The following is a 72089-nucleotide window of genomic DNA, read 5'->3' on the forward strand; positions in this document are numbered from 1 at the left end:
AAAGCTATTACAGAAAAATAACATGGTGTCGAGGGGGAGAGACACTAGTACAGAGAATTGCTTGCTTGCTAGAAAGTTTGATTGCTTGATCCCCCTTAATAGTACTTAAACAAAATAAACCAAAGTTACAGTATATGATATAACTAAGCTAGAGAGACATAATGGAAATACATGAAGTAAAACTACTCTATATTTACAATAGAAATGACTTAGATTCCTACAAAGCAGAAGTAGGTCCAACGGCAGCAACCTTGTCTTTAGCATCAGAGTCTGCGCGGGCGGCGCTGTCTGCGCGCGCAAACACTATTGGCATCTGCTTGCGGCTGGGTACTGGCAAGGGCTATCGGTGAGGTGACATAGGCACAAGCGCGCTTGACACTTGACGCGGCCAAGACCACGGGGCCGTCCATAGCGCTAGGCGTTGGGAGGCTTGCCAGGACGCCATAGGGCGCGTCCAAGGAGTCATGGGGTATGGCTGGATCGTATTATGCTCTAATTGTCCCTATTTTCTCTCTTTATCTTTTTCACGCCTTCCAAAGAATATACAGACCTTAACTTCCATATATGAAGAATCAATTCATCAAAGTTGCAAAGAAGAAAATGTTGAGGCTGATTTGAAGAAATCCATGTCGAAAACGCTGGATAGTGATGTCTCGAGAGCCTACCGAAGTTGAGTGTCTGCTCGCCATTAATTTGCTCAGTCAAGGAGTTAAAAAAGGGAACTGGTTGAAGAGACAGCCTCAGAGCAATGTGAAGGCTACAATGGAGAAACTCCTTAAAACTCTTTTAAATGCTTGAAAGGTTGTACGACATTCAAAATGATAAACCTAATAAAAAATCATGAAAAACTTCATTGTCAATCATTCACAAGCTTCAATATTTTGATTCGAAAATCGATTTTGTGAAATTATTATTTATTTGGATAAGATATTGCTGCAGATTATTGGGAATTTCCTTTGGAGTTTATATCTCAATTTGGAGAGAGTTCGGTGAAGATTCAAGATGGTTTTGGTTGAATTTCACATTGAAAATTCAAAAAGGAAGACATAAATAAATTATATGTATTTTGTATGTCGGGCATACAACGACATATAATATACATACAACTAATATAATTATACAAGTTGTATATAATTGAGCAGATTCTATATAACAAAATATTGTATACAAGTTATATATAAGATGTATATTCGGACGAATTCTAGTAAAATAAAAAGTCGTACGCAAGTTGTATATAAATTCTATATGGTTTACCAGATTTGTACATAGTTTGTAAAAAACAAACACTCTACCTGCTTTTTGTAACTAGAAAATCTAGCTGAAACGGGTAAATATTATCCTAATTTTGTATCTATAATAAAAAAATTCCCCAAAGAAGTGAAAAGAAGAAAAGATAAGAAAATGAGGCCTAGGTGTGCTATTTCATTTTGTGAATGCCCAATTCAGTATATTTCTCCAAGAGAAAAGAAAGAAAAAATAAGAGTACATGAGTTTCTTTCCGTGGTCATTATCCCCACAATTAAGGTGTTACAATTAGAACTGGTAACAGTCTATTCAAATCAGCTACATAATTAGTGTAACATTGAAAGTTTTAGGACCTCTTGTGTGTTTTATGAGTCCCATTGTAAATTAGGATTTCTTGAAAAGGTTATTATCTATGACAATATATCGTCCAATAGTTTATGTCTTTTCAATCTAACGGGATTTACATATATATCTATTTTTGAGGTCACTACTGAAGTTATACTCATATTGCATAAAACTTTACAAACTTATCTGCTTTAGGATCAACTTCAGTTAGCGAGTCTGAAGTTGGAATAATTCGCGTCTGAAGTTGCAAACTTAAGATGCACTTCAGACTGTTTTAGTCTGAAGCATGCACTTAAGACTTTTTTAGTTTGTAGTGCAAAAATTACGCTTAAGATGCACTTAAGACTTAATTGGTCTGAAGTGTAGCTAATATTTTCATGTACTTAAAACTTTAGTCTGAAGTAAGGGTGTGCATGGACCGGGTTGGGTCGATTTTTATCAAAATCAAACCAAACCAACTATATCGGTTTGGATTGGTTCGGTTTTGTCGGATTTTTTGGGTTTTTTTATTATATAATTATTATGATAAATGAATATATGTTTAGTAAAAATTGAAAAAGCTGACAAACGTATGATATATTAAAACATACTTATTGAAGAATTTTTTAGTAAAACATGATAGTTATATTCTTAGTTGTCTAATAATAATTTTTCATTGATGTACGCTTTCAAGCTTAACTGAATTTAATAATTAAATATAAAAATCAATATGATACCTAAATTATGATATGTTCTATTTAATTTTTAATTATTGAAATACCATTTCAAATTCGAAAAAGATATAAGAATTTAATATCTTGACATATAAATATGGAAGAACAAAGAGATTGACGCATTTCAGTAGTACTTGATAAAAAAGTGATGATACAACCCTTTATTTAAAGTAAATAAAAATGAATATACTTCATACTTCTATTAATATTACATCCCATGAGAGGATCCCAAATATTTTTAAATATCTTTTAAAAAAAGCTCTATATAAAATGTTAAAAGTATATATAAGAATTATATATTTATATGCCGGCTTGGTTCAGATTTTTTTACTCAATACCAAACCAAATCAAATCAAATCAGGTTTGTTAATCGGTTTGGTTTGACTTTTCGGTTTGGTGTAATTTTTCGGTTCTGTTTGAACACCCGTAGTCTGAAGTGCAAATTGCTCAGAAACAAAAACTTGTTCTTTGAATTTCAATAATTCAATACTCAAATCTACTCCAAATGAGCTCAAATTTAAAACATAACTTTCAAATATCATTAAGAACAAACTCTAATCATCAATTTATTAAAATAATAACAAATCTAACAAACTCATTTTGCAACTAAGAGGAAGAAGAAGAAGAATGTCACGACCCAAATCCCATAAAAGGTCGTGATGGTGCCCGTCGATGTTGTTAGGCAAGCCAACGGTAAATCTCCAACTTAATTATTTATTTTTAACTTGTAAAATCAAAAATTTCTTTAAATACACCGAATTAAACGAAGAACTCATGGAAATATACGTACTCCTTCACCAAAATACCGATTACGAATAAACATAGATAAAAGTGATAATAGTAATAAGTACAACAGTGAATAACCACTAGTAGCCCCCAAAATCCGGTGTCACAAGTGCATGAGAAATTTAGGGAATATACAAAATCACTATAACTATTCTCTGAAATAAAATAGACAGAAACAATAAATAAGATAAGAGGGAGACTCCGGGTGCTGCAGATCTAAGCAGGAAAAGCAGCTCACCACTAAGTCTCCGTATGATACGTCTATGCACTTGTATGACCACTGGAAGTACCTGTCTCAGTACCTGCACAATCAGTGCAGAAGTGTAGTACGAGTACGTAAATCAACGCGTACCTAATAAGTATTTAGTCTAACTTTGAAGAAGTTGTAACGAGGGGTCGACTTGACACTTACTAGTGGTCAAAATAATAAAATATATAAAGTAAACACATATGAAACACAACAAGTAACAACTAAATGTATAAGCTTTAATAATAAATTTCCAAACATGGATTGTTAGCCTCGAAGGCACACAATCAACTGATACCAATATCAAATCAATTCTCAAGTATTACGCACGAGTCTGTCAAGGTGAACGGCCTTATCCCATAGGAATATTGTTACACAATACTGTCGAGGCGAACAACCCGATCTCATAAGAATAACTCACAATACTGCCGAGACGCACGATCCGATCCTATAAGAGTAATTCACAACATGGTCATGGAGAACAACCCGATCCCATAAGAATAGTTTACAACACTGTCGAGGCAAACGACCTGATCCCGTAAGAATTATTTGTATTCATGCCGAGGCGAATGGCCCGATCCCATAAAACTATAGAAACTCTCTCTCTAGCAAAAATACATGCGAGTCAAGAAGACACGGAACTACCGTTTATCAAATATTTCACAATTTCCAAAGTAAGAGACTCAGTCAATATTTTGTTCTAGCCTCAATCTGAGTCATAAATTAAAGGAATCAAATACACAAGATTAATTCAAATAGAACATTTAAGGCATGATGTGAAACTAAGTCTACCCAGACATAAATATGAATCCAGCTACATACGGACTCTCATCACCTCGTGCATACGTAACTCCCACAACAAGTAGCACACAATAATTAATACAGGTACGGGGATAATTCCCTCTTACAAGATCAGGCAAGAGAATTACCTTGCTTCCCTCACTACCCGGCTCTTAAATCGCACTAGTAGACTCCAATCGATGCCGAGCAATCTGAATTAATCAATATATGTCCAAAAGTTCATAATTTAGCTATTAAAATAATTTTTCATCCTAATTCGGAAAGTCCATAAAAGTCACTCTCAGGTCCACGTGCCTGGATTTCGAAAATATTTATAGATAATTGTTACCAATGACCTTACGAACTCAAATATATAATTTATTTTCAATTCCATAATCAATTTCGTAGTCAAATCCCATTTTTACTAAAACCTAGGTTTTCCAATAAAATCCCCAAAATTTTCATAATTTATACTCCCTCTGTTTTAATTTATGTGAACTCATTTGACTGGGCACGAAGTTTAAGAAAAAAGAGAAGACTTTTGAACTTGTGGTGTAAAATGAGGTACATATATTTTGTGTGGCTATAAATCATTGCATAAAGGTAAATTATTTCCAAATAAGGAAAGTGGTCATTCTTTTTGGCACGGACTAAAAAGGAAATAGATTCACATAAATTGAAACGGAGGGAGTATGTTAAAACCTACTCATAATCGGTGTATTAACTCAAGAATTGCTAGATTTTCACTTACCGTGTGATGCTTGATGAAAATCCCCTCAAAAGAGCTCCCAAAGATCGGCCAAGCCAAGAGAGAAATGAATGAAATGAGCCTTAGTCCCGAATTAAAAATCACCTTCTGCCTAGCAATTTCCGCATCTGCGGAACCTTCTCCGCTTCTGCGACTCCGCATCTGTGGAACTAACCTCGCAAATGCGGCTTTCACTAAAGTGTCGACCTTCTGCTTCTGCGGACTCCAGCCGCTTCTACAAAAAAATGTGTGCATCTACGGTTCTTCCTCAACAGGCCAACTTCTGCATCTGCGGTAAATTCCTCGCATCTGTGCGCCAGCCCACCAAGACAAAACTCACAGATGCGCTCCACTGGCCGCTTCTGCGGCCCCTTTCCGCAGATGCGAAAACACCAGACCTTTAAAAACCAGCAATACCAACATCAACCAAAATGATCCGAAATCTATCCAAAATATACCCGAGGCCCCTGGTACCCCATTAAAACACACCAACAAGTCATAAAACACAATATGATCCCATTTTATACTTCAAATCACATAAAATGACTTCAAAACTATGAATCACCCCTCAAGATCAAAACAGTAAGTTCATATACTTCAAACTTCGAACAAGGCGTCCGATTCAAGCCCAATCTATCCGGAATGAACCCAAATTTTGCACACAAGTCACAATTCACTATACGAACCAATTTCAAGGCTCGGAATCCCAAACGAATTTCGATAACACCAAAACCTACTTCAAATTAACCTTAGGAAACTCTAAAACCTTCAAGACGCTAACTTTCAACAATAAGCGTCGAAACACTCCCGGTCTACACGAAACTCGATCAGAACATACGCCCAAGTCTAAAATTATCATACGAACCAATTGGAACCTTCAAATTCCGATTTCGAGAGCGTTTACTCAAAGTATTGACTCACGTCAGACTTGGTCACCTTAGGCCACTATTATGGAATATGTGTTCTGAATTCAACGTGAACCCTTCCAAAACCAAACCAATCATCCTTCTAAGTCATAAAATAGTAAAAGCATATGCGGAAAGTCTTTAATAGGAGAACGGGGATCTAGAAAGTAAAATGACTGGTCTGGTCGTTACAAAGAAACTCTAAGAAGTAGCAAAAAGAGAAGTGTCACATCAACTCACTGCTGTAAAACACTATAAACCATCTTAAAATCAAACACCGCGTAAATCTACCATCACCTTTGCTGTCACAACAACTAAGGAGGAGGAGGAGGAGGAGGAGGAGGGAGGAGAAAATATTCTTAAGTTATCTGTTCTTTGAATACTAATTAATTTTTTTTAAAAGTTGATACAAGTTAAATAATGTGGTGACCAAATAGCGCACGCCGTGAAATTTTTACCAATCTCATGCCTCAACCATCTATAACCAGATGCCTTTAGAATCCGAATGAGCTTTTCTTTTCCTTTCTTTTTTGTGATATGAAAAAGGAAATTTTTGCTTTCTTTATGCTCTGACAATGGAAATATGAACTCGTAGTAGCCACTCACTATCTTTTTCAGTTTCCATATAAAGTTTGAAGGGTTGGGAGAAAAGAAAAAAGTTTAGAATTAATACTGCATGAAAGAGAATAAACTATATGAATATGCAATTAAATCAGGCTTCTTTACAACCATTATTCATGGAAATATAGATACATTTAGCAAGAAGCTGCAAAGGGGTAAAAGACAAATAAAATCTTGCACTCGTATATACCTTATTTTTTGCATTTGCATGCTTTTAATGCTTGTATCGAATTTGAGAAAATTATTCCAGCAGCTACGACCAACAAATGTCAGGAAGACCAATAAACAAATCAGTCTCCACCTCTGAATTCTGGACGCTATGGCTACAGCTTGCCGTTTCTTTCTGTTGGGATATTCGTGTTAGGGGAGGTGGTGGTGCTTCTGGTTGCCGCCTTAGCCCACACTATCATCATGATGATAAGAATTGTCAACAAAACCAGGTCATGCATAAACTTTAGGAGTAATATTTTGGACACTGACAGTATTTAGAACTTTTACACAACTAGATTAAGTTGATTTTGATAAGAAAAGGGACCTTGGACCTAACAACTCCAAAAGCTAGTTTATGAGGTTAGGATTATCCAAAACGAAGTCCAATTTTCTTTCTCATAGGCAATATGGGACTCAATGCCCCTGTACGCCTAGGACTGGACATCTCGAGCGTGGACAATATAAGATGGAGGTCCAATATCGAGTAAACAATAAATTAAGAATGGCCTGATTCTAACACCACGATAAGAAAATGAAATTTGGACCTAACCTTACCCCGAAAGTTAGCTCATGAGATGAGGATTGCCCAAGACCATATAAAGAGTCCAAATTTACTTCGCACATCCAAATGGAACTCAACGGACTTACAACAACAAGTAACTCGTCATATCAAGATTGATATGGTAACCTAGAAAGCTGAGTAATTAACGACCTCTTCTAGCTGGTTAATTTGCATCAATGGTATAATATAACTTAAACTCATAGTTTAAACAGGCTTCAGACTATAATTATTGGGTCTAAGATTGCTTTAGCATTTTTCATTAGTCGCATATAATATAATTGCAGCGTTTACTCTCGCAGGTGGTTTTTGGAATTGAACTTGCAGTTTCATAAGCTGTAGAGCTTCATTGATCTAAAACCCTTTTAGTTAATTTAGTTAGAAGAATATACGAAAACAATGATACAAACATGACCTCGGCCACTTTGACAAGATACATTATTATTCGACAGAGCAGATATATGGGAGAGTCAATTAATTCACCTCTTCAGATAATCTTTCATTTTCTTCAAGCAATTGTTTTTCCTGCACAAGAGGAAACAAAAGGCTACTAGTACGGGGAGCACTTAAAGAAGTAGTAAGTAATAAAACCCATGAAATGCATTGAAGTTGTTTCATCATACCTTGGCTTTTAACCGTTGAATTTTGTCCTTGAATAATTGAGTCTAGAAAATGACCAAGAAAGAACTGGTTTAATCAATGAAGGTCAATCACTTAAACATTTTAGGAGTCACCAATTACCAAAGAAGAAGAAAAGGGAATCAACTCCACTTTGTAGGACACATATAATTTAAATTGGTACATTAATACCTTTCTTGCCCTGATGTTCTTCAGGCTTCTTTCCAGCTGGCTGTCAATCTCTTGAAGTTCATTCATTGAACATGATCCAATACCTTGACCCATAAGCTTCCTAAGCATTTCAAATTCAAGATTGCACTGAATATGCCAAGAAATATAAAAGAGAGAGTATCACGTTGAAGAATGCAGGGGGAAAAGTAACTGCTAACACAATACCTCTTAGAAACTTCAAGGATCTCGATCTTCTTTGCTATGTTTGCTGTTTCTTCCTTCAAGTGCTGCAAATCAAAATCAATTATGTAATAACATGAGGAGAAAACATGTGGAAAATTTCCCGGAGGAGGATATAAAATAAAGTTTCCTCCAAGAACCAACCAATCTGCAGATGATGAGAGGTAAAAAACAATTGCTTATTTAAAATCCATCTTTACATCACTACTAACAACTTTATGTTCACTTTGGGGTGATCATTTCATTTATTGATTGAATATAAACACACACACATATATATATATATATATACATATTTTATTATAATATAAACACATAATAATGAGGGAGTGAATGGATCCACGTAAATGTATTTTCATTTTTTTGGGGCAAAGACCGGGCATGTTATGTTGGAATAATAGTGAAAAAAATAAAAATAATACTGCAATATTATGTTATTGAAAGCAAAATAGCAATAATATATTTGGAGAAGAAGGGCATGAGGCCTGACCTTCTCAGAACAGTTCCAATCTGGATATAAAAGTCAAGTTCAATCGTCGAAAGTGAGATCTCTTTTAGTCCGGTCTTCTTTTCTCTTTTGAGTCAGGTGCTTAAGACAGGAAATCGGGTTTTCTGAATATCTCTCTTCCGACCTATGTTATAAGTTAGTTTGTTAGAGATCGAAACTGGACCTGACATTTTTGCATGGGCTTGGACTTGCTTTGATGATGAGTAGGCTTGTTGTGCTTTGGCCCTTCTGTGGGCTTTTATTTCAAGAAAATTGGCATTTCAAACGCTTGAATAAAAGAGACTAAGTGTAGTTTATATAGGTGCTTTACAGTGTATTGTTTTAGTGCTGGTTCTAAAATTCATGTTGGAAAAAATAATAATCCCGTCCAAGAATAATATCAACGACAAATAATAATAACACAAGAGAGTAACAACGACACCAACTCTTTTAATGGGTAAAATACAATACCCGAGCGGAGCAATATAACCACTATAATATTACAACCTAGTACTGTCAAGAGACTACTACAATCTTGAAAGAAATAACACTCTTTATTTAAAATACGTCACTGCAATATTACTCACATTTACTATTTATCTCACAAACTACAATCTGTGGATTACTCTCTTTAACTTATATTGTTTCTCTCTTATTTTGGTGTAATTGAAATGAAGAATGGAGGCCTCTATTTATAGTAAGAGATGCCATTCAACTACTACAAAGAAGATGTCTTATTGTTGATTTAATCCTATAATTTTTCAACAAAGTTAGGTAACTCTCATTATCTTCAACAAAGTTTTCAACAAAATTAGGCACCTCCCATTTTTTTCAATAAAGTTGTCGACAAAGTTAGGCATCTCACATTTTTTTCTTTGTTTTTCTTTAATATGAGCCCCACAAATCTCTCCCTTAATTTTGATTTTTCTTTTTCATTCCAAGACTTGATCTCAATCTATGAAAATCCTCAAACTTAAAAGGCTTTGTAAAGATATCTGCAGCCTGATCATGAGACTTCACATATTTGAGTTTGACTTCCTTCTTGGCAATGCACTGCCTTTACTTGTAGCCTTTAGCTACAAGTCGTGCCTTATATCTCTCCAGATCTCCATCAACATTCTTATTTACCTTGTATATCCATTTAACTCCAATTGCACGATGACCCTTGGAAAGAGTTGTTAACTCCCAAGTGTTGTTCTTCTCTATTGACTCGATCTCCTCCTGCATGGCTTGTCTCCACCTTTTGTCTTCAACAGCTTCATCAAAATTCATTGGTTCACTATCAACAAAGAGACAATATAAAAAATCAAAATTAGTAACTTCTTCTATGTCCTCATAGAGCTCTTGAATACTCTTTGTCCTTTGCGGTTGTTCATTTGAACTTTTTTTAGAAGAGGGAGATACAACATTTGTTGGAGAAGGAAGTGGAGTTGTATCTGGCCCAGGTTCCATGGTCTCTGGTTCTTCTTCATCACCAAACTATGTAAGAAAATCATATGAAGTTTCTTCTTTAGCTTCCTAGTTCCATGCCAATTCTTCATCAAATTCAACATCGCGATTTACCATCTTGCAGCTACTTGGGTTGTATAGCTTGTAGCTTTTTGAACTAGTATCATAGCCAACAAACACATGCTTGACATTTCGATCGTCAAGCTTCGCTCTCCCTTGATGTGGAACATGAGCATAGTCTATGCTCCCAAAGATTCTTAAGTGCTTAACACTTGGATTTCTTCCACTTCATGCTTCTTGAGGGGTTTGATCTTTAACATTCTTTGTTGGAGACTGTTGTTCAAATAAACTGCACAAGATATAGTTTCTTTACCAAAGGAAAGTGGATTGATTGGTCCACACACATCAGTGTGAACAAGCTGAAGCGGCTTGGTTGATCTTGACATGGCCTCCTTTGGAAAATTCCTCCTTGCATGTTTTCCAAGAAGACAAGCTTCACACAATTGATTGGGATGGCTTATTGATAGTATCTCATGCACCATGTTCTTTTCTCCCATTGATTTGAGCGCTTCAAAATTTAAGTGCCCAAATCGCATGTGCCAACACCATGATTCATATTGCACATTAGCCTTCAAACATTTTGCATCAATTGTCTTAAGATTCAGAGAGAATAATCCATTCTTAGCCATATGCACTTTAGCAATTAGAATTCCACTTGAATCTCTAAGCCAAAGATGCATATTTTTCATGTGGATGTCATATTCCTTTTCAAGAAGTTGGTCCAAACTTAAAATATTATTTTTTAATTTTGGGACATAATAAACATCTTGAATTAACTTATGACTACCATCTTTACAGGAGATCAGAATCGTACATATCCCTTCAATTTGAATCTTTGAGGTATCTCCAAAGGACACATTACCTCTCACCGTTTTATTGATCTCCATAAACTTCTCTTTGCATCCACACATATGATTGCTTGCTCCATTATCCAAATACCACGAGCTGCAATCATCTTTGTCTTCTTCCTTGAGTGCCATCAACAATGTTGACTCAACTTTTTTTTTCTTGTTGGTCAACAAGGTTAGATTTTTCTTCAATATTGCTACGACATTTCCAAGAGCAATGGCCAAATTTATGACAATTATAATACTCAATTTTTGATTTGTCATACCTTTGTCCATTATTTTCTTGGTAGTAGCCACGTCCTTTTCCTCCTCTATGTCCACGACCACGACCTCTGAATGTCTGGTGGATTTTAACTTCATTGTTGAAGTTGTTAGCGTTGCTTCTTCCTCTTCCATGACTGCCACGACCTCATCTCCGTCCATTCCCTCGATAGCTCTTTTTACCTCCATAATCTTTGAAAGATGCCTGAGTTTTAAGAAGTTGCTCCAATGGCACTTCTTGTCTCCTCCTGATCTTTTCTTCATGGGCCTGTAAAGAATCCTCCAATTGCTCTACCATCATAGAGTCTAAATCCTTAGACTCCTCAATAGCACAAACTACAAAATCAAATTAAGGTGTTAAAGTGCGAAGGATCTTTTCTACCATACAGACATCTTTTATGTCCTCCACATATCTTCTTAATTGATTTACAACAGCCTTCACTTTTGAACAATAATCTTAAATGCATTCGGATTCTTTCATTTTTAAAACTTCAAAATCAACCCTTAGAGTTTGAAGTTTTATCTTCCTCACCTTGTCAACTCCTTGAAGAGAATTTTGTAAAATCTCTCAAGCTTCCTTTGAGGTGGTAGCATCTGCTACCTTCTCAAACATGGCATCATCCAGACATTGATGGATGAGCGTGAGGGCTTGTTGATCTTTCTTCCTTGTCTTTGCCAAGACATTTTTTCATTTTGAGGCAGAGCTTTCTTATTATCGGATTTTGCATACCCTCTATCTACAATTTCTCACGCATCATGAGAGCCAAGAATGGCTTTCATACGTAAACACCATTTCTTATAATTATCTTTTGTGACACGGGGGTACTGAAAAGACAGCGTACCATTATTTGCCATGTCTCTGATACCACGTTATTGGGAAAAATAATAATCCCGTCCAGGAATAATATCCACGACAAATAATAATAACACAAGAGAGTAACAACGACACCAACTCTTTTAATGGATAAAATACAATACTCTAGCGGAGCAATATAACAACTATAATATTACAATTTAGTAGTGTCAAGAGACTACTACAATCTTGAAAGAAATAACACTCTTTATTTAAAACACTTCACTATAATATTACTCACACTTACTATTTTTCTCATAAACTACAATCTGTGGATTACTCTCTCTTAACTTCCATTGCTTCTCTCTTATTTTGATGTAATTGAAATGAAGAATGGAGGTCTCTATTTATAGTAAGAGATGCCATTCAACTACTACAAAGAAGATGTCTTGTTGTTGATTTAGTCCTATAATTTTTCAACAAAGTTAGGCACCTCCCATTTTCTTCAACAAAGTTGTCAACAAAGTTAGGCATCTCCTATTTTTTTCAACAAAGTTGTCAACAAAGTTAGGCACCTCCCATTTTCTTCACTCCAAAGTGACAATCGTACAGTGTATTTTAATTCTGGATAACGAGTTAAACACAAAATAATAGAAGTCCATAATCAAACATTCTCGTTAATACTTCTGAAATGAAGTGATGACCATGGTTAAGTGGAGTAGGAGGAGAAGGAGAAACGGTATAAATGTGAAAGAGAATTCACGTTGGATTGTGGGTATTGGAAGAAGCTGACACTGCTAGGCTCTGGTACCATATTAACATAAACAATTATTTGGTGAGAAGAACATATACAACAACAACAACCCAGTAAAATCCCACTAATGGGGTCTGGGGAGGGTAGTGTGTACGCAGACCTTACCCCTACCCCGAAGGAATAGAGAGGCTGTTTCCGAAAGACCCTCGGTGAGAAGAACATATACTTTAGAGTAAATTTCATTTAACCTCCTTAACGTTTACTGGTTGAGAAATAATATCTCCTTCACCTTTTGAACGAGAACATTAACCCTCTAGAGCAATGTTTTTTGATGACCTTTGAAACTTTAACACAAGAAAAGTGTGGTAATAATTTTTTTGCTTAAAGATTCAACAAAAGTATAAACCACTGATCACGGTTCAGAAAAAATGAATCAATTTGCTAGTTTCGATGGAAGCAAATAATAAACCTCAAATTCCTAATGTCCAGAAACTCTTCCATTTACGCTAACTTTCGTGATCCCTCAATTATTTATTCTGGTTTAACTTCATGTTTCAGCTGAATTTTATGTAGGGAAAAAATATAGTAGAGCAAGAAAGTTCTCAGCTTGTGTTATCTCTAAGCTTCGCTGGTAATCCTGTCCATAGAGTGGTCTACTATATATTTTGCTGCAACTCTTTGAGATAGAATTGATACCAAAACCCGAGTAACTCTAGCAAAAGGGAGCAAAATGCTGGATGAAGTTAAAGTGGAAGATAATGCTCCTACCATCTGCAGTTATTGAATGCCAACAAAAAAATGCATGTTACACCCTATATTTTCGTACGTGAAAGTACATCATAAGTCAATTGATGTAAGCTCAGAAATGAGATCGTTTTTGAAAGTACATAAAATAAGTTAATCATGTTACCTTGGAGGTTACAAATCTTTAAGATCATGGATAACAACTACCAAGAGGGTTGAAAGGCTTAGGAGCTAAGCAAATTGAAGAAAATAAGTTTCGTCGAATGTCGACAAGTTGGGAATGTTATAACGTGTACTTTTGGTGTGATACTAGGGTTCTTAACGTGATAAAGAGGTTATGTTATGAGTTATTTTAGTCGTATGATAGTCGCGTGTTACATTTTGAAGTCAAGCGAGTTTTGGAACAAAAGTTGGCAAAGGTCATCACAAGTTACATTCATAATGTGCTGAATATTAGGTCAAATGTATCAGAACTTTTCTCCTAATATACTTGGAATTACAGGATGATCCATATATCAAATTTAAGATCTACGAGTCTAGTTTGTAATGCATTAAACCGTTTATCAATTGGACATCGGAGCAGAGAGATATTTGCAGTTTCGTGAGACTGCGCAGACAGCAAAGGTGACAAGTAGGTGGATCCCTAAAGCTTTTTGAGCAATACCTTTCGTGTGTTATATGAGTTTTTTTGGGACATATTATATACCAAATTGAAGGTCATGGAATTTAGTTTCCAACACTTTTAATCGTTCATTCATACAAAATCAGGATAAAAAGGTATAAGCATGGGAAGAAGGACCAATGCTAGGGTGCCAAGTAGCACCTTTTTGACTTTTTAACAAATTGGATATTTATATCCCTTATGTCGTCTCTTTCTTCATTTTTCCAGAAACCACAACCAAATAAGACCCATAAACTTACCCTTAAGATCTCGGGTTTCAAAGAAGATTAACATCCCGGGTACGAAATCAAGAAGCGATAATATTAGAACGATCCCTACAACGTAAGTATCGCTATATCGCCTTTCTTTTTCTTTGTAGTTTGCGTTTTGGAAGGTATTTAATAGTTAAGAAAATTCCTACAATCTGTATTTAATATTTTAAATATCAAAAAAGGTTGATAAATTCGTTTTCTAATAGTTAGAACTCACGGGACGGTGATTGGAAGCCGTGAGTTCGAGTTATTCGACTTGTGGTGGACTGTTTCGAGTTGTTTTTGGGATGTTTAGACTTGAATACACTATAGGAGGTAATTATATTATGTTCTTACATGTTCTTAAGGCTGTCTTGATGTTGATTAAGTTAAATAGATGGGCTAAACATGAACTAGTGAATAAAGTTGCTAATTGAGGATAGTTGGAGTTATGGATTATTTTCTTTGTTATAAATATATGGTATAAGGTTGTAATCATTGATGGATGACTTCATTATCATGTTAATAATACTGTTAAGTTAAATTAATAAGGCTATAAGGGGTGATGTGGGGTATACAGGTTTCAATCGGAGCTAGCTTGCCACTCGTCGTGAAATAGTTGTGACTTCTTGTTGTTATATGGTGTTTTGTTATTGATAATTATGTATTGCTTGATTACTCTTTTCATTTTTGTTAGTATATGGTATTGGAGGAGGCTCTTTTTACTGGGGAGATGCTGCCCAAATTTACATAAACGAGCTACTAGTTTAAGTTGCGGACTTAGCCTTTACTCAACACTGATTTTGAATCTCTTTATGCTATGGTAGATTGAATTGAGTTGTTTGAAAAATTGCTTGGAAGGTATTAAGGACTCAATGGAGTTAAGTTATGTTAAGTCTATCTCTTCTTTCCTTTTGGCATGATCCATATGATGCAATGAAACGAGCAAGCACGCAACTTTTAAAAATAATTCTATTCTTAGAAGTACTAGGGGTGCCTATGTTCTTGATTCCCCATGTGTCTATTATTTTATCATTTGTTCATGGGTCTCAGTAAATAAGTAAGTTGATAAAGTTTATTTCATGATATTAACCAAAGGCATATTGATCTCATGACATTCCGAGAGATCTTACTTCATTATGCATTGCATTCATTGATACATGTATATTGACCCATGACTTGATGGCGTCATATACACGTATAGTATATGTATATGGTGTATGGGGAAATGTTGTGGCGATATATACGCATCACCACCTGATCAGCTGGTCTACGTTTATGATTTCGCCCATAGAGGCCGAGATGATATGATGGGATGCCCTCAGAGGCTTAGTGATGTTATGTACGCACATACCTATGCATGACGTGATATTTATACGCATATGCATGACATTATAAATGTTTCATGATTCAGAGAGCTATTCAGACTTACAGGTTGAGTTCTTTACTCCTTGTTTCTTTCATGTCTTTTATATACTGCTTTCATGCCTTATATACTCGGTACTTTATTTGTACTGACGTCCCTTTTGCCTGGGGACACTACGTTTCATGCCCGCAGGTCCCGATAGACAGGTTGAGAGTCCTCATAGTAGGCTATCAGCTCAGCGGAAGGTGTTGGTGCACTCCACTTGCTCCGGAGTTGCCTATTTGGTCAGTATAATTTGGACATCTATTGATTGGTATGGCGGGGCCCTGTCCCAACCTTTATGACATTTATGCACTCTTAGAGGCTTGTAGACATATGTCATGTATAGAGATGATTGTATGGCCTTGTCGGCATATGTTTTGAGTGTACAAATGATCATGTCGGCCTTATAGGCTTGTATGTCACATGTATAAGTTTGTATTTCCATGTTGGGTCGTCCTATGTCGAGTATTCCCTTATGTTTTATTCTGGTTATATCATGACGACCCTTCTAGCCCATTTACCCGTGATGGTATGATAAGAAAGATATGTTACATTGGTGCTCGGTTAGGTAAGGCACCGGGTGCCCGTCACGGCCCATCAGTTTGGGTCGTGACAAAAGTGGTATCAGAGCAGTTCTGTTTTAGGGAGTCTACAAGTTGTGTCTAGTAGAGTTTTGTTTATGGGTGGGTTGTGCACCACTCTTATAAGCAGAAAGCTACAGGACATTTAGGACTGTCACTCTTTCTTCTTACTTTAGATCGTGTGGTAGATTCAGTTGTAAGAATTCAAACTCCTAAATACTATTTTATTTGTAATACAACGATACCTACATCCAGAAAGACAGTTGATAAAAGATTGAATGTGGTTGTGGATGAGTTGAGTCAGAGGAACTCGATTTTGCATCATGCTTATGATGAGTAAATGTTAGGTCTTCAACAGATCATGTGTGTACTAAGACGTGTAAGCTTCTTGATAAAGAGTCCTAAGACATGAATATCTATCCACCCATATGGTAAAAAGCAACGAGAGAAGGTAGATACAAGTTTCAATAAGTAAAAGAAGCAAGGTGAAGAAGGATTCGAGGTACCCAGTTAGTGAAGATTATCAGTATTTACAATTCAGACAGAGAAATATAAGCATTCTAAGTTACTTTCAATAGTAACAGAGATATATACAATTGACCACACCTATCTCAATTATGCCATATGGGAGCTAACAGATATAGTTTAAGAGAAGGACGGGATATCAGGATCCAGCTGGGGTTAGAGTAACCCAAAATTGTGGATGGATTGTTATCATTTGCTCACATTTCAGAATGATATTGCAAACGTGTTAATAGTTCTCCTTGTGAGACACACAGATGGTGCACTCTAGAGTAGTACAGTCAGATATAAACACTAGAATGTTCAAAAATTTAAGAAGATGGATATTGGAATCCTAGAAGGGATAAATATTTACCTTAGTATGACTCCCGTCTCTAGAAAAAAAAAAGGAGAGAGAATGTTAGGCGTTCCGAAGAGCTAGTGAGATGAAGCAAGGGGAGCTATAAGTGAAATAATATTTTGTTGAAGTTTTTAGAATAAAGTTATAGAAAAAAATATTAGCGGGAGAATAGAAAGAGAGTAAATAAAGCATTATGAGTAAGATGTGATGAATGAATGATAACGGTAAATTAAAATATGACAAGATTACAGATTCTATAGTCAAGTGAAGGAAAAGACAAGAGGTGACAGGCCTTGAGACAATAAAAGAGTATAAACCATAAAGTCATGTCCCCATTTCGAGAAATTAGTTGGTAACTCGTACGTGATTGCCATAAGGAAAAGTTATATCTCCGGAGTAATAGAAATTAGTATGGGCTAGTGAATAAGATAAACTGAACATGAATTCGGGACCGAAGGATTTGATAATAGTCGACATTGTGAGAATTTCAGATATCGCGTTCCGGCGATAATAGAATGGACAACAGAAGAATAACCTTTAAAGGTCATTCAGGAAGACGCTTCCCTAAAGCAAGCACTGTGAGCAGAATTAAGCTTAAGGGACTAAGTGTGCCAGTTACACTAGGCGTCACCCTCGCACGTAAAAAATTCAGTTATCCTTGGTATAGAAGGGTTACCGCAAGATGAGTAAGATGTCAATGAAGATGTGAAAAGACGCCAAAGATGATGAGGCAAATGGAATGAGATTGCATTTATTCAGATCCCACAGATATGTTACGACTCCAGAACATTATGCAAGAACGACACCGGGGAGAGGAAGTAAAGGTTCCCGCCCAGGATGTTATTGATAAATAAGTACGAATAAATACTTGATACATAAGGAGCCAATGCGAGAGGTAAGTTCAAACAAAGGACATATCCCAATGGAGATTACGCGGAATATAGATATGAGAATAGACTAACGAGTAGTTAGTAGTTGATTCACGAAGAGTCTAGTTATGGCTAGACAAGAGAATACAGACATATTAGCAGAATGTGCAACATAAACATAGTGAAACCCAACATAGGGAATTCAGTCTCGCAAATATGATAACATCGTAAACCTTGAGAAATATTCAGATAAGGATTGGGGCAGTTAAAGGTACCGTATAAGTGTTACAAAAATAAAATACAGTGCCACTGAGAAGACAGTAAAACATTTCAGTTCAGAAGCAACCCTACAAGCACAAGGGCACAAATGTAAGTAACTAAGGATAATTATAAGCGAGTAAGAACATCAAAAATTCTTCCAGGTATACGATGTAATAAACTCGCAGCTTTACAGGAGTCAACGGGTCTCCCTTAAGTACTACAAAGAAAGACTAGCTAAGGAAATAAGGAAGAAGGCTTCAACTTAAGCATAATGATATAAAGAAGAAATGGTCATGTAACAACAGTCTCACTACAACATTGTATGTACTCCATAAGAAAGTGGCACCTATCGTGGCTAATGAACGGGAAGAAGAAAAAAATCAAAAGGTGATATTTGAGATCGTATGAGTTCAAAAATTCCAGTATTCATGGGCAATGAGATATGCCATGTATTTATCAAACAAGTGGCAGAATGACCAGGAAAAATAATTGCTTATGTTTAAAGGCAACTGAGAAGGCACGAAAAGAAATCTATGGTGCTAGCAACTTGAAGTATAGTATTGTCCCTAGGTGGATCAGGAAAATCACTTCAAATGTTCCCCGATGAGAATTGAGCCCTAGTGATAAGGTATTACGTAAGAGGTTTCAAGTTATCAGTGGTAGATTATTGATCAATATTGAGGTGAATCGACAATAGAGGGGTAGAGGTTCCAAAGTATGGTATGAGATTAGGCCGTCATTATTAAGATGAACGGTAATTAGGAAGCATTAAAGGACTTAGATTTATAAATATACGATAAGCAGCGAGAGAGTTACCTTGAGTTGGGTAGCAGACATCGGTAACAATAAATCGAAGTAAGAGTTATGGTATAGTATAGAGGAAGAAGAAGAGAAGAGTCGCATAGGCACTTACAAGGTCAGTGTCATACATACTACATGATAGAAGGTAGCAACAGTTACGAGATTGAAAGGATTCCGACCACAAGTCGTGGTGTGAAGAAGAGGCCTAAAGGGGGAATGCCCTGGCCTTTGAATTTATTCACATAATAGTTGCCTAGATGACAAGGACAGTATTAAAGTATTCAAAAAAAGCTATAGGTTATGAGACTGATAGGCATATTAATCAACATTCGAGGATGGATGTTACAAAGGGGAGAATGATGTTACACCCCATATTTCCGTACGTGAGAGTACATCATAAGTTAATTGACGCAAGCTCAGAAATGAGATCGTATTTGAAAGTACATAAATTAAGTTAATCATGTTACCTTGGAAGTTAAAAATCTTTAAGATCATGGATAACAACTACCAAGAGGGTTGAAAGGCTTAGGAGCTAAGCAAATTGAAGAAAATAAGTTTTCACGAATGTCCACAAGTTGTGAATGTTATAACGTGTACTTTTGGGCTGATACTAGGGTTTTTAAAGTGATAAAGAGGTTATGTTATGAGTTATTTTAGTCGTATGATAGTCGTGTATTACATTTTGAAGTCAAGCGAGTTTTGGAATAAAAGTTGCCAAAGGTCATCACAAGTCACATTCATAATGTGCTAAATATTAGGTCAAATGTAGCAGAGATTTTCTCCTAATATACTTGGAATTACAGGATTCTCCATATATAAAATTGAAAATCTATGAGTTTAGTTTCTAACGCATTAAATCTTTCTTCGATTGGACATCGGAGTAGAGAGATATTTGCAGTTTCGCGAGACTGCGCAGACTGCATAGGTGGCAAGTAGGTGGGTCCCTAAAGGTTTTTGATCAATACCTTTCATGTGTTATATGAGGTCTTTTTAGGACATATTAAATACCAAATTTAAGGTCATAGAATGTAGTTTCCAATGCTTTTAATCGTTCATTCATACGACATCCGGATAAAAAGATATAAGCATTGGAAGAAGGGCCAATGCTAGAGTGCCAAGTAGCACCTTTTTGAGTTTTCAACAAATTGGATATTTATATCCCTTATGTCATATCTTTCTTTATTTTTCCAGAAACCACGACCAAATAAGACCCATAAACTTACTCTTAAGCTCTCTACAAGGGTTTCATAGAAGATTTACATCCCGGGTATAAAAATCAAGAAGCGATAATATTAGAACGATTCTTACGACGTAAGTATCACTATATCGCCTCTCTTTTTCTTTGTAATTTGAGTTTTGGAAGATATTTAATAGTTAAGAAAATGCCTAATTTATGTATTTAAGATTTTAAATATCAAATAATGTTTATAAATTCATTTCCTAATAGTTAGAACTCACGGGACGGTGATTGAAAGCCGTGAGTTCGAGTTATTCGACTTGTAGTGGACTGTTTTGTGGGCTGTTTTGTGTTGTTTCTGGGCTGTCTATTTTGCTACTGTTTAATGGAGTTTTTGAGGAGAAATAGTGTGGAGAAACACCATATAATTGCGAAATAGTAGATTAGTCGTTCTTTGTAATATTTTTGGGGTGTTTGACACTACTATAGTTGTCATTTTGGGTATGAAGTGATTGTGGTGTGTTGGGCTGTTGTAAACTAAATATAACATGAATTTAGACTTAAATTCACTGTAGGAAGTAATTATATTATGTTCTTAAGGATGTCTTAATGTTGATTAAGTTAAATGGATGGGCTAGACATGAACTAGTGAATAAAGTTGCTAATTGAGAATAGTTGGAGTTGTGGATTATTTTCTTTGTTATAAATATATGGTATAAGGCTGAAATCATTGATGGATGACTTCATTATTATGTTAATGATACTGTTAAATTACATTAATAAGCCTATAAGGGGTGATATGGGGTATACAGGTTTCAATCAGAGCTAGCTTGTCGCTCGTTGTGAAGTAGTTGTGACTTGTTGTTATATGGTATTTTGTTATTGATAATTATGTATTGCTGGATTGCTCTGGTCATTGTTGTTGATATATGGTATTGAAAGAGGCTCTTGTTACAGGGGAGATGCTGCCCAAATTTACATAAACGAGCTACTAGTTTAAGTTGCGGACTTAGCCTTTACTGAACACTGATTTTGAATCTCTTTATGTTATGGTAGATTGAGTTAAGTTGTTTGAAGAATTGCTTGGAAGGTATTAAGGACTCATTGGAGTTAAGGTATGTTAAGTCTATCCCTTCTTTCCTTTTGGCATGATCCATATGATGCAATGAAACGAGCAAGCACGCAACCTTTACAAATGATTCTATTCTTAGAAGTACTAGGGGTGCCTATATTCTTGATTCCCCGTGTGTCCTATTATTTTATCGCTTGTTCATAGGTCTCAGAAAATACATAAGTTGAGAAAGTTTATTTCATGATATTAACCGAAGGCATATTGATCTCATGATACTCTGAGAGATCTTATTGACTTACTTCCTTATGCATTGCATTCATTTATACATGTATATTGATCCATGACTAGATGGCGTCACTTACGCGTATAGTATATGTATATGGGGTATGGAAAAATATTATGGAGTTATATACGTATCACCACCTGATCAGTTATTCTATGTTGATGATTTCGCCCACAGAGACCGAGATGATATGATAGGATGCCCTCAGAGGCTTAATGATGTTATGTACGCACATACCTATGCATGATGTGACATTTATACGCATATGCATGACATTATAAATGTTTCATGATTCAGAGAGCTATTCACACTTACAGGTTGAGTTCTTTGCTCCTTGTTTCTTTCATGTCTTTTATATACTACTTTCATGCATTACATACTCGGTATTTTATTTGTACTGACGTCCCTTTTACCTGGGGACACTGCGTTTCATGCCCGCAGGTCCCGATAGACAGGTTGAGAGTCCTCCTACTAGGCCTTCAGCTCAGCAGAAGGTGTTGGTACACTCCACTTACTCCGGAGTTGTGTATTTGATCAGTATGATTTGGACATGTATTGATTGGTATGACGGGGCCCTGTCCTGACCTTTATGACGTTTATGCACTCTTAGAGGCTTGTAGACATATGTCATATATATAAATGATTATATGGCCTTGTCTGCCTATGTTTTGAGTGTACAAATGATTATGTCGGCCTTATAGGCCCGTATGTCACATGTATAAGTTTGTATTCTATGTTGGGTCGTCTTATGTCGAATATCCCCTTATGTTTTATTCTGGTTATATCATGACGACCCTTCTAGCCCATTTACCCGTGATGGTATGATAAGAAAGATATGTTACATTGGTGGTCGGTTAGGTAAGGCACCGGGTGCCCGTCACGGCCCATCGGTTTGGGTCGTTACAATGCAATATAATTTATATTAATTACTTAATTCTCTTGAACAAAAAGAAATTAAACAGACAACACAAACGTTTCTTTTTTGTATGAAAATATTAAAACTTGTCGGAAAAATATTATTCAAGGGGGTTACCATTCTCATTCAAAAGGTGAAGGGATTATTATTTCCTCAAAGGTTAAGGGGCTTTAATAAAATTTAGTCTAAACTTTAAGATTGGATTCCACATTCCAGACTTATGTATCCCCTTGTATTTATAATATATGATGTACAGTGTAGTTACAATTTTAGAATTATACAAATTCCAGAGATAATATAATCATTGAAGATAAATAGAAAGATTAGTGCTTACCCTGACCCATAACTGTTTAAATTAAAAATCTATTGTGCCAAAAGATATAAACATATATACAACAAAATAAACAAATAGATAGGGATTGAATGGATCCACGTTTAGTAAAACATAAATGAAGTAAATGTATTTTCTTTTTTGGCAAAGTAGGGCACTTTTTTGGAAGCAAAATAGCAAAAACTAATTTGGAGAAAGGGGATATGAGACCTAAAAGTTTGGCATTCCAAATTCTTGAACAATGGAGACTCAGTGTAGTTTATATATATAGGTGCTTTACAGTGTATTATTTAAGTGCTAGATCTAAATTTCAAAGCGAAAGATCGTACTATATATTTTCATTTTGAATAACGACTTAAACACAAAACAATAGAAGTTCATAATCAAACATCATCATTAATATTACTTCTGAAATTGTATAGCAAGGACCTTGGAAGCAAATTAATCATGTTAACCAGATTATTCTTAAGAAATCTGACCTCCATGTGGTGCTCCACTTCTAAGCTAGAGTTATTGTTTATCAGCGTTTCTTTTGTATATTGACGATATCTTCCAATGGCCTTCTGCATGCTGAATTATTCCAAGAAGTTGAAGTAATCATTAATTAAGACTTTATAGAGGTAAATCACATTCGATCCAAACAATATTGAAAGATATATTGAACTAGGTACCACGTTTAATTGCATCAGAAGATGAAAAAACAAGGTAATCCTCAATTTAGGATTGTCACAAACAACATAATTTGCAGATGGTAAAAGAAAATATTGTTTCCTAGAAAGATTATAAACTAAAACCTTCACATTTCAACCAAAAAATATCTTGTCAGTCTAGTCTATAAGAGTGAAACATCCTTCACAAAATGCATGTATATTCATACATACTGGAGATGTCAATCCGAAAAGAGAAAACTCTTTTTCTCCTATACCAGGTTATAAACCACATCGATTTCGCATACATATTTTGAAATCAATAGCAATTGCTATAGTTAAAACACTATCAATGGATTATGTGCAGCTATTCAATCATGAATTCATGCCATAATCTTGCTAGAGTTACAGTGGAATTATCAAGCGGGATAAGATAACTTGAAATATATATCTGAAGTAGACAATCTATTTGATAGAATATAAGGGTTCACCAAATTCTATAGAGAATTAGATTCTCTATCAGTTCCACTAGAACACACGCACACTGCAGTAAGTAGATGACAAGAGGATTTTTACGTGAAAAACTCTCAGCTCAACGGGATTAAAAATCACGACCTACCCTTGTAGGATTTCAACTTCACCACTGAGCAACTTTTAGATTACAACCTCTGCAACCTAGGAATTAATCTCTTAATCCCTCACTAACTTGTAATACTCTATTACAAGCCACTTTGTAATAACTCTATTACAAAGACTTTATAACTCGACTAACTCTAGCCAAGACTCAAACACAAATATTTAAGGTTTACAAAGGGTTTCCTACAGAATACTTCTAAACAAGCTAAATAGGAATTACAATTGAAGAATTATTACAAAGTTACAACTCAAATAAGGACATACAATGACTTGCTGTAGGGAACTGGTCCGTAGTAGTGCTATTCTTTATTCTTGATGCACTTGAGAATTGATTGCTTGATGATCAATGACCGTGTGAGAGCTTCAATGATTTCTCTAAGTGAACTACTCATTTGTTTTACCTTCCTTAATGTTAATAATGCATTTGTGATATCACTAGGATGATGTAAGCAAGGTAGGTAAAAGACACTCCCCATAAAGTTGACTGCTGCACTGTATCTGCACTGTAGCATGTGCAGGCAGCAACTTTTTAGCTGGGGCAGTTGACTTGTACTGTTTCCTAGGGAATTGATAGTTATCTGTTCCCTCTGTTGTTCCTCTAACTCTAAAGAGTCGAAGCATATTCCAAACTAGAACCTTTCGATCTTAAGGTCTTGAGAATATGTAACTGGTTCTTTATCTGGTTCTTGACAGTTAGTTTGTTAGATCATCAGAATATAAAGCAAGGTACTTGTAACCTATCAATTTTCCCCTTTTTGATAATGACAAACTTATAATTGAACATCCCATAAAAAAACCGCACCGAACTAGACAGTGAACCAGAAAAGCCTTAAGTTTCCCCCTAAGTCTGTACTCCCCCTTAATCAGTGATCATTAATCAATTATGCATATTAATCTTTCCCGTTTTGGCATCATAAAAAGAAGAGCAACAAGTATATAGCAAAAAGAAGTCTAGCTTGAGTTAACTCATGCCACTTGTGTGCATCCAACATGACTAAAAATAAAGCATAAAGACAAGGAATTGTTAGCAAAAAGGAAAAAGCTGGTATTAGCATTAATTTGGATTTTTCAACAGGAGCAGAGTCAATGTTACTACCACCATCCATAGTTTTGAACAAACAAAAAACAAAAAAAGCACCACAAACATCATCATTAAAACTGACACTGAGGGAATAGACTGATCACTAAAGACTGAACACTGAAGGGACACTGTTTAGGGAGCACTGGAAGGAGATGGTTTAGAAAGGGCTTGGAGGACTAAATTCATTCGAGCATTTGCTGACATTTGCTCGTTGAGCAGTCTCCCTTTCAAGTCCTCCATTTATTTCCTGAGCTCAGCATTCTCTTTTGTTAGAAGAGCAACCTCTTCTCCTTGAGAACAACTGGAACAAGGTGCCTCCTGCTGCTGACTTAACTGAGTCTCAAGGATAGCATTCCTTTCTTTCAATTTCCTTATCTCCGAGGTAACACTGTTCTGAGCATTGATCGGCTGAGATATGGTAGAAGTGTTTCCAACCCCTCCAATTTTTTCGATGCACTCACATTCTTCAAGAGTAGTTTTGGAGAAAGTTTGCTTCGTTGTGCCCACTTTAGCTTGTCCTAGAGGAACCTTGAAGTGCTTAAAGACCTTGGTGAGAAGGAACCCATACGGCATCCCATGATTACCATATTTAAAGTTTGCCACTTTGTTCATGTGCTCTATCATAATCCCAGGTAGATTGATGGTAGTGAAGTTGTCCAGTGCTTACATGAGGAACAGGTCTGCACGAGAGGTGATAGATCTTCTCTCAGCTCGAGGCAGCAGTACCTTATTCACCATCTCAAACAGCAGTTGGTATACAGGAAGGAGGGCCTTCTTCTGAACCCGATCCACCTGCTGAATTGCTCTGTCCTTTAATATGGCATTTCTGAAATTTTGAGAATAGGATCAATGAACACTAGACAGCCCTTCAGCAGGCATACCAAGAATGGACCCCAACAGGGCAGAGTCCATCACCATATCAACTTCATTTACCAATACACAGATGTGATCATCTTCAACTTTAAAAAGGTCAGCATAGAAACTTTGAACTTCCTCTTCATACACCATTGGAGCATCATTTGTGAACAAATGTGTCCACTGTTGGAACTCACAGATCTCAACCAGCTGTCTCATACCAGCCTTCTCCAAGATATCAGCGGCAAATGTGCGGCCCCACAACACCTTTTGACTTCTTAACCTCTCTTTCCCAGCACTCCTTAGATCACCCACTCTGGACTTCTTTGAGGAACCAGGTTCCTCATCCGTATCAGCTTTTCTCTTAGCAGACTTGCAAACATTCTTTCCTTTTTCATCAGACTTCACAGACTTTTCACCCAATTCTTCCATCACCCTGGCAGCAGACTCTTCTACCAACTTATCACCAGATTCTTTCACCATATTTTCACTAGCAACAACATCATCAGATTTGTTAGACTTTCAGCAGACACAGAAGATCCCCTTTTAGGCTTTGGGAAACCATGCTTCTGTGAGTGATTTCTAGTCAAGGAACCAGGTTCCTCTTTTACTTCATCATCCACATTCACAACTAACACTGTCATCTCGCTCACAACTTTTCCATCTTTTACTAATTTTCTTCTCTTTGACTTAGCTTGGCTGTTCTTAAGCGCAGACTCAAAAGCCTCCTTCCTTTGCAACCTTATAGTAGGTCGCTTGGGAGTAGACTCTTGAGTAACCATTGGTTTACGCCTAGTCAAGTAAGTAATTGGCATATTATCCCGTGCCGATTGTTCAACAGGCACAAGCTCTCTACCCTCTTTAACAGTCTTAGACTATTCCTCCTGAGTCCCAAAACCATCATCACCTCCTTCTATAACAACCCCTTCATGAGCTATGGACAACATGTTCTCTATTACCTCTTTCTCTTGTACATCCATGGAGAACTCAGTAGAGGAAGGAGTGTTACCTGTGGACGTAAGATCAGGAGCAGTCTTTGTTGAGTCAAACTTCTCAGAAGTATCAGTTTGATCTACCTTTGACCCTTTTTTCATAGGCGAATATGAAATTTCCTAATCTTCTTCTTTGTCAGCAATACTCTGTTCATCCTTTTTTTTCCGGTGAAGTAGGAGAAGGGCTCTGGGCTACAAATCTTTTGGGAGATGAGATTTTGTGACTCATATGAGAACTAGAACTCAAGTGGGTAGGAGAGGATACGGAATGTGGGGGTGACTCTATCCTAGGATTTTGGTTAACAGTGGTGTGGGGTGAGGAGTCTAATATCAGTGTTTCAACAGGTGAGGACTCAATGGGGATGTCACTTGGAACACTCGAGGTTGTTTGATTTTCGGCCATCTTGAGAAGAAGAGCAGGGATTTGGCAGTTTGAAGAGAGGCAGAAGAATGGGGTTTTGAAATTTGATGGGAGGAGTTGTGACAGTGATAGATGTATTTATGATGGATGAGGGACTGGTTAAGAAAGAGCGGCAGTTTTCGGAGTCGGGTCGATTATTAACGGGTGAGACGTTTGGGTTCACAAGACGCAAGGAAAAGAAAATGATGCACTGATGACGTGGCACTTGTTTTAACCGTTCAAAATTGTGCATGAGAGAACAGAGAAACTACTAACATGTGTCAGGAGAACCAGGTTCCCTGACTAATCTTGCATCTGTGCTTTGCCCTTTTTACAGCACGTACTACATCAACTGCCTATTTTCTCTGTAATCATCATGTGTGTCTACCTGTAACGGTATAGAGATGAGTTAGACTTTGCCAGAAAATACTTTTTAGCTAATTTTACCTGAACATGTCTTTCATAGCCAATCATCGAGGGACCAGGTTCTTAGTTGGGCTTTATCAATCCCAGTGCCAGACCATTTCTTTCAAAATGTTCTCTACTCAAGGTCTTGGTAAATATGTCTGCAATCTGATCTTCTGTGCTGCAGAATTTCATGCAAATGAGCCCATTTTCCACATTGTCTCCGAGGAAGTGGTGACGCACACCAATGTGCTTGGTTCTCTTATGTTGGACTGGATTTTTGGCCATATTGAGTGCACTTGTATTGTCGCATAGGAGAGGCACACAATCTGAGATGTGAGAACACTCCAAAGTCTTCCAACTGCTGCTTGATCCATAGCAATTGAGCACAGCAAGAAGCAGCTGCTACCTATTCCGCTTCTGCAATTGAGAGTTTCACTGCGTTTTGCTTCCTTGTACCCCACGAGATTAGGCAAGAACCCAAGAATAGTTCCATTCCAGACGTGCTTTTCCTGTCCAGCAGATATCCTCCATAATCAGTGTCAGCATACCCAATAAGATCAAAGTTGTCACCTGAGGGATGGTAGAGAATCAGGTCCTGCGTTCCTTTGAGATATCTTAATATTCTCTTGGCAGAATTCAGATGAGATTCCTTTGGATTGGATTGAAACCTTGCACAAAGGCCTATGCTAAACACAATGTCTGGTCTGCTTGCAGTGAGATACAAGAGTGACCCTAGGATCCCTCTGTACATGGTTATATTTACAGGGGAACCAGGTTCATCCATGTCTAGACGGGTAGTTGTGGCAATGCTGGTGTCGATGACTTTTGATGATTCCATGTCAAACCTTTTCAGCAATTTCTTGATGTACTTCTGCTGACTTATCAATGTTTCCTTCTGAGATTGCATCACTTGAAGTCCTAGAAAGAAATTTAATTCTCCCATCATACTCATCTCGAACTCACTCCCCATGAGTTTTGCAAATTCTTCACAAAGAGAGTCAGTTGTGGCTCCAAAGATGATATCATCAACATATACCTGAACAATGAGCAGGTTCCTCCCTCGTTTCTTCATAAAAAGAGTGTTGTCAATTTTTCATCTTGTAAATCCATTTTCTAGAAGGAATTTTGACAACCTTTCATACCAAGCCCGGGGATCCAGCTTTAGCCCGTACAATGCCTTGTCTAGTTTAAACATATGCTCAGGATGCTCGTGACTCCCAAAACCAGGAGATTGCTTGACATAGACTTCTTCCTTCATATAGCCATTTAAAATGCACTTTTGACATCTATTTGGAACAGTGTGAACTCCATATGAGATGCAAAGGCAATAAGAATTCTAATGGCTTCCATTCGAGCAACTGGAGTAAATATTTCATCATAATCGATCCCTTCTTCCTGATTGTAGCCTTGAACTACAAGCCTTGCCTTATTTCTTTTTGTATTTCTAAAATCATCAAGTTTGCTCTTGAATACCCACCTGGTTCCTATGACAGTTCGATCTGTAGGTCGAGGGACCAGGTCCCATACCTTGTTTCTTTCAAATTGATGCAGCTCCTCTTGCATGGCTGTGATCCAGCTTGCATCTTTCAACGCTTCTTTGATATTTTTGGGCTCTATTTGAGAAAGGAAGACTGAAAAGGCAAGTGAATTTCTGGCTTTTGATCTGGTTTGAACACCTGATTCAAGAGGGGTGATTATGTTATCAAGAGGATGTGAGCTTTTGTGCTTCTAGTTTGGTACCTGAATCTCATTTGTAGAGGACCCAGGTATATCTGACTGAGGTTCTTGGCCGCTTCTTACTTCAGCAAGTGGAGTACCTTGGACTGCATCAGCAACTCTATTTTCAGCTTCAGTTGTTGTGATCGTGGAACCAGATTCCTCTCCAATGGATGGAGATGTATTTGCATCATCTTCACTGAATTCCTTGACATGACTCATCATGTCTGCCTTTCCATTTGCCATGTCAATAACTTCACCTGGAACAGATAAAGGTTCTCCATCTTGGTCAACACGTCTGTCCTTCTGACATGAGAAGTGAGATTCATCAAAGATTGCATGTATACTCTATTCAACACATTGAGTCCTTTTGTTGTATACTTTGTAAGCTTTGCTTTGGGATGAGTATCCTAGAAAGATTCCTTCATCACTTTTGGCATCAAATTTTCCAAGAGCTTCCTTTCCGTTATTGAGGACAAAACATTTACACCCAAAAAGTCCTTATATGTGTCAGCTTGGGCTTCCTTCCATTCAGCAATTCATATGGAGTTTTGTTCAGAAGGGACCTAATCACGCACCTGTTCACCAAGTAGCAAGCAGTATTGACAGCTTCTGCCCAGAAATTCTTTGCGATCCCACTGTCAATCAACATTGTCCTTGCCATGTCTTCAAGAGTTCTATTTTCCCTCTCCACAACACCTTTTTGTTGAGGTGTTCTTGGATCCGAAAAATTATGAATGGTACTCATCAAATTTGGCATTGTCGAACTCCGTCCCATGATAAGACCTGATGCAAGCTACATTATTACCCATATTCACTTGAATCCTTTTGACGAAGGCAACAAACACTTCAAAGGTTTCATCCTTGGTTCTAAGAAATAAAGTCTAGGTGAATCTGGACTAATCGTCAACTATAACGAAGATATATTTCTTTCCACCCCTATTTGCCACCCTCATGGGTCCACATAGATCCATGTGAAGAAGATCAAGTGACCTTGAGGTACTGACTTCCTTTTTGGGCTTGAATGAGGATTTGACTTGCTTGCCTTTTACACATGCATCACACACTTTGTGATCCTTGAAACTTGACTTGGGCAGACCACGAACCAGGTCCTTCCTGACCAATTTGTTCAGCAACATGAAGCTTGCATGACCTAGCCTCCTATGCCATAATTCAACATCATTATCAATAGCACTTAGAAAGTTGAGATCACCATTCTGTAGAGACTCAAAATCAGCAACATAGATATTTTTTTATCTTTTTGCTACTAGCACCACCTCACCAGTCACTAGGTTTGTGACTGTACATATTATTGACACAAATTCCACCTTGTTTCCCTTGTCATAGATCAGGGAGACACTTAGCAAGCTGTACTTCGACCCGTTCACGTAGTACATATTTTCGATTGAGTGTGAGAGAGACTTTCCAATCCTTCCAACTCCTAGAATGTATCCTTTCTTGCCATTTTTAAAGGATACACTCCCTCCTTTCAGGGCTTTAAGTGAAAGGAGATCATTTGTACTTTCAGTCATGTGCTTTGAGCAGCCACTATCCATGTACCGTTGTAGGCTGCTTCCTTTCACTGTTCCCTGCATAAGAAAATCAGGAGTTAGACTTAGGAACCCAAACGAATTTGGGTCCCTTGTAATGAGAAAAGGGGTGAATGAGGGATCTTCTGGTCCAAGCAAGCATCATGCATTTCTTTATATGAGGGACAAGGTTCTCTATCAGTAGTTACTTTTTCAGCAAAAACTTTGTTTTTCTGCTGTGACTGAAATCTGGCCTTATAGTTTTCTTTAAAGTGCCCAGTGTTGCCACAGTGAGTACAAAGCCAATTATCAGGTATAATAACGTACTTGCTGTGAGGGTTGTAGGGAATCTTTTCCCTTTGGAACCCAATCCCCTGCCTGTTTCCCCCATTGTTGGTGTACATGGCAGTGATAGCATCAGAGGACTAGGTCCACTTGAGTGATTTTTCAAGATTACTCTTCACTCTTCCTAGTTCTTCATGAAGTTGTTTGTTTTTCTCAAGCTCAGCACACATACTAGATTTCACTGAATTTAACTCACTTTCAATCTTAATGTGCGCCTCGCTTGCAACTTCCTTTACCTTTTGAGAATTTTCAAGCCTACTCTCTATTTTAGGTTCCCCAATTGTTTCCTTCAAGTCCACTACCACCACTAATAGGTCATCTCTCTCATGCTCAATGTTAGCAACTCTCTCAGCTAAGACTTCTTTTTCCTTTCTTACACACTCAAAGGTCTCTTTTAGGTTGACCACAACTACCATTAGATCATCTCTTTCATGTACTATATGTGCAATTGTTTCATCTAAGGCATCCTTCTCTTTCTTCAGGTTCTCAATTGTTTTCTTTAAATCAACAACAACGATTACTAAGCCATCTCTGGTTTGTTCTGCTTCTCCTAACTCCACAGTTGAAGCATATTTATCATTTATAAGACTGTGATAAGCATCGATTAACACATTTGCCGAACATGAGTTTTTTAGGAGAATAAGAATTCAGATTTCTCTGAACATCCAGAAAATTTACCTCATCATCTTTGTCATCTTCATCATCATCAGACTGAGCCAGCAAGGCAAAGATTGAATCATACTCAGTTGCTTCACTTTCCACTGCCATCATTGAACTATCACCATGATCATTTTCTTCTTCAGATTCGCTGGAGGAGTCTCCCCATGCAGCAAGAGCTTGCTTTACAACATTGTCAATGACATTCTTTCTCTTGAAGCATTTATCAGGAACTAGGTTCCTCTTGGCTGCTTTGTCAAAGTTGTTTTTGTACTGATCTTGTTTTAAGAGAGGACACTCCTTGATGAACTGTCCTGGCTTGCCACATTTATGACATAGGTCATAATTTTTTGGCTTGCTAGAACTTCCCCTTTTTTGAATGTCTCCATTCCTGCGAACCATCTTCTAGAATCTTCTTGTCAAGTAAGCCATATCACCATCCTCACCACTTGAATCATTGTTGTCTGTCTTCAGGACCAGGTTCTTCTCCCTTTTGGGTTCTCTTCTTTCATTGTCCTTCTTCTTCTTCATTTCATATGTTTTCAGATTGCCAACAAGTTCATCTATGGTCAGTGTCTGCAAGTCCATCGCCTTTGTAATGACGTTCACTTTGCTTTCCTAAGTACCGGGAAGAACATTAAGGATTTTCCTGACAAACTTGTTTCTTGGAATAGTTTCACCAAGAGAGTGAAGCTCATTAATGATGGAGGTAAAGCGAGTGTGCATATCTTGGATGGATTCATCATTTTTCATCCTGAAGAGCTCGTATTCAGTTGTGAGTATGTCGATCTTGGATTGCTTAACCAGTGTTGTTCCTTTGTGAGCTGTCTGAAGAGCCTCCTAGATTTCTTTTGTTAATTGGCATGCCGATATCCTGTTATATTCATCAGGACCTATGCTACCAACAAGAATTTTCTTTGCACGAAGTTCTTTTTTGTGGCCTTTCGATCAGCGTCATTGAATTCCTTCCTCGTCTTGGGAATGGCTATAGCTGGGTCGCCAAGATTCTTAGTGGGAACAAAGGGTCTGTCACATATAACATTCCATAGCTCAGAATCTTCATCCATGATGAAGTCGTGCATCCTAGTTTTCCACCATCCGTAATACTGTCCATTGAACCTAGGTGGTCTGTAAGTAAACTGGCCTTCTTCGAAGTTTGGAGGAGCAGCCATGAGGATCCTTTCTAGGTGTTAACCTGATAGAAAGATCCCGCTCTGATACCAATTGATAGAATATAAGAGTCCACCAAACTCTATAGAGAATCAGTTCCACTAGAACACACACACACTGCAATAAGTAGATGATAAGAGGATTTTTACGTGGAAAATTTCCCGCTCAATGGGATTAAAACCACGACCTACCCTTGTAGGATTTCAACTTCACTACTGAGCAACTTTTATATTACAACCTCTGCAACCTAGGAATTAATCTCTTAATCCCTCGCTAACTTGTAATACTCTATTACAAGCCACTTTGTAATAACTCTATTACAAAGATTTTACAACTCGACTAACTCTAGCCAAGAATTAAACACAAAGATTTAAGGTTTACAAAGGGTTTCCTATAGAATACTTCTAAACAAGCTAAGTAGGGATTATAATTGAAGAACTATTACAATGTTACAACTCAACTATGGACATACAATGACTTGCTTTAGGGAACGGGTCCGTAGTAGTGTTGTTCTTTGTTCTTGATGCACTTGAAACTTGATTGCTTGATGATCAATGACCGTGTGAGAGCTTCAATGATTTCTCTAAGTGAACCACTCATTTGCTTTACCTTCCTTGATGTTAATAATGCATTTGTGACATCACTAGGATGATATAAGCAAGGTAGGTAAAAGACGCTCCCCATAAAGTTGACTGATGCACTGTTTCACAATCGATACCCAGTAAGTACCAAGCCTAACCTCGGTAGATAAGTGACGAGGTCAGGTACGGGCTCTACTAGAATATGATAATAAAGCAAGGCAAGAATGAAATATCGCAGTAAAATAAAGACTAAAATTTAATAAGAAAGAATTCATAGAAGGTAACAGCTCAATACATAGAAATACAACAGTGGATCTCTCGAGAGACCGTCTCGTAGTCCCAAACGTAAATGTGCAGGGGGATCTCCCAAAATACCGTTCCGTAGTCCCAAAGTAAATATGCAAGACAGGCAGGATCTCCCAGAATACTGTTCCTCATTTCAGCATAGCATTGTTTACGGAGGAGTATTTGGGCCTTGGATGTTACTTCTGTTGTCAGCTATTTCGTATAATCTGTATTGTGCCATGTGCATTGTGAGGTAGTTTGATTATTCGCGCTCGTATTGAGATCGCGTGTAGTTTGTGGTATTGTGAGAGCAGGATGGATCTCATGATGCAGGTCATTTATTTCAGCTTAGTTGTGCTTGAGTTTCATAGCGTATGGCGCTAACCGTCTCCCCAGGATTTGTATTATGCACTTCGCATGCTTGTGGTTGACATTTAGGTATTTCGTAGGTATAAGCATTTTGGCTTGATGAGTACTTCCCTATTTATTGTCATGTGTGGATCGAGTGGCATGCCTCCATGGGTATATCGTTGGATCGGGTGGCACGCCACCATGGTTATGTTATTTGGATCGGGATGCATGCCGCAACGGTATTGTGTATGGATCGGGTTGCACGTCACAACAATAAAATATTGAGCACGGTTTCTTATATTTATTTTGCGTGTCCTATTTCTTGCCTCTGAGAAGGCTCATAATATTTGATGGCCGGTTTTAGTCGTTACGTGGGCTGGATAGTTCTTTTCCAGAGCTTGTTCTTCCTTATGTATCATATTCAAGCTACGGCTTGTTGGCCCATTGGTGGCGTTATATGAGATCTTTGATAGTGCTTGTGGTGGCTTATTGTCGGAACAACCTTTACTGGGTGAGACGAGATTATTGGACCTGGGATCTGTGCGATCGAATTTATATGAAGCATATTAAATAACAAATATCGTTATTTGGTTCATAATGAAGTAACGGTTCTTGTCCGGAGGAGAGACTCAATGATTTGTTGACTCGGCAGTTGGTTATGAATTCCTACACATCTCCTTCATCATGGCAGTATTGCAAGAGTTGGAACAGGACTTATATGAGTCATGAGGTGTGTTGTGAGTATCAGATTCGTGGTATTTCGGCAGTTGTTATCAGAGAATGTTATTATGGTCATGTGAATTATGCGGTGCATGGTTTGGATTCTGCAAAGTTATGCAAACATGTATTGGTGCATCGTGTAGTGATTAATACGACGTTCGTATGTTGGAAACATTAGAATTTGGCTCGAAGTCTAATTTGACTAAATAATAGGGAGAATCTTCAGATTTGCTTGAGCTAATGTGCTTAACTGAATTGTGGTAGCACAGGTAGGTGCACGAGGTATTAAACAATGATTTCAGACAACTCCAGAGCAGTTCTTAGCACGTTCGCGGATGAACGTATGTTTAAGTGGTAAAGAATGTAACAACCCGACCGGTCATTTTGAGTTATAGCACATCGTTCGGTGGTTTGAGACTATGAGTAGCTTCACTTCAGGTATTATGACTTGTACGTGTGGTCAAAATTAGATTTCGGGAAATTCGGAGTTGATTTGGAAAGAAAATTCTAATTTCGGAAGCCTTAAGTCGGAGGATTTGACTTTGGATAAAATGACCTCAGAATCGGGATTTGACGGTTCCAACAGGTTCGTATGATGATTTTGGACTTGGGCGTATGTCCGGATCGGGTTTCGGATGACCCGAAAGCATTTCAGCGCCTATTGTGGAAGTTGGCATTTTGGAAGAAATTCATAAATTTGCGTTGAAGTGCATTTCAATGTTATCGATATCCGTTTGGGATTCCGAGTCTGAGAATAGCTCCGTATGGTGATCCTGGTATTGGGAGCGCGTCCGGATGTGGATTTGGAGGTCCGTAGGTCATTTTGGAGTCGTTTGGCAAAAGTTAGAAATTTGAAGGTTTTTGGGAAGTTTGACCGGAAGTGGACCTTTTGATATCGGGGTCGGATTCCGATTCCGAAAGTTAGAGTAGGTCCGTAATGTCGAATGTGACTTGTGTGCAAAATTTGAGGTCTATTTGAAGGTTCATTAAGCTTGAATTGGGGTGCGATTCATGAATTCGACGTCGTTTGATGTGATTTAAGGCCTCGAGCAAGTTCGTATTATGTTTTTAGACTTGTGTGGGTGTTTGGTTTGGAGCCCCGGGGGCTCGCGTGAGTTTTGGAGTAGCTTCGGAGTGTTTTGTGAAGAAGTTGGATTGCTGGTTCTAGTGTGATCGCATTTGCGATGTAATGGTCGCAAATGCAAACATCGCATTTGCGAGGAGGGGTTCGCATTTGCGAACAATATGTCGCTTTTGCGGATCTGTACCCTTCGCATTTGCGAAGATCTTGGTCGCAAATATCATCTTGGCAGGGGCAGCTTGGCTTCGCATTTGCGAGCCAGATGTCGCAAATGCGAGTGGAGCCAAGGGCTTTTTATTCTAAGACTTAGCCCATTTTCCTCATTTCCCACTTGGACTTAGGGGATTTTTAGAGCATTTTGAGAGGGGGTTCCATCATCATCAAGAGATAAGTGATTTTTTCTAGTTGTGAGTTAAATACAAGGTTTATATATGGATTTAGACATGAAAATTGGTAGAAATTTGGGATTTGGAACAAAAACCTAGAAATTTGTATTTTTGGATTTTGACCACGAATTTGGGCATGGAGTTGGAAATCGTTGTAAATAGGATTATAATGAGTATTAGAGTATATATTTATGGAATTGCTCAATTATTAACTAAGTTTTGGAGTGTTGGGCATCGATTTGAGTTGTTTGAAAAGCTTGGGAGCCGGCTATGGAACTTCGGAGCGAGGTAATTTTCTTTTCTAACCTTGTAAGAGGGAATTAACCCCATAGGTGAAATTATTCAATATGTGCTTCTATTTGTGGGGGCTACGTACGCACGAGGTTACGAGAGTCCGTGCGTAGCTACTAATATGCTTATGTTCGGATAGTCTAGGACCCAAATCATGTTATAATTGTAATGCTTGCATCCTACTTGTTAATTAATTGCTTAAATCATATCGAACCTTGGTAAAGAAACTTTAAAAGGTTAAACTTCATTCTTCTTGACTGTAAACAAGAATTTATATTTTTCTTGAATAGTTGCCCTTAATAAATCTTGAATTTGGTTGTTTTAAATTGTATTTTCTCTTTTGTGGAGCGAGTCGAACGCCTCGGCAGGTTAAATAGATGCATCTATGGTTCGTGTCATTCGACCCTCGGCAGTGCACAGTTTAAATATTTATGTTGGATCGGGTTGTATGACCTCAGAATGATTGCGCATGATTTAATTGGTTGCTCTGAAATCTATAATAATTGATTTTTCTTCATTGGCCTGAAATACAAATGATAAATGATGGAAAATAAACCTGGAAGTCTCCTATTAGCAAAAGAATTGTTCACTTACTTCATGTTATTGAGTTTACAGTCGTTTTATAAAATCCACGATTAACTATATCATTGGTATATTATTGTGGGCCCATAGTAAGTGACGGAGTCGACCTCTCGTCACTACTTCTTCGAGGTTAGACTGGATACTTACTGGGTACGCGTTGAATTACGTACTCATACTACACTTGCTGCACATTTTGTTGTGCAGGTGCATATATGTCTAGTGGCTTTGTGGGCGCAGTGGCACGGTTGATTTGGGAAATTTGGTGAGATGCATCTTATGTTACGATCCGCAGCCAGCAAAGTCTCATTCATAGTATTTATATTTTCTTTCCTGTCCAGATTTATATTCCTGATAGATGATATGTTATATTTTATTCCTAGTTGATACTCATGCACTTGTGACACCGTATTCTGGGTGATTATGGGTTGTTCAGTATTGAAATTGTTGAAAACATTATTATTTACTCGGTAAAGTTCATCTTTTATTATTTAATTGAAGGAAATTATGATTTCAAAATATTAAATGAGAATTAAATAAAGTATTTAGTGTTGGCTTGCCTGACAGTGGTGTCCGTCGCCATCACGACCTTTGATAGATTTTGGGTCGTGACATCTCCCGGTCAAATTTTTCAAAATCATCCAAATTTTCAACTTTTGCCAAATGACCCCGAAGCGACCTACGGACCTCCAAATCCACTTCCGGACGCGCTCCTAAGTTCAGAACTACCATACGGAGCTACTCTCAGGCTCGAAATCCCAAACGGACATTTGATAACATTGAAATGCTCTTCAACCCAAATTGATGAAATCCTTCCAAATGACATCTTCTACCATAGGCGTCGAAACGCTCCCTGGTCATCCAAAAACCGATCCGGACATATGCCTAAGTCCAAAATCATCATACAAACCTGTTGGAACCTTCAAATCCTGATTTCGATGCCGTTTACTCAAAAATCACATCTTAAACATTTTCAACTTAAAGCTTCCGAAATGAGAATTTTCTTTCCAAATTAACTCTGAACTTTCCCGAAATTAAATTCCGACCACACGTACAAGTCATAATACCTGAAGTGAAGCTACTCATGGCCTCACACTAACGAACGACATGCTAGGGTTCAAAACGACAAGTTGGGTCGTTATATTTAATTTTGGACAGCGTGTGCAGGCAGCAACTTTACACCTGGGGCAGTTGACTTGTACTGTTTCATCGGGAAACGATGTTTATATGTTCCCTCTGTTGTTACTCTGACTCTGAAGAGTCGAAGCATATTCCAAGCTGGAACCTTTCGATCTTAAGGTCTTGAGGATATGTAACTGGTTCCTTATCTGGTTCTTGACAGTAAGTTTGTTAGATCATCAAAACATAAAATAAGGTACTTGTAACCTATCACTATTCTAAAGATACTTTTATTTTTTCTCTAAACAGGGACAAATTGGGGAATCCCTGAAGTCTCTACAATAGTCTCCATGCCCGTTTGATTAATTCTGAATAAGAGCATGATATATTCAACAAAAAGTAGATGATGTCACCGACCTTCTATCCCCAGGATTTTTGGGATAGGTTGACACCGGATTCACGCAAAACGTTGAGCAATGCAGCTGGAGGTCCGTTAATGAAGAAGACACCAGAGGATATAGTCAATATTCTCGATGAATTATCTGAAGATGCAAATTAGTGGCCCTATGAAAGTGAAAGAAGACGGGCGAATGGTGTTCACCCGGTTGATGCTAACACATCTGTGCAGGTACAGCTTGATGCTATGGCGAAGAAGATAAAGAAGATGGCCTTAGCCTCAATACAGAGTGAGACTCATGCAACATGTGATATCTGTGGCAGAGGACACCCTATTCATGAGTGTCAAGCCTCAACTAAGGAAGTTAATGCTGTTGGAAATTACAACTTTAATGCAATGGGTTAGAAGCACCCCGATTTTTCATGGAGTTCACCTGGGGTTACAACAAATGCATGGTAACAAAATAACTCCAGATTTCAAGGAGCTCCTGTTTCGTGAATCAGCAGAGGCCGCAGTTTCAGTCTCAATAGCCAATTCAGTCTGGGTTAGAAGATCTAATGAAGTCCTTCATTATCAAGAAAAATGAAAGATTAGATGCTCATGGTGCATCTATCAAAGAACTTGGCACAAGGTTGCGAAATTTGGAGAAGCAAGTGGGACAAATTGCCACCATATTGTCTGAGAGGATCCTAGGTACTTTGCCAGCTGAAACTGAAAGGAACCCCAAAGAAACTATAAATGTTGTAACTCTGAGAAGCGGAAAAGTGTTGGAAGAGCCCACTCCGGTCCAAGAAGAGAGTGTGCCTGAAAAAGAAAGTGGGAAGGAGCTGAAAATTGAAGATGATGATAAAAAGACTGAGAAGAAGAAAATCAAGAAGGGAGCTGAGAAAAAGAAAAAAGAGGAAACTTAAAGAAGGGAGGAGTCCAATGAAGAGATCAAGCACATGCTTGATTTACCTTTTCCCCAAAAGCTTTATAGAGAGAAGCTGGATAAACAATTTGAGAGGTTCCTAGATGTGTTGAGACAGATTAGTGTAAACTTGCCATTCACAGAGGTGCTCTCCCAAATTCCAGCTTATGCAAAATTCTTGAAGGAGATCCTTACAAAGAAAAGGAAGGTCGAGGAGACATCAATGGTCAAACTCACAGAGCATTGCAGTGCTATCTTGCAAAATAAACTCCCATAAAAATGTGGAGATCCAGAGAATTTTACTATACCTTGCTCTTTATACTATATTAAATTTGATAACTCTTTATGTGATTCTGGTGCCTAAATTAATTTAATGCCTTTGTCTATTTACAAAAAGTTGGAAAGTGAGATTGGAGAGATAAGGTCGGTACCAATATCTTTGCAGCTGGCTGACCAAACAACTCTGATACCCGAGAGGATAGTGGAACATGTTTTAGTGTGGGTAGATAAGTTTGTATTTCCTGTGGACTTTATTGTAGTAAATATGGAGAAGAATAAGAAGGTCCCTCTCATTTTAGGAAGACTTTTCTTAGCAACGGGTAGAGCAATATTAGACATGCATGATAGAAAACTCATGCTTAGAGCGGGGGAGGAGACTGTAACTTTTGAGATAAATGTAGAAACGGGAGTTAAAAAGGAGAAGCCAGCTGCAAGTGTTGAATGGAAAGTGAAGAGTTCGAAAGAAAAGGCTATAACGAGTGGAAAAGATAAGTGTGGGGTGTACCCCAAAAAGGCTGAGAAGAAGTTATTTGCATGGATGTGTGCACTGGTTCGGGAGCGTGGAATGGAGCCCGACTTTGACTCAGACCCCGACTAGATATTCAGGGAAGTTTCCTCTACCTTATGCTTTTTAATTGTGTGTCATGGGGACATGACACAACTTAAAGTATGGGGTAGGGGGATAATTATATGTTGTATGTTGTATGTATGTTAGTTTTAGTTTTTGTTTTCTAAAATTGAAAAAAACATAAATTTTTTAAAACTTTTCGACTTTTTCCGACGATGGATATCATTCGACAGGTTTCTTGAGGGATTTAAGTCGAAAGAAAAAGATAAAAGGATTTTCTTTTGTTAGGTAGTGTAATAATTACCCCTTGGTTTTTTTTTGTGCCGCGATTCTTTTCCAATGGTTTTATTTGAACCAGGTGTAGTTAGTTTTTGTTTTTAGAAGTAGGAAACCTTGTGCTATGATTTGAATTGAAAGAAATATTTATTAACTTTATTATGCCTTGAGAATAGTGAGTTCTTTAGTTGTGACGCTTAGGCTCAGTTTTTTACTCTTGTATAAGCACCTTAAATTATATAGGTTTAACTTTGCTTAACTGCTTTGACTAGAGAGTCTTGATCATCCAATCTTGAGTGGGTTATGTGCTATGTGTGTGTGAGGTTTTTGTGTTATTCTGTGCATTGCATTTGATGTCTAGAACTTGCCTCGTGTGTTTGCAAAGCGAAATAGTAGTTTTGTTCAGTCTGGGAAGTGATATAGGCATTTCTTTGTTGAGCCAGTTATATGCTTTTACCCACCTAATTGTTATGTATCTTAGTTAACCCCGTTGAGCCTATAATCCTGTTTCTTTTGGCAACCACATTACAAGCCTTACTCATTTGTTTGAATTGACCATCTATTTAAACTATTTACCTCTTGTGAGCACTTGAATTTGTTATGAACTTTGTAAAAGTTAAAGTGTGGGGTGTTGGTTGGGCTTTCGAGTGGAACTATTGAAATAAGGAAAAAGGTGCACTGTTTTGAAAAAATAAGAGCCACTTGAATTGAAAAAAAAAGAGATTAATTGTATGATTGTGAAAAATATTCCTTGATAGTGGTTACTTATGATGTAATTGTGATTAAATAAATTGGGAGTTAATGTATATTGATATGAAGGTGAAGTTATAGTTTGACATAAGTGTGGGGTTTCAAATAATGAAATGTATGTATTAAAGTGCTTAGGGAGGAGATGTAGTCACTCTTATATCTAAATATATTCTACCTGTCCCGCAGCTTACATTACAACCAATGAAAGTCCTATTTGATCCTTGACTAAATAGGCTCGATTAGTTGAGTAGTACACTACGGGCAAGCTTATGGTGCATATTTTGTGGCATATGAATGTTGTTTCTGAGAGTAAGTGAATTCTTTCTATCTTGAGTTCCTAATTATTCTTAACTTTTATTGTGTGTGGAACTACTATCTATTATTGTGAGGGAACTTGATTCATGAAGGAAAGGCAATGTTGCTGACCTCTATATTAGAGTAAGTGAGTGAGTTGTAAATAATGCATGGTGCTTTTGAGTCAATTCTTGAGGTGAAGATGCTACACTATTGTGCTTAGTCTATTTTAAAGATTCTTTGTGTAGTGAGTTAGGAGAGTTACTTAGTAAGGTTGTGTCTATATAAAGTGTGGTGTGATTGCTCGAGGACGAGCAATGGTTTAAGTGTGGGGTGTTAATGGTAGGCTATAATCTTGTGTTTTAGTCGCTTATTACATTCTAATTTACTGCACTTTAATTGAGTTTGAGCATTAATTGCTAGTGTTTTGCACTAATTGTGTGTTTTATTCCTTGTAAGAGTGATTCTGAGCTATGTAGATATTATGGAACTAATTCGAGCTAATTGGAGCTTTGAAGTCTGAGTAAAGGCCCAAAGGAATAAGTCGGAATCGTGTTCAGGGGTCGAGAATCACTTCTAGGCGTCGAAAATTCAAGGAAGAATAATCTGCTGAAAAATACACTGGTGCGGCACACTGGACGACACATAGTGCGACGCATCAGAGTAAAAATATTTCAGAAAATAGTAAATTTAAGAGACTGGGTTTTTGGGGTCTGTCAGGATAAAGCACTAATGCTACGCACAGTGCGACGCATGAAATATAATAAGTTTGCAAGTTTTCCTATTTCGGCTAGGAAAGGGTAATTTCGTTTGGGCCCGACCCTACTTGGTATAAATACATGAAAAAGCGGTATTTTCTGGACTTTTGACATATCTAAGATGTAATGAAGCTAGAGAGAAGGTGGAAAAGCCAAAGCACAAGGAATGCATCATTCAATCCTCACTCAAGACAAGAGTTTGGATCGTTTAATACTTTTCTTTATCTATGGAGTGGTCCTCTTCGAGGATTGATGGATTTTGTGTGTTGATTATTGCTTGTGAATATTAACTCTAGTTTTTATGTATTGAATTATTTTGGGTGATTTAATTATTGCATCTATATTTACATGTTCATGTAATCGAGAGAGGCATAACTTGTAATATTTTTGCATTATCTTGTTGGTTGAATTCATTGATTCTTCTTAGTAATCAAAAGAGGCTAGTTAAATTATTGTTTAGACTTAGTTAGGAAGATAATCGGAAGAGGTTCTCCTAAAGACCAGTCCACTACGAATTCGAGCATATCTTTACCGAGCATAAATTAGTTCATATTGTGAGGTTGAGACTTAATCGAGAGAGGAGTTTCTACTAAATATTTATACTAATAATTGAGTGAATTCGATAGACTCACTAGAACATTAGAAGTGAATTAACGCAAGTTAAATCCCAGATAATTATCTTGTACCTATCCAATCAACCCCTATTTTCTCCTATTGATATCTTTTTTGCTTAATTTTGTTCAATTGTCATTAGTCAATTAGATCTAGAGTCTTAGTTAATTTTAGTTCTTAATCATATAATCTCAATTGTTGATCATCTTGGATAGCAATCTAGCTACAAGCTACGAAAATATTGTTTAACTCCAATCCTTGTGGATACGATAATTTTCTATACTATCTTTGACTAGCGGGCATATTTAGGTGTGTTTTGAGCTCGTCAATACAATTCCCCTACTTAAAGATAAACCTTTGTTTCACCATCATTAGAAACAAAAATAGAAAAAGAAAGAAAGAAACTCCATCACTCGAGTGCTTCCACCTGACGACGGCTTCACCACCGCCAATTCCTCAAATTCCAGAAACAATACTTCACTACGAGAAATACTTTCTCTTCGCCAATGCTTCCACCTACACTAATTTTCTCAATTTTAGAAAACAAAACTCCATGAATATTTCTCATAATGAAGTAACAGAGAAGAAATTTGGAGACTAAAGTATCTGAGTATGAATTATTTGTATTTACCTGCCACTTGAGCTGGCATATTTCAACCAATGTGGTATGTTCCCCTACGTCATTAGGAATTTGAACAAAAAGGGAGTTTGATCGAATAGGTGCCATTGGAATGGGTGATAAATTTTCGTTCTTTACTGCTTCACTTTAGAATGGTCCCGTGAAATTTTCAATGGTAAAAGTGCATCAATTTGTCGTACTTCAATTATTGTCAAGTTTTGGTTTCGTTCGATTTCGAGCCGTCAATTTCCATCTTCTTCATTCTTGTTTTTTTTACTTTTTATTAGGTTAGGAAAGTGACTATGAAAGATGAGGAAGATGGACCAGAACTTGGAAAATATTTCAGGAGAGCAGGTGGTGGTGGTGGCTGAAGAGGAGAAGGAGTTGCGGTAGTGGGTGATGTGGTACAAATTCTTGGGTCAGGTAATAGGTAAGATAAAGGGTAGGTATTTAATTAGAGTCGGGTATTTAAAATCGGGTGTGGGTCTTTTTGTTTCTAAGCTACCACGTGGCACTCCGCCTAAATTAGGGGCAAATCAGTGCCAATAGTATAACGGTAGGGAGTTAATTGGACGAATAGTATAACGGATGGTATATTTAAACTATTTTAGAAAGTACAGGGATATATTTGACTCTATTCCATTTAAACTTTGGTTGAAGCAGTAATCTTGGAAATCAAAGAAGTAGACATGTATTACTACTCAACAATGGAATCAAAACTTATAGATATGTCTTCTGCTAGAGAAGAAGCTAACTAGCTTAGAAGTATGTTGATCGATATTCCTCTATAGCGTAGGCCAATGCCACCTTTGACTATCTATTATGATAACAAAGGTGCTATATTTCGAGCTTCAGGTGATTGTTATAATGGCAAGTCAAGGCGAATCGTCTCAAACACAATCACGTGAGAAGATTATTGGAGGATATCATAATATTCCGTCAATTTGTGAAGTCCAATTTCAATTTAGTCGCAATATTTGGTGGCGAAACCTTGTAAGAGGATGGGATAAAGCCTGTTTTAAATCAATTATACTTAATGGAAACCTTGGCTAATATTATTATCTAGGTTCAAAGGGATAAACAAGTAAAGTTACAATGGTTGAGCACATCAATAAAACTCTTATTTCCTGAAAATAATATATATATATATATATATATATATATATATATATATATATATATATATATATATTAGTTATTCAACGACCCCCTAAGAAGAATTCTGGAATATTTTCTGTCCCAAAGTCCAAACAACCTCAGCTTTCATTTAAAAATAAGTGTTTCGCGTAGTTGTCTCCAAAAAAATACCTAGACTTCTATTGGATTTAGTTCCCATAGGGATGAGGTTACTCAAGAAATAATGACAGTGATCGAACGTATGATGCGCAGGGCCGTACCAGCATCGATCCCGGCGACAATCAATATTGGAAGTAGAAGTGTACAAAGAAAATCGATAAAGCGCACCAAATCGATAATTCGAGTCAAATCGAAAAAAAAAACCCGATGTGATTTGATTTGGTTTTGAAAAATAAAACCCGACCATAATTGGTTTGGTTTGGTTTTAACTAAAAAAATTCAAATCGAAACCTAACCAACCCGATAGTACATTTATATAATTTTTAAAAATATTTTATATATATAAATATTTATTGTAATGTAATTTATAAATATTTCTTAAATTTTTTCACAGTTTTATCTTTTAACATATTATTTCAAGTTTAGACTTAACATTCTTGAATGGTAAATAAGTTTTTAAGCCCATAAATGTAGTAACTCAAACAAAGTTCAAATCAATACTAATGCTAAAAAAAGAAATCAATTCAATACTAGGAATGACGATAGTGTTGGATAATTATTTTAGTTTTACATTGGTTTATAATGAAAATGCATAACTTAGTTTATCTTTTTCTTTAGTGCTTATTTATGTAATTAATATTAGTACTTATTAGTTATACTTATGTTAGTATGATCTATATAGTTTTTTTAGATTATGTTAATTTTCATTATGGCTTATTAATTAGCAATATTTGTTTTATGTAATTTTATTATTTTATCTTTGTTATTGAATATTTTAGTATAATGCTATGACTTATCTCATATTATTATGTTAGTTTCTTGAAAAATGCATTATATAGTTGCATTTTACTAGGACTTAAGAAATATTTGGAGCACAATCTACATATTTTATGCTATGAAGACTTTACCCGAAAAAACCCGAAAAATTCGAGAAAAATCGAGATTGAAAAATCCGACTTTGTTGGTTTGGTTTGATTTATAAATTTAAAAATCCGACACTATTGATTTGGTTTGACAATTGAAAAATTCGAACCAATCTGACCTATGTACGCCCCTGAAAGTACCTCACAAATGTTTTCTTTTTGCAATCAACCAAATTAAAGCAAATAAGAAATGGTATGACCCCCCCCCCCCCCCAAACTCCATTTTCCTCACCAAAGGAACTTCTGGGAAAAAAATGTATTCCTTGTCATTATAAGACTTTACTTTAGATGGAAAACAAATGTGTTCCATGTGGTATAAGACTTCAACAATAGATTGAAAATAAATGTGTTCCATGTGGTACAAGAAAAAGAACATGGATAACCCAAATACAAAAGTTAGCTCACAATGTAAGCATTACCTCAAAGACTCTATAAGGAGAAAATAATTCATTCCCTCCACTAATTTGGGACTCGCTAACACTCTGCCACTCCGAGCTGGATATTTGAGCATGAACATCATATATAAAATGAGGATTCAACATTAAGTAAAACGAGAATAACTCTAGCTCGGACTTTGGACCTAATTCATTCTAGAGACTATATCATGACGTGAAGATTTCTCAAAGAACGAGAAAACAGCCTATTGGCTCCACTAACGTGGGAAACTCAGGCAAACAGAAACTACATAAAATGGTACAAAGAGCCCATGTGACATTGCTGCAGCCTAAACTTTCTCATAGGTATGCTCATGTCCTTATCTAAATCCTAATATCACTCAGATAAAATCTCCTTAATTCACATCATATAGGCAAAGATTCTAAAGACTGCCACTGCATGGTTTAAACCTGATCTCTCTTTAGTTCCGCGTAATAAGGTGTACCAGAAAACAGAAGGACTAACGCAACTCAACAGCGTTATCCACATGAACATGAGTCATGAGTGCGTGGAAGATAAGAAATGACTGGACAAGAAAATGTACAGCTCACTGACCAAGAAAACAAGTTACACTAGTAGAATAGTACTGGTATCGACGTTTGAATATGGGTCTTTTATAGGGATGCAGTTGTTGAGAAAGGTGTTAATTAAGTGAGTTATCTGGCTATAGCAAATAAGATGCGCAAGTTTCTCCACAAATTATGTTGGAAAAATCCCAAGTACATGAAGCCCATGCTTCCTTACCTCATCAAACAGCGGAATTACTAACGTACCTTTAGAAATTAGTGCTATTAATTCTAGAAACCAAGTACTAGAGGCTCTTTCTAAAAATGATTGTTAATTTCTTGAAAACGAGATCCTAGATAAACTTTTTTTTTAAATATACAATCAGATCTCGGATAAGGAAATCTATTAAGAAAGTAGAAACAAGCTAAGTACGTACATACCTGGAGCTTGAGAATTCGTAGAGTCTTCCTTTTTGTGAGAAAATGATGACAGCAACTTCAGCATCACAAAGAACTGATAGCTCATAAGCTTTCTTCATAATTCCATTTCTACGTTTCGAAAAAGTCACTTGCCGGCTCGTGGCATTCTCAATTCTCTTCATTTGTACCTTCCCTCTCACCATTTTCCTGCACATTAATATTTTCGTCACAAGTAATAAATAAATTCTAAAAACAAATACCATATAACTATCAGAATAATATAATTATCCTACCAAAGATTAGCAAGAAATTGAGATAGCCTGTTGGTATTAAGCTTGGGAATTGAACATGATGTTGAACAAGCAGAAAGCTGAATATCGAACTAAAGATGGTTAGAAGAAGAAATTTTGTGAAAGAAATAGTAAGAGCCCAAAACCCTAAAAATAGCTAAATAAAAAACTGAAGCTTCCAGCTGACCTTACAGAAGAAGAATAAAGCCCGAAAAGTTGATAAACCCTAGCTTTGAGAGTAGCTCGGAAACAGAAAATAACATTCACCTTGAAAAGAATGAAGCATAAGAAATTTAACCCAAAAGCAAAATAAGCCCCAAAAAGGGATTTTGCTGGAAAATGGAAATAGGATGAAAAAGAATATATAAGCAACTGGATTCGAAGAAGAAATTAAAAGCACTAACAGACGGACAATGACATGAAATTTGGGTTATTCTTCGTTGATGTATCAATCTCTTTATTTTGAGACCAGAGAGAGTCCAATATTTCCTAATTCATCGTATTTTTCTTATTCCCTTTGTCCTTCACTATCAGTCTTAGCCACAAAAAAGGAAAAGCACAAAAAAAGTAAAATTAAGAAAGTCCCAGTCCGAGCAAAAGCGCTCATTGTTACCTTGTTTTGGTAAATATAAAAAATAGACACTAATCATACAGAAACGGTAATCTACTGGGTCAGAAATGGGAGTATAAATTATTTTATACTGCAAAAAAAAAAGTTCTAACGGGCCGCCCGGTGCACTAAGCTCCCGTGCGGGGCCCGGAGAAGAGCCGAACCATAAGAGTTTATTGTACGCAGTCTTACCATATATTTCTGCAAGAGGTTGTTTCCACGAAATCAAAATGAAGATTTTTCGTTCATTTAAGTTATATATTTATAAACAAATTTATACTATCAATATAATTTAATCATATATAAAAGGTTTATTTATTTATTTTTCTGGTTAATATACCACGGTTTGACAAGAAAACTACCCGTCGTTATAGATCAATTTAATTTTATATACTACTACTTATTAGTACGTCTCAATTCCAAATAAGCTAGAGGTATCTATATGAATTACGTTATTCCATTTATACTAGTCTTATGGCAATTCAATTTAACCAGGTAATATAAAAAAATTATAATATCACCATAAATATTTTTTGGGGGTGTTAAATAAAAAAAAAAGTTTATGTATAATTAGTGTAACATCTAAACCAATTAGGAGTATGAATAGGGTGGGGTTAAGAAGTGATTAATTTTTAGGGTGGGAATGGCTTATTGATGTGAACGCGTCAACATCATCGTACCATGTGATGTATCAACAAATAATGGATTGACACGCATAATATCTATTTATGTTTGGCACTTAGGGCCAATGAGAGTAAAGTCTGTCACGTTGCTACCTTTAACTTCGTTTGATGCGTCCATTCACTTTGGTGCTAAGACTACTCTGTAGTAAACTATATTATGTTGTGCAGTTGTGCTTTATATCCTAGACCTCAATATTCCAACCTTGTTCATAGTGTAATTGATAATGGTGGACTGTTGGTGGGCCATACGGTATTTTTCTTTTACTAGTATGATGTTTCTGTTTGGTTTAGAGATCTCCCTATTTTGTCTGATTACATGTCTATAAAGGGCGAAAAGTAGCATATTTTTTTTTAGTATATATGCATATTATTTCTTACGTGAGTTGCAGGATATCACATGATTTTTGAAGTGAAAAATATGCTATTTACGTATTTTTTTATGTGTAGGAATGAACTTGCACGGAAAAGAATTAAATAGGAGAAAAATTGGCAAAAATAGAGCTAGAGAGAAAAGTCTTAGACAGCGAATCGAGGTTCGCTTTGCCAGATCGAGACCGGAGCAGAAAAAATCAGCAATTGGGAGCGGTCTGGGGTGCGCGTTTGGACGCGCCTCCAGCTTCTCCAATCCGAAATAGGAGAAGTCAAATCCACCCCAACTCAACCCTACTTCATATAAATATGATAGTTAGCCACTTTTTGAATGAGAGAAGATTTTGGGGAGGCAAGAATATGCTTGAAGCAAGGAGAAGGATTCAACTTCACGTTTTTTCTCTTTCTTCCTATATTTTCATTGTTATGATATCTAGTGTTGTATTTTTACATACTAGCATGAGTAGCTAATTTCTTGTCTAGGGTTTTGATGGAACTTTTTGGAGGATGAGTTCTTGTTACGTTTTTAAGTAATTGAGCCTTTGAATTTCTCGACTTGTTTCACTACATGCTTATTTCAGTTGATTGAATGGCCATCGATTGACTGTGCCTATTTATTAAGATTGCTTGAAAAAGGGTATATCTTTAGGTAGTTGTTGAACAATTTCACTCCTAACATATGTGATGAATCAGTGCGACGGGTTTAAAAGATGGTCTAGGAATAACAAAGCCTTGACGTGGTTATATAGTGAGCGGTAAGATAGTGTCACTTAGCGTCGTTCGGGAGAATATGTCTAGTAAATTGTTATAGCTGCTTGGGAGAGAATTATAACACCTGAAGTGCTCACGATCAATAGAGAATACTTAGTTGAAATTACAGGAGACGTAGCTGGAAGGATTCTACTCTAGACCTCCTTAACCTTTTCTCCAACTTCATCATCGTTAGTTGATAATTTTACTACTTTATAGTATTTGTTATTTAATCAGTCTTTATAATTTAGAAAATTATTCAAACTTGTCTCTTAGTGATAAGAACAGTTGTAGTTAAACTTTAGTTCTATGTGGGATTTGACTCCGGACTATTAGACCGAATTATATTTGCAGCGATCGCTTATCCTTTTTAGGATTAGAATTGGGCATGATCAAATTTTGGCGTCGTTGTCATGGAACTAGCGGTGTAGTTATAACTATAAATATTGCTTGGTTTCAAGTTTGAATTTTTTTTTTTTTTTTGTTTTCTTGTATTTTTTAATCTTACTTGTTGATTTGAGAAAAATGACATCTTGAAATTTTGGAAGTTTCAATATTGGTATTTCTACTTTTGATCTTCCTTATACTTCCCCAATCCCTTATGATGATGGTTCTACCTTTTCTTATAAAGTTAATAGGAATAAAGAACCTGAGGATGCTGAACTAAAGAAGATCATGGATATATTAAAGTGCCTTGTGGAACAATATGATGTGAAATCACTGAGGATACAACGGTAAGAGGCAACTATTCGCAACTTGGAGGCTCAAGTGAGTCAACTAGTTAAACCATGTAAAGCGCAACAACCTGACATTTGTGGATAGTAGCCAAGAAAAGCGTGAATTAGCGGCAAAAATTGACATTATAATAGAGGAGCTGAGAGTAGAATATGACCAAACCAACTATAACGACCTGACCGGTCGTTTTGAGCTCTAGCTCGTCGTTCATCGATTTGAGGCCTTGAGTAGCTTTAGTTCAGGTATTATGACTTGTACGTGTAGTTGGAGTTGAATTCCAGGAAGTTCGGAGTTGATATGGAAAGAAAATTCTAATTTCGGAAGCTTTAAGTTAGAAGAATTGGCTAAGGTTTGACTTTTGAGTAAACGACCTCGGAATCGGGATTTGAAGGTTCCGATAGGTTCGTATGATGATTTTGGACTTGAGCGTATGTTCGGGTTGAGTATCCGATCACCCGGGAGCAATTCGACGCTTATTATGTAAAGTTGGCATTTTTGAAAGTTTTAGAATTTCATAAGTTTGGTGTGAAGTGGATTTTTATGTTATCGATGTCCGTCTGGAGTCCTGAGCCTTGGAATAGGTTCCTATCATGATTTGGGACTTGCACGTAAATTTGAAGGTTGGAAAGTTGAAAGAAAGATTTTGGCCGTCGATTCATAGTTTCGATATTATTTGAAGTGATTCGGGATTTCGACTAAGTCTGTATCGTGTTATGGGATATGTTGGTATGTTTGGATGGGGTCTCGGGGAGTTCGGGTTTGAAACGGATTGAAATCGGATCGAAATTTGAAATTGAGGCAAAGCTGGAGAATTTTGGTTGCTGGTGCAACCGCTTTTGCGGAAGCTTCACTGCAGAAGCGACCTTGTATAAGCGAGGCAGTAAACTGCAGAAGTGGCTAGGAGTGCACAGGGCAGAGATCGCAGGTGCAAAGAAATTCCTGCACCTGCATGATCACAGATGTGACCACTGGAGCGCAGAAATGGATTTTGCTGGGGAAGGCTGGGATCGCAGATGCGGTCGAGTTCTACAGAAGCGGAACCGCACCTGCAGATGAGGCGCCGCAGAAGCGAGGGTGCAGAAGCGCTGGAGGAGACGCAGATGCAGTAGGCGACCTGGCCTGGGTTCTCGCATGTGCGAGATCGAAGCCGCAGAAGCAGCTGTCGCAGAAGCGACCAGGTGACTATAGATGCGAAAGGTCGCTCGGCAGTGTTGTTATAAAAATGGGGGTTTGGCCCATTTTCACTTCATTTCGTCCATGGGAGCCGATTTTGGAGCAAGTTTGGAGTGCCATCTTCATCATCTATTATGGGGTCAGTGATTTCTCCACATTGTGAGTTAAATACATGATTAATATGTGGATTAGAACATTGAAATTAGTAAAAAATTGGCATTTTGGTAGAAAACCTAGAAATTGGTATTTTTAGAATTGGACCTAGAAATTAGAATAAATTATATATTTGAGCTCGTAGTGTTTAGAGTTTATCTTCGAAAATATTCGGATTCCGGGCATGTGGGCCCGAGGGTTGATATTATTGACTTTTCGAACGAAGTGGAGAATTGTTATAAATTGTTAAATTGTAAGCATTGGAGTATATTTTAATTGAATTAGACGTGGTTTGACTAGTTTTGAGACGTTTGGCTTTGAGTTGAGGTGTTGGGAGGTGTTGGAGCCGGTTATAGAACTTTGGAGCGAGGTAAGCCTCCTGTCTAACCTTGTGAGGAGGAAACTACCCCTAGGTAATATTTATTGTTATGTGCAACTAGTTGTGGGTTCTACGTACGCACGAGGTGACAAGAGTCCGTATGTAGCTAAAGCATGTTTATGTTCGGGTAGACTTAGGACTTTATCATGTAATAATTGAATTATTTCAACTCGTTCTGCTAGCTTAATTAATTAAATTTATAACTGAATTTGATTTAGAAATAAATATATGTATACTAGGCCGAGCCTTAACACTTTGAGTTGTGGGTGAGTTATTTGATAAACGGTAAAGATTATAATTATTTTGTGATCATGTACTGTATTGTAAACACGTGTTTCGTAATTCAGTAACTTCCTTCCTTTCTTGTGGAGCGGGCCGAATTCCTTGGCAGTATAATAGATGCATCTATGATTCGTGCCGCTCGACCCTCGGCAATGTACACATTATTCTGGATCGTGCAGAACGACCTCGGCAGAATCGTGCGTTATATCGCTAGTAGTCCGAATATTCATGAGATAAACATTCCATAGATGCCCAGTATTTTATGGTATTCCTTATTTATTTGATATTGACACCTGACATTTTTCTGAGCTACTAAGGTAGAATACAAGATCGAGAAATTTATACTTTAAAAGAAATATTTGGAAGATTATGAAATTTATAGATTTACCCCACTATTGTTGTGCACTTCATATCTGTTATGAATTATTATATTATTTTATTGGACCTCTAGTAAGTGTCGATATCGATCCCTCGTCATTACTTCTCTAGGGTTAGGCTAGATACTTACTGGATACGCATTGATTTACGTACTCATGTTGCACTTCTGCACTAAATATGCAGGATCTGATAGGTTCATTTGGTGATCATCTTGGCGCGTAGGAGCATCTGTTAAGGAGACTTTATGTGAGCTGCAATTCAGGCTACGCATCGTAGTCCACCGAGTCTCCATCGTACTATTTATTTTATCCTATCTTATTTATATTCTGGACAGACGTTGTATGATTATTGTACTCCTTAGAAAAATGCTCATGTACCTTTGACACCAGGTTTTGGGGGTTTTCTACGGGTTGTTCATTATTGTAGTTCGTGTAAATATTATCATTTATACTATAAGTTCTATTTCATACTATTTAATTAAGGAAAATCATGATTTCAAAATACTAAAATGAGAAATTAAATTGGTAAATCAACGTTAGCTTGCCTGACGGCAGCGTTAGGTACCACCACAGCATATAGTGGATTTTGAGTCGTGACAGCTTGGTATCAGAGCGTTAGGTTCACTTAGGTCTCACAAGTCATGAGAAAGTCTAGTAGAGTCTTGCAGATCCGTACGGAGACATCTGTACTTACCTTCGAGAGGCTACAGGGCTGTTAGGAGCACTTCCCTTCTTGATTTCTCATCGTGCGGTTGGATTCCTTTGAGGCTTATGACTTTATTTCCTTCCTACTCAATCTTATTCGACGTGAAGCGCTTGTTATCAATTGGGCGTCGAGTAGTTGTAGTGGTACTACAGACGTGGTACCAGATGTTTTCCCTGCGTATTCGGGTGGGCTATTATCGTCTCCTTGAGTAAGGATGTTCCGTCGTTTCAGCTCAGTATCTATATTTTCGATGGTTTTGAGGCTTTGTAGGGATTGCTATGATGTTCATGTGTTGTTATCGCACGATGTTGGTGTAATGGTAGGGTGCTTGTTTATGTATCGAGGCAGTGAATGACTCGAAAGGGGGATTTCTCAGTTCATGGTTTAGAGGTTCGACATCTAATCCCAACAGAGGAAGGGCAGCCAGACTATGGATGTTCAGGCTTAGGTTGATAGAGTAACGAGACTTGATATTTTCAAGCGTAGTGGAATTTTCATGTATGATGTGGTATCGTTTTCCTTGTTTAAATGTATTAAGGTTCGTCAGTGTTATGGTCTTCTTCGATTTGCCTTCGGGCAAAGTTTGGTGGAATAGCACCTAAGAAGCAGTTGTCAGAGATAGCGGTGTGTAATGGTTCCGAATCGAATTGGTAATTCTAATGTTGATGGCCCAAAAAATATGATCTTCCAGGAGGTTTAGAGTTGGTAGCAATTTATTAGTGCAGGTGCTACAGAGTTGGGTTTTGATTTGAGGCAGCATTTGGGCAGCGAAAGATGAGGAATGACGTGGTGGGAGGTGTCTCGTGGTGGTTGAACTGCTAGCAGGTCAAGTATGAAAAGAAGATATCGAGAAGTTGCTTAAAGGAGATGGTTTAACCAAGTTAAGAGCGGCAGATTAGCGTATGAATTCTGTGGCAGGATAGCCACATGCCTTGAGAAAGTTTAGAACGGTTTGGGAATCGTGATGGAAGGTGATTTGGTCTACGAATTTTATTTGGGATGGTAGATACTGTATCGAGGAAGGTAGGATATGGAAGAAAAGAGGTTTCTTGAAATGAAGAGGGGTGTGAAAACTTAATTATCGTTGGGATGCATCATGACTTCGAGTTTGGAATGTGTTATCGCACTTTTAGTTGATGTCAATGTGGAATGAACGAACTTGTACAGCTGGTGGGAGAGCGTGGGCTCACGAGGGTTTACTGATTTCGTGGTAATTGTACCCAGTGCAGTGCTGTTGGAAGATGTCGGTAAGGAATTCCATAGGTGGGTGATCTCCTGTGAGCAGGTTAGTGGTTGCGTGATTATGATAAAGTTTCTGCGAAGAGTTCTACTTACTACACGGCAGAAGGTCGAATATGCGATTATGGCTGATAATTCGGGATGTTCATGAAAAGTTTAATAAGAAACTACAAGAAAATTTGGCGGGTTAAATGTGCGAGATCATGGTAATTGAGAAGGAGGAATCTTGGTGGGTTCTAGGTTTATGTAATTATAGCTTTAAGCTAAGTGGGGGAGCCCCACCGTCTACGATTAGATCGCGTGGTTGTCTGTTTGTGCGGTTTCTGGTTATCGATGCATTGGTGGATCATAGGGGTGGCTAGTGGGCCGGTTAGGACCGGGACCGGCCCAGGACCGCAAGCCCACATGGGCGATAGGCCTAAACGGTCCTAACCGGATAGGACCGGGATCGTGGGGTGGTGGGCCGGGTAGTGGGCCGGTCTCGTAGGGGAGGCCCGCGAGACCGGGACCGTTTAGGACCGGGACCGGCTCAGAAGTGGGCCAGTTCAAGCGGTCCTAAACGGGCCCAACGGATAATTTTTTTAAATTTTTTTTGACTGTTTGGCCATTTAAAAACTAGTCGTTTAGTCTGCCAAAATAGCCATTTAACCCCCCAAATTTTGTTTTAACCCCAATCTTTTTATAATTATACTTTTTCCCTATTTTCAACTATAAATACCCCCTCATTCTTTCATTTTTCTCACAAAATCATCAATCTCTCTCTAATATTCTTCTATAATTGCTTACTTAATTGTTACAATTTGTGCAAAATTGTGAAGTTGGTGAATTGAAGTCTTCAAGTCTTCAACGATAATTATTTTTCAACAAGTTGTTCGTCAATTCGGTAAACTCGTTCCAACTCTTAAGTTTTAATATTATAGTTTTGTTTATTTTATTTACTTTGCTTGATTAATTAAGATGGCTTATTCCCTAAAAATAATATTTAGTAAAAATAAGGAAAAATCCAAGAGTGGTGAATCTAGTGGCCAATATGTTCCTCCTCCACTTCCCCCGGCTCCCCGGCCGAAACCTGTTACCCGTCCTACACCTGCTATTCTTGATAGCGATAATAGTTTATTACAATTTACCGAGAGTCAATTTTGCCATAATATTACACCCGGTGAACAATTAAACCATGAATATATGAATGCTCTTAATGGTAATCCAACTATTGATGAAAATGATGATGAAGAAATAGATTTTGATGAAACGCAACCGGATGATGATACACCCACTAGTCCTGCTCCTGAAGTTAACCCAACTAATAATAATCCAAATGATCCCCCGTCTGACCCTCATGTTACTGCCCCTACTCTTTCTAGACAATCTTCTAAACGGGCAGAAACATCTCTTGTTTGGCCATTTTTTACTCAACTAAGAGAAAAAAATAGGGCTAAGTATAAAACTTGTGGCAAAGAGTTAGTTTTTAAATATGTTGGAAGTCGAGGAGGGACGAGAAGTTTGACTAGACACATATTTGCTACACCCTCAAGATAAAGCTAGATATTTTCGTATGAAAGCTTTGGTCGAGGGGACAAGTGCACCTAGTATGGCTGACCTTAGTATCAAGTCAAATCAATTTTAACCGGGAATTAACACTGTTACCGATGGTATTTTATATTATGATCCAAAAAAAGATCGGGAAGAATTGGCAAAAATGGTTACTGTTATGTGCTTACCCTATAGTTTTTCTTCTAACCCTCACTTTGTGCATTATATTAGAAAAGTTTATAATCCTACTTATAAAGGTTTTCCTCGCATAACCGTAAAGAGTGATATTTATAAATATAAACATGAATATGAACAATATTTGCGCTATTTATTTACTCATATAAATTATCGTGTTGCTATTACAACTGATATTGGTAGAAGTGGTAATGACTGTGATTACCTTACTGTTACCAGTCATTGGATTGATGAGGATTGGATAATGCAAAAGCGCATTATTGCTTATAGAATAATTAATTCACGTCACACATGGCAGTTTATTTCTAGCACGATTACGGATATTTGTAGATATTTTGCATTAGTGATAAAATAATGTCAGTTTCAATGGATAATGCTACTAGTAACACAAATGTTGTAGCCTTGCTTACCACTACACTAAGTCCTGCATTTAGTAACATTTTTCATGTTAGATGTATTTGTCATATTTACCATTTAATTGTGGATGATGGTATGCGAATTTTAAATGTTGAAATTGAAAAGGTTAAAATGACTCTTAATTGACTTTTTTATTCAAACTGTAGAAGTAGACTTAGAGAATATTTTAAAAGATGCGGTGAATTTGGCCTAAGAGAGAGAAAGGTTCCTAAACCTTGTCCAACTAGATGGAATTACATGTATGAAAGTTTAGTTGTTGCATATGAATATAGAAACCCCATAAACTCAATGTTTAATGATCATGTAAGTGATGATGATGAGCACCTTATAAATGCGGATTGGGCTAATATTAAAACGCTTGTAGATTTTTTAGAAAAATTTTATATTTTTATAAATGAATTTTCTAGGCAAATATTATCCTATTATTTCTAACTGTTTAGTTTATATTGCAGAACTTGCAAATTTGTTTGATCATTTTTCAGAGGGTGGGAAAATTTATCAACTTGCTATTGATTCCATGAGAAAAAAATTTAAAAAATATTTTTTCCCTATTCCCCCTATTTATGGTGTTGCTGCATTGTTAAATCCTACTATGAAATTAGGAGGTCCTCAATTTTAGTATGAAACTGTTTATAATGGTTTAGCACTTGAAGATGAGGAGTTGTCTACACTTGCGGACGCAATAGCCTCAATTAAAATAAATGTTCAAACTATTTATAATGCTTATCAAGTTGCATTAGATCATGCTAGACCAAATGTTCCAACTCCTTCTTCTTCTAGTTCTCAATCATCTAAAAGAACTGCTGGAGTAAGAGCACTTAGTGCTTGGGCAGGGTTCAGGGGTTCTCAAGGTTCTAGTACTAGTAATTTTTCACAACTAAATGAGCTTGAAGTTTATTTGTCATAGGGAATTGAGGAAGTGAATCCCGACAGCTCCTTTAATATTTTGGAATGGTGGAAGGACAAAGAATCCGATTCTTTCATGGATGGCCCGAGACATTTTAACTATTCAAGCTTCAACAGTGGCATCAGAGAGCGCTTTCAGTCAAGCAAGACTTCAACTCGGTGATTATAGTATGTCTATGAGGGAGAGCTTGGAAAAATCAGTACTTTTCAGAGATTGGATCCGTTCGGAAAGAAGAAATTTTGGACTTGCTGAATCACAACCAGAGGTAGACGAAGCTTATGAAGTAATGCTAGCTGAACTTGCGGAGGATGATGCTTCGCCTGGAAGCGGTGATGACCAAGCTTCATTTCCACCACCACCAACAGAAATTCCTCCGGACCTTGAAGGATTTATGAAATTTGTAAGAGATACCATGTAAATTAATATGTAACTTGTATTTTGGAACATCTTGATTAGTTTCTTTTTCTTCTCAATGGTGGTATTAGCACCTTGTTGTGCTCATTCCATAGGGGGAGGAAGACTAAGAAAGATATTGCCATAATTTTTTAATGCTATAATAAAAATATAACGCATTGCTTTGAATATCTCTTTACAATATTTTTGTCTTTTTATATACCTTAAGCTATACATATAGTATAATATAGTATATACTATACTCTCTCTCTCTCTCTCTCTCTCTCTCTATATATATATATATATATATATATATATATATATATATATATATATATATATATATATATATATATATACATCTTACTATATACATAGTATATAAGCCATATTCGATAGTATACATCTTACGATATACTATATATATATATATATCTTAATATAGTAAGATGTATATATCGAATATAGCTTATATATATACTATATTATATATACATCTATATATATATATATATATATATATATACTAAATATACATCTTACTATATTAAGATGTATATATAGTATATCGTAAGATGTATACTATCGAATATGGCTTATATACTATGTATATAGTAAGATGTATATATATATATATATATATATATATATATATATATATATATATATATATAGAGAGAGAGAGAGAGAGAGAGAGAGATATCTTAAGCCATATTCGATAGTGTGTGTGTGTGTATATATATATATATATATATATATATATATATATATATATATATATATATATATATATATTAAGATGTATATATAGTATAGTATAGTACATATATTATAACGCATTGCTTTGAATATCTCTTTACAATATTTTTGTCTTTAAATTTGAATTAAAAAATTTAGGTGACAATTCTATAATATAATTTACTAGGAATTGCCTTAGATATTTTTATTACCATTTTTTTCTCTAACTTGTATAAAAATAATTTAAAAAATAGAAAGTTTTTGTTGGGCCCACTTGGGCCCGCTTAGGACCGTTTGGAACCGCTTAGGCCCGGGACTGGCCCACTTAACACGGGACAGCTAGTTCGTGGTCCCGGTCCCGGACCGGTTCCAACGAGAAGCCCGCGAAGCCCGGGACCGCTTAGGACCGGCCCGCCTAGGACCGGACCTGCGAAGCCCACTTAGGACCGGGCCCGACCCACATGCCACCCCTAATGGATCATTTATGACTAAGAAAAGAAAACACCAGGGGTAATTCGAGCAAGGAACTTGATGAATGTGTGCTATACTTTGCCTTATCGATTCAGGTGCAGGTTTTGGGAAGACTCAGAGTTTGTGCTTCTTGTGGGTGTAATGTACAAGGAAATGAATTTAGCTGGTTACTTCTTCGAGAGGGTGTTCATGTGCTAGCAGAGCGTTGGAGTTTTGTCATATTCGGAACCAGGTCAGAGTGTGTGACTCTCAACAATGGTTCTAGTGGATTCAAGAATTAAAGTGCAGTGCCTAAGGATTTCGGATCCGTTGTATGGCTAAGGAGTGCGTTTTCGTAGTGGATGACGAATGAGACTAGGAATGTTTTATGTTATCATCGGGTATGCGGCGCAGTATTAGGGGAAAGGTAGAAATAGCTTCGGATCCACAGAAGGTCTTGCAGAGTGCGCGTACCAGTTGGAGATGCTATTGTGCGCTTGACAAGGGTATGAGATGATTTATGTACTACAAGAAATCTGTCTTTTAGTGGGGACCAAAGTCTCCACAAAATCATTAATTGTCGCCACTATGCGTTTATAGTAGCGACTATGGAACTGCTTCAAGTACTTCCATTACTGAATGTTACTAGTGGCGACAACATAAGGTCGCCACAGAATGTACTCGCCACAAGAAAGAGTTCCACCAGACTGATTTTATTGAAGTCGCTACTGAAGAGTAACATTTAGTGGCGACTTAGTCGCCAAAAAAATAATTAATCATCACTGGCAACTCTAATAGCGCTACTGTAGAGTGATATTTAGTGGCGACTTAGTTGCCACAAAAATGGTTAGCCATCCGTGGAAACTCTAATACCGCTACTGAAGAGTCACATTTAGTGGCGACTTAGTTGCCACAAAAATGAATTTCCATTAGTGGCAACTCTAATAGCGCTACTGTAGAGTGACATTTAGAGTCGCCACAATAAATATGATATTTGTAGCAATAAATAAAGTTGCCACTAAATATTGCCACTAAAAGACAGATTTCTTGTAGTGATGGGTATTGAGACGATGTGGTCTCGCGATTCGGGTCACTCGGGATGCGTACGGATTGAGTTCGTTATATTATGAATGGAGCTATTATTATTTCTAAGCCAGGTCGAGAGTAAATTAGAAGAAGTTGGGTCAGTTAGTAATGGCTGAATCAGCATGATTGTGGCAAGGATCAGTTCCTTCAGCGTGTAAAGTTATACACGTGGTTTATGGTTGTACGCGCGGGCTTGGCAACCACCACAACTTGATTGATTTGGGAGGTAACTGATTCAAATGGCCTTGTTGTGTAAATGGATTCTGGAAGAGTCATGGCGGTTTAGATCACGACTTGAGGTTTGTATTTTCTGATGTTTGGGAATTCAATTGCGTGTTGCGTTGGTTCTTCTGAAATGAGCTGAGTGAAAGGTTTCTAGCCAATGAAGTGTTTATTCTTCTAGTAGTTCAAGGGTTATGGTGAATACTTTTATTATCGTGTAGCGGCATGATAGGTACAGTGAACGACATGGGAATTTGGAAGTTGAAGATCAAGGTTGCGTTCGGTGTTGACAAGAATGTCACGAGCTCGGATGAGCCGGGAAGAATTCAGATGTTAAGAGTAAGCTTGCATTTTCTTTAGTGTCACCTGAGAACGACGTTCTAAGTAAGAGGCTTTGTGTATTGATTTGCTTTACGGAATTAGTACGATTGTGGTATGGATGTGCAGACTTTGTCACCTGGTGCGAAAGGTTGTGGGAGCGTATCCCACGGGTAAATTTGTAAAAGTGTGACCTGTTAGTCACTTTATGGTTATAATTGGAACCAAGTATGGAGATTCTGGTAAATGTGAGAGTTTATGCCAGGGAGGCGTTCTATCACTTAGGTGGTGGACTGTGTGAGTTTGTTATGGATTTGACGATCATTCTTATGTGTCATGTATAGGGCCGTTATGGATCCTTGAAAGGTTATTGGCCCAGTATGGTGTGATTAGAATAAGTTTGAGGTCCGTTTGTGGGTCTAATATGAATGGGCGCTCTACGTCAGGTCGGATGTATTCATTTGTCATTGCATTGCTTATGAAGGAGTCGTCGAGCATTGGATGTTATTCCCGTCGTCAACTATTCGATGTAAATCTCTATTGTTCCATGTGGGTTGTGAGACGACTTGATTATTCGCACGTGTGTTGAGGTCCCGTGTAGCTTGTAGTATTATATGAGCAGGGTGGCTCTCGTGTCACAGGTCATATATCGCACCTTAGTTGAGATTGGGTTTCTTAATGTATGATGCTATCCGTCTCCCCAGGATTTGTATTATGCACTTGGCGTGCTTTTGGTCGATATTCAGGCATTTCGTAAGTATAAGCGTTACGACTTGATGTGTATTTTTCTTCTTGATTATTATGTGCGGATCGGGTGGCACGCCGCCACGGGTATATTATTTAGATTGGGTGGCACACAGCCACGGGCATGTTGTGTGGATCGAGTTGCATGCTGTAACAGTGTCATATTGGATCGGGTTGCACGTCGCAATAGTAAGATGTTGAGCATAGTTCCTTACACTTATCTTATGTGCCTTGTTTTTCATCTCCGAGAAAGGTTCATAGCATCTCTTCGGTCGTTTCATTCGTTATACGGGCTGGGTAGTTCTTTTCCATAGTTCATTCCTCTTTATGTGTCATATTCGAGTTTGTAGCTTGTTGGCGCGTTGATGGAGTCATATGAGATTTTTGGTAGTGTTTAAGATGGCTTATTGCCTGATTAGCTTGTACTGGGTGACACAAGGTTATTGGACCTAGGAGCAGTGCGATCGGAGTTATGAAGTGTATATTAAAAAGCAAATATCATTATTCGGTTCAGAACGAGGTAATGTTTCTTGTCAGGAGGAGAGACTCCATGATTTATTGATTCGGCAGGTGGTTATGAGTGTCTACACGACTCTTTTTTCATGGCAGTATTGCGAGAATTGGAACAGGGCTCACATGTATTATGAGGCATATTGCTGGCATCAGATTCGTGAGATTTTAGCTATTGTGGTCGGAGGATGTATTATGGGCATGTGAATTATGCGGTGCATGGTGTGAATTCAGCAAAGGTGTACGATCATGTTTTGGTACAGTGTGTAGTGATTGATACGGTGTTCGTATGTTAGAATCGGGTTTTGTTGGGAAATTTGGAGGTTGGAATTTGGTTCTAAGACTTTTCGACTAAATAAAAAGGGAGGATCTTCAGTCTGGCTCGGGATAATGTGTTCAAATGGTTATGGTGGCACGATAGGTGCACCAGGTTTGAAACAATAATTTTGGACAACTCCGGAGCAGTCCTTAGCACGTTCTAGGACGAATGTATGTTTAAGTGGGGGAGAATGTAACGACCGGACCGGTCATTTTGAGCTCTAGCGCGTCGTTCAGCGGTTTGAGGCATTGAGTAGCTTCACTTCAGGTATTATGACTTGTACGTGTTGTCGGAGTTGAATTTCGGGAAGTTCAGAGTTGATCTAGAAAGAAAATTCTATTTTCGGAAGCTTTAAGTTGGAAGAATTGGCTAAGGTTTGACTTTTGAATAAACAACCTCGGAATCGGGATTTGAAGGTTTCGATAGGTTCGTATGATGATTTCGGACTTGGGCGTATGTTCGGGTTGAGTATCGGATCACCCGGGAGCAATTCGGCGCTTATTATGGAAAGTTGGCATTTCTGAAAGTTTTAGAATTTCATAAGTTTGGTGTGAAGTGGATTTGTATCTTATCGATGTCTTTATGGAGTTCCAAGCCTTGGAATAGGTTTCTATCATGATTTTGGACTTGCACATAAAGTTCGGCGTCATTCCGGGATGTTTAAGTGTAATTCAAATGCGTTTGGCAAAATTTGAAGGTTGGAAAGTTGAAAGAAAGGTTTTGGCCATCGATTCGTAGTTTCGATATTGTTTGACGTGATTCGAGGTTTCGACTAAGTCCGTATCGTGTTGTGGGATGTGTTGGTATGTTTGGACGGGGTCCTGGGGACTTCGGGTTTGAAACAGATTTAAATCGGATCGAAATTTGAAATTGAGGCAAAGATGGAGAATTCTGGTTGTTGGTACTACCGCTTCTGCGGAAGCTTCACCTCATAAGCGACCTTGCAGAAGCGAGGCAGTGAACCACAGAAGTGGTTGGGAGTGAGCTGGGCAGAGGTCGTAGGTGAGAATAAATTCCCGCACCTGCGTGATCGCAGATGCGACCACTAGAGCACAGAAGCGGATTTTGCTGGTGAAGGCTGGGACCGCAGATGCGGTCGAGTTTCGCAGAAGCGGAACCGCACCTGCGGATGAGGCATCGCAAAAGCGAGGGCACAGAAGCGCTGGAGGAGCCACAGATGCGGTAGGTGGCCTAGCGTGGGTTCTCGCAAGTGCGAGATCGAAGCCGCAGAAGCGACCAGATGACCGCATATGTGAAAGGTCGCTGGGCAGTGTTGTTTTAAAAATGGGGGTGTGGCCCATTTTCACTTCATTTCGTCCATGGGAGCCGATTTTGGAGCAATTTTGGAGTGCCATCTTCATCATCAATTATGGGGAAAGTGATCTCTCCACATTGTGAGTTAAATACATGATTTATATGTGGATTAGAACATGGAAATTAGTAGAAATTTGGGATTTTGGTAGAAAACCTAGAAATTAGTATTTTTGAAATTTGACCACGAAATTGAACTTAGAAATTGGAATAAATTATATATTTGAGCTTGAAGTGTTAAGGGTAGAGTTTATCTTCGGAAATTTTCGGATTCCGGGCACGTGGGCCCGAGGGTTGATTTTATTGACTTTTCGAACGAAGTTGGAATTGTTATAAATTGTTAAATTGTAAGCATCTGAGCATATTTTGATTGAATTACACGTGGTTTGACTAGTTTCACGATGTTTGGCTTTGAGTTGAGGTGTTGGGAGGCATTGAAGTCGGTTATGGAACTTCGAAGTGAGGTAAATCTCATGTCTATCCTTGTGAGGGGGAAACTACCCCTAGGTGATATTTATTTTTATGCGAAACTAGTTGTGGGTGCTACGTACGCACGAGTTGATGAGAGTCCGTACGTAGCTAAAGCATGTTTATGTCCGGGTAGACTTAGGACTTTATCATGTTATAATTGAATTATTTCAACTCATTCTACTGGCTTAATTAATTAAAGTTATTACTGAATTTGATTTAGAAATAAATATATGTATACTAGGCCGAGCCTTAATACTTTTCATTATGGGCGAGTTATTTGAGAAACGGTAAAGATTATATTCATTTTGTACTCATGTATTGCATTGTAAACACGTGTCTCATAATTCGGTAACTTCCTTCCTTTCTTGTGGATCAGGCCGAATGCCTCGGCAGTATAATAGATGCATCTATGATTCGTGCCACTTGACCCTTGGCAGTGTACATATTATTCTGGATCGGGCCGAATGACCTCGGCATAATCGTGCGTTATATCTCTAGTAGTTCGAATATTCACGAGATAAACCTTCCACTGATGCCCGACATTTTATGGTATTTCTTATTTATTTGATATTTACACCTGGCATTTTTCTGAGCTACTAAGGTAGAATATAAGATCGAGAAATTTATACTTTAAAAGAAATATTTGGAAGATTATAAAATTTACAGATTTACCCCACTATTGTTGTTCACTTCATATCTGTTATGAATTATTATATTATTTTATTGAACCTCTAGTAAGTGTTGATGTCGACCCTTCGTCACTACTTCTCCGTGGTTAGGCTAGATACTTACTGGGTAAGCATTGATTTACATACTCATGCTGCACTTCTGCACTAAATGTGCAGGATTTGACAGGTTCATTTGGTGATCATCTTGGCGCGTAGGTGCATCTGTTGAGGAGACTTTATGTGAGCTGCAATTCAAGCTATGCATCGCAGTCCACCGAGTCTCCATCATACTATTTATTTTATCCTGTCTTATTTACATTCTGGACATATGTTGTATTATTATTGTACTCCTTAGAAAAATGCTCATGTACTTATGACGCCGAATTTTGGGGGTTTCATACAGGTTATTCGTTATTGTAGTTCGTGTAAATATTATCATTTATCCTGTAAGTTCTATTTCATACTATTTAATTAAGAAAAATTATGATTTAAAAATATTAAAATGAGAAATTAAATTTGTAAATCAACGATGGCTTGCCTGACGGCGGCGTTAGGCGCCATCACGATCTATTGTGGATTTTGGGTCGTGACACCAACCAACTAGAATTTAGTGATATCGACGTTGAAGAAGTGGTACTAGAATTATATAATTTTTGGCTCACAAGAATTTATACCACCCAAGAGCATAATCATAAGTTTGAATCAAAACTTCGGGTTCAATTCATAAGCTCGGGATAGAGGCAGAAAGTGATTCACGTTGTGCTGCGACGTTAAATTAAGCACTTGTTGGGAGGCAACCCAACTTTACTACTTTTTTATTTTGAATATTTTTTTTAATTATTTTTAATTGTGTTTTTAGTAATATTTTTAAGTTTTGTAGAAGTAGGAGCATAAGAAGCAAAGCCAGTGGAATGAAGCAAAAGAAAGCAAGATGGATGAAACTAAGTATGGCGTGCCCGCACAAAGGACCAATGCCCGGGAGAAGTCTGAGCACCCTATAAGTTGCTAATGTTTCGGCCTTTGTCTTACCAAGGAGTTTCTTTTACCCTCTTGTTATTTATGGTGTGCATTAGGGACAATGCACAATTTTAAGTGTGGGGTGGGAAGATTGTCTAAGTGGTTTCTTGTGCTATGTTATGTGTGTTAAAAAACAAATCACAAAAATATATACGTAGAGATAATCCCTCTTGGTTTTACTTATGGCCACGGTTCTTTTCCAATAGATGATTCTTTTTCTTTGAACTGGTTGAATTTAGGTGAAAATATTTTAACCTTAAAAAAATTGGACTTTTTTCGACGATGGACTTTCTAGATAATTTTCTTGAGGGTAGTAAAGTCTAAAGAAAAATACAAAAAGATTTTCTTTTCTTCTTTTTGAACTGATAATCGAATGGGAAGAACTTGAGTATTTATGCTTTTTGACATGTTTTATATCAGGGCTTAGAGTTGGAGCATTTGTACTAAGCACTTTCTTTGTGATTCTTGTGATTATATGACAATATATGTGACTTTATTTGACTTTTGGGCTCATCGTTTGACTCATATTATGTACTTCCTATGTGGTTGAATTTTATGATGACTGCGCTAGTTGCGTTAACTTGAGAGTCGGATCTGAGCCGTCCTGAGTAAGGCATATGCATTGTGTGAGGTGAGATATTCGGTTATACTCTATGTCATCCCTGGCTAGTCTAGAACTTGCCCTGTGTGTGACTGGAAGCGAAATAAGTAAGCTTTGTGACTCTAGGAAATGATATAAGCATTTCTTTGATTGTCCTTTGAGCTACTTGCCTAATATTGATAATATTATCCTTTGTTAGACCATTTGAGCCTGTAAATCTTTTCTTTGGTACCCACATTACTAGACGAATCCCATTTATTCGTAATTAAAGATTGTTGAACCTTTACCTCCAAAAGCACTTATGTCGCTAGAAGAGTAAGAGAAGAGATTGAGTAGCTTTTGAATGGAACCATAGAAAGGCGAAAAGGTGTACATATGTATCGTGAAGGTCTCCAAAGAATCATGAACCAAATCAGTGCCCAACAACCTAGCCTCCCCATGCTCAAACTAGCCAACCGGAAACCGACATTGCCTCCTATATAAGACCTCATACGGAGCCATCTGGATACTCAACAGGTAGTTGTCGTTGTATACAAACTCTACTAGTGGTAGAAACTGATCCTACTGGACACCAAAATTAATATGCAGGCTCTCAACAAATCCTCCAAGATCTGAATGTTCCTCTTGGACTGCCTATCCATCTGAGGGTGAAAAGTTGTACTCAACTCCACCTGCGTGCCCAATTCACATGGCATGTCTCTCCAAAAATCCAATGTAAAATAAGTGCCATGATCCGAGATAATAGACACTGGCATACTATGCAAGCGGACAACCTCCCTGATATAGATCTTAGCTAACAACTCTAATGTGTGGGAAGTCATAACCGGAATGAAATGCGTAGACTTGGTCAGTCTATCCACAATGACCCAAACATCATAGAATCTCCTCAAGGTCCGTGGCAACCCTACCACAAAGTCCATAGTGATGCTCTCCCACTTTCACTCTAGCATCTCTAACCTCTGAAGCAAACCACTCGGTCTCTGATGCTCATACTTGATTTGCTGACAATTCAAACACCTAGCAACACATCCCACAATATCCTTTTTCATCCTTCTCCACTAATAATGCTGCTTCAAAGCACGATACATCTTCGTAGCTCCTAGATGAATAGAATAGCGCAAACTATGAGCCTCCTTAACAATCAACTCCCTCAAACAATCCACATTAGGAACACAAATCCGACCCTGAAGCGGAAATACCCCATCATCATCAATAGCCACCTCCTTAGCACCACCATGTTGTACCGTGTCCATTAGGACAAGCAAATGGGGATCGTTATATTGGCTAGGCTTAATGTGCCCATATAATGATGACTGTGAAACAACATTAGTAAGAACTCTGCTCGAATTCGAAATATCCAATCTCACCATCCCGTTAGCCAACGCTTGAACATATATAGCTTAAGGCCTATCTCCAGCTGGTATGAATGCTAAACCCCCCATACTCTCCCCCTTTCTGCTCAAGGCGTCTCCTACCGGATGATAAAGAATGGTGATATCATAATCCTTCAACAACTCCAACTATCTCGCTGCCTCAAATTCAAATATTTCTGGTTAAACAGATACTAGATAATCTGATGATCCATATAGACCTCACAAGACACACCATACAGATAGTGCCTCCAAATCTTGAGCACGTGCATAATAGATGCTAACCCTAAATCATGCACTGAATAGTTCTTCTCATGGGGCTTCAACTGGTGCGACGCATAGACAATCACCCTGTATCCTACATCAACACGCACCCAATGCCAAGCCGTAAAGCATCACAATAAACTGCAAATGACCCCAATCCTAAGTCAAAATCAAAATTAGAGTTGTAGTCAAAGAAGTCTTGAGCTTTTGAAATCTCTCCTCACACTCATCCGACCACCTAAATGGAGCACCCTTCAAAGTTAACTTAGTCAATGGGGTTTTAATTAGAGGAAAACTCCTCTAAGAAGCAATGGTAATAACCAACCAAACCCAAGAAGCTCTCGATCTTTGTAGCGTAAAAGGTCTGGGCCCACTCTGAACTACACTCAATATTCTTCGGGTCCACCTTGATCCCACCACTAGATACTACGTGACCCAAGAATGCCACCGAGTCCAGTCAAAAATCACACTTGAAGAACTTAGCATACAACTTTTTCTCCCTCAAAATCTAAAGCACAATCCTCAAATATTGCTTGTGCTCCTCAACTACAATGAGAATATACAAAAAGATATCATCAATGAATACAATAACAAAAGAATCCAAATAAGGTTGGAACACGTTGTTCATCAAATGCATGAAAGATGTTGGGGAATTAGTCAAACAAAAAGACATCACCAAAAACTTATAATGCCCATAACGAGTCCTAAAAACCATCTTTGGGATGTTCGACTGGTGATACACCGATCTCAAGTCAATCTTCGAGAATGCTCTTGCGCCCTAAAGCTGATAATATAAATCATCAATGCGCAGCAAAGGATATTTGTTCTTGATGGTAACCTTGTTCAATTGCAGGTAGTCAATACACATCTTCATAGACCCATCCTTATTTTTACAAACAACACTAGTGCAACACACAGTGATACATAGGCCAGCTGAATCCCTTATTAAACAAATCTTGCAACTGTTCTTTCATTTCCTTAAACTTCGCTGGAGCCGTGCCATATAGAGGAATAGATATTAGATGCATACTTGGCATCAAATCAATACCAAAATCAATGTCCCTATCGGGTGACATGCTCGGTAGGTCTGCAGGAAACACATCAAGAAACTCCCTCACTACTGGAACTAAATAAATAGTAGGAGTATCAACACTAACATCTTGAACAAAAGCCATATATGTCAAATACCCCTTCTCAATGATCTGTTGGGCCTTCAGAAATGAAATCACTCTACTAGGAGTGTGACCAAGAGAACCTATCGATTCCATCCTCGGCAACTTAGGCATAGACAATATCACAGTCTTGGTGTGACAATAAAGGATAGCATGGTACGTAGACAACCAATACATGCCCAAAATCACATCAATGTCCACCATACTAAGCAATAGAAGGTCGACACTAGTCTCATAACCACCAATAGTGACCACGCAAAGCCGATACACACGATCCACCGCAATAGAATCATCAACAGGTGTAGATAGATATACATGAGTATCAAGAGAAGGGTATAAACCACATTACCCAGTAAGTATCAAGTCTAGCCTCGAAAAGGTAGTGGCGAGGGGTCAAATCCGATACTCACTAACAGTCAGTAAATAGACAAGAGAATAATCCAACAAGAAACTAGACATGATAGCATAAACAAGTATAAAAGCTCAAAATATAGCTCATATGGACTTTAGGCATGCTTTTCAATTAACAGAAATCAAATAAGATATTTGCATCCCAATCTCCAAATGAAACATGATACCAGTCAACAATACCTTTATTAATTCATAGCATGAGTCGAAGCAAATATACATATACATGCTCAAGATCCCTTTTCTCAGTAACTCACAGCATAAAAACATGTGCCTGACACATGCCACATGTCCAACAAGAACCAAAAGAAACACTGGTGCCTATGCTCACAGGGCCCAAGGTAACATGGGTAATCACTTAACTCCGGAGGGACGGATCCATAATCTAAGCGTCGGTCATTTTTCTATTTAATGATCATCAATCAATCATTGAGTCGTGTAACCCGATCGAATCATAACATCATCACCCCAATAATTAGTACCAATATCTGCTCAAGTTCCCGTAATGCCAAAATCCTCAACTTTCCTCAATAAATACTTTTTCATTCACGCAGATGTGAAGGAAAATAATATAATAGAAGGTCACAAGATATGATAATAAGAATGCGGGTAAACACTCAAATGGCTAAGTGATGGCTATGGAAAATCATGTAATCCAATTTAGTACAATGGTTTAATAAGTTATTTAACATATTCTAGCTTAATCACATTATTATCATGAGTTAACTAGACCATAGATACCATATAAATCATGAAGCAAAAAAAGAGGCACATATATGACTGCGAATATATAATAAAGCATGGCATGAAAAAGTAACCCTCATGTCAAATCAACAAGTCATAACCCTAGGCATGCTCCTAAATCATGAATATAAATTTTCACATTGTCATAGAATCAATTTGAACATGAATAAAAACTTCACAAAATTCAATATTGCTGGTGTCCAGTTCTAGTTTCCTTCTATGCTTTTGCGTGGGTAAGTACGTGATCGCGAAGGCTTGTTTGGGGCAGCTGGGGATTTTACTCTATGCGTTCGCGAGCTGGAGTAAGCGATTGTGTACGTTGGCCAGCATAGCATCGTGAATACGTAGGCGTAGCCGCGTTCGTGAAGAGGAAAGGAGGCAGGAGATGGGTCATGCACGTTACTCTATGCGAACACGTGGGTGGTTATGCGATCGCGTAAGTCTGGGGGCCACTGCATCACGTTCGCGTGGAGGTTAATGCGTTCATGCAAGGCTAATTCGTGGGGCAGCATAGCTGTGCTTCGTGATCGCGAAGCATTTTTCGCGATCGTGATAAAGG

General features: G+C 37.5%; 2 protein-coding genes across 5 annotated transcripts; both read right to left on the bottom strand.

Annotated features, from left to right (window-relative positions):
* Positions 1 to 6442: 6442 nt before the first annotated feature.
* On the bottom strand, positions 6443 to 48773 carry LOC104120656 (MADS-box protein AGL42-like). Of its 4 annotated transcripts, XM_070175039.1 has the most exons (10): positions 48624 to 48771; positions 48407 to 48486; positions 48223 to 48299; positions 47951 to 48136; positions 23537 to 23627; positions 8174 to 8235; positions 7970 to 8069; positions 7783 to 7824; positions 7643 to 7684; positions 6443 to 6793 (listed from the first exon to the last, which is right to left on the bottom strand). In XM_070175039.1, exons 4-10 carry the CDS (start codon positions 48130 to 48132, stop codon positions 6644 to 6646), a joined length of 669 nt encoding a protein of 222 aa, XP_070031140.1. In that variant the 5' UTR covers positions 48133 to 48136; positions 48223 to 48299; positions 48407 to 48486; positions 48624 to 48771; the 3' UTR covers positions 6443 to 6643. The 4 variants fall into 4 exon arrangements, with proteins under 4 accessions (XP_070031140.1, XP_070031139.1, XP_070031142.1 ...); XM_070175038.1 differs by having other exon boundaries at positions 48407 to 48771; XM_070175041.1 differs by lacking the exon at positions 48223 to 48299 and having other exon boundaries at positions 48407 to 48773.
* A 19857-nt stretch (positions 48774 to 68630) lies between these two features.
* Positions 68631 to 68942, bottom strand: LOC138892699 (uncharacterized). The gene has a single exon (XM_070176435.1). It carries the CDS (start codon positions 68940 to 68942, stop codon positions 68631 to 68633), a length of 312 nt encoding a protein of 103 aa, XP_070032536.1.
* Positions 68943 to 72089: the final 3147 nt, after the last annotated feature.

The sequence above is a fragment of the Nicotiana tomentosiformis genome, chromosome 5 (genome assembly GCF_000390325.3).
Source record: "Nicotiana tomentosiformis chromosome 5, ASM39032v3, whole genome shotgun sequence".
Taxonomy (NCBI): Eukaryota; Viridiplantae; Streptophyta; class Magnoliopsida; order Solanales; family Solanaceae; genus Nicotiana; species Nicotiana tomentosiformis.

Excerpts from the sequence above, each read along its gene's own strand:
- LOC104120656 (XM_070175041.1), bottom strand. The coding sequence starts at position 48,132 with ATGGTGAGAGGGAAGGTACAAATGAAGAGAATTGAGAATGCCACGAGC. Across the intron at positions 23,628-47,950 it reads TACGAATTCTCAAGCTCCAG|CATGCAGAAGGCCATTGGAA; the intron begins GTATGTACGTAC and ends GGAATAATTCAG. Across the intron at positions 7,685-7,782 it reads TTCAACGGTTAAAAGCCAAG|GAAAAACAATTGCTTGAAGA; the intron begins GTATGATGAAAC and ends CCTCTTGTGCAG.
- LOC138892699 (XM_070176435.1), bottom strand. The coding sequence starts at position 68,942 with ATGGTGAGATTGGATATTTCGAATTCGAGCAGAGTTCTTACTAATGTT.